Source organism: Dreissena polymorpha, chromosome 4, assembly GCF_020536995.1.
Source record: "Dreissena polymorpha isolate Duluth1 chromosome 4, UMN_Dpol_1.0, whole genome shotgun sequence".
NCBI lineage: Eukaryota > Metazoa > Mollusca > Bivalvia > Myida > Dreissenidae > Dreissena > Dreissena polymorpha.
In genome coordinates this window covers 55,979,081-56,051,169 of record NC_068358.1, presented here as the reverse complement: position 1 = coordinate 56,051,169, position 72,089 = coordinate 55,979,081, and the positions used below count along the sequence as shown (strand labels likewise).

The 72,089-nt window shown below is 35.1% G+C and overlaps 2 protein-coding genes and 1 long non-coding RNA gene across 3 annotated transcripts; all 3 read left to right on the top strand.

Annotated features, from left to right (window-relative positions):
- The first annotated feature begins 22,391 nt into the window (after positions 1 to 22,391).
- On the top strand, positions 22,392 to 39,125 carry LOC127877805 (uncharacterized). Its single transcript, XM_052424059.1, has 25 exons — positions 22,392 to 22,489; positions 24,223 to 24,282; positions 27,231 to 27,328; positions 27,614 to 27,709; positions 27,936 to 28,052; positions 28,586 to 28,679; positions 29,137 to 29,333; positions 29,998 to 30,130; positions 30,248 to 30,470; positions 30,646 to 31,211; positions 31,341 to 31,449; positions 31,612 to 31,835; positions 31,971 to 32,088; positions 32,258 to 32,443; positions 32,864 to 32,900; positions 33,061 to 33,333; positions 34,038 to 34,088; positions 34,657 to 34,796; positions 35,099 to 35,276; positions 35,568 to 35,687; positions 36,170 to 36,324; positions 37,025 to 37,135; positions 37,314 to 37,428; positions 37,863 to 37,956; positions 38,114 to 39,125. Exons 1-25 carry the CDS (start codon positions 22,428 to 22,430, stop codon positions 38,244 to 38,246), a joined length of 3,690 nt encoding a protein of 1,229 aa, XP_052280019.1. The 5' UTR covers positions 22,392 to 22,427; the 3' UTR covers positions 38,247 to 39,125.
- Positions 39,126 to 43,465: 4,340 nt separating this feature from the next.
- On the top strand, positions 43,466 to 45,621 carry LOC127877807 (uncharacterized). The gene is made up of 3 exons (XR_008048616.1): positions 43,466 to 43,640; positions 44,566 to 44,625; positions 45,311 to 45,621. It is a non-coding gene; the product is annotated as an uncharacterized LOC127877807 (long non-coding RNA).
- A 379-nt stretch (positions 45,622 to 46,000) lies between these two features.
- On the top strand, positions 46,001 to 67,646 carry LOC127877806 (uncharacterized). Its single transcript, XM_052424060.1, has 22 exons — positions 46,001 to 46,034; positions 46,318 to 46,416; positions 57,843 to 57,936; positions 58,329 to 58,525; positions 59,391 to 59,526; positions 59,645 to 59,867; positions 60,054 to 60,619; positions 60,780 to 60,888; positions 61,048 to 61,271; positions 61,377 to 61,494; positions 61,617 to 61,802; positions 62,140 to 62,176; positions 62,604 to 62,876; positions 63,251 to 63,301; positions 63,577 to 63,734; positions 63,969 to 64,146; positions 64,441 to 64,560; positions 65,000 to 65,154; positions 65,446 to 65,565; positions 65,771 to 65,885; positions 66,339 to 66,432; positions 66,562 to 67,646. The coding sequence occupies exons 3-22, from the start codon at positions 57,869 to 57,871 to the stop codon at positions 66,692 to 66,694; spliced, it is 3,261 nt and encodes a 1,086-aa protein (XP_052280020.1). The 5' UTR covers positions 46,001 to 46,034; positions 46,318 to 46,416; positions 57,843 to 57,868; the 3' UTR covers positions 66,695 to 67,646.
- The last annotated feature ends 4,443 nt before the right edge of the window (positions 67,647 to 72,089 follow it).

The following is a 72,089-nucleotide window of genomic DNA, read 5'->3' as shown; positions in this document are numbered from 1 at the left end:
TGAAACATTTTCAATAAATATCGAAATACTTATACAATATTTATTACAACAGCATTAATTAATTGTTAAAACATAATATAAAGACAGAATATGGTGTTCCCCATTTAACGGACCTTGCAAACCAAATAATGTTTCTTTTAAAAAATCTATGACGGTAAAAGTGAACGTGCGATGTCGCGGAAAATATTATACTTGACGACGTCATACAATGACGCGACTTTAAACAATTTAAGATTTAAAATTAAATCACATTATTGATTTAACAATGAGTTTTGATAATATAAATGCCATTTAACAGAAAATTGACATAAATGTAAACATAATTAATTTTGACAAAATAGCGACAACACCGATTTAGTGTTAAAAAATTCCCGCGTACGTTTTAGTATATTTACCGTACCCAGGTATGAGCCTTACTAACTGTATTATTATTATATCTCACCGACTACAAGGTACCTTTACCTTGTTGTGTTTATCAACCTGGAATTTATGTAAAATCCGGCTAATTAGTAACAGATGTGATACACTGAGATAAAGATATTGCCTTAGTCCTTATGTATTTGAGCTGTTTCCATAAATAATTAAGAAGTAACTTTTTACAGCTTTTAAAGATTTTTTAAAAAATAAATAACTCAGAAAAAAGTTTATCAATTACAGAATAATTATTGATTTATATAAAATGGCTCCTTTGTAATGTTTAAATGCTACAATTTTTAATCGACCAGTAAAGACCAGTAATGACCAGTATTGACCGGTTTTAACCGGGTATTGACTGCCGGCCCGTCAATACTCAATTGACCGGTCAATATGCCAACCCTGCAAAGAAACCTAATATGCATTAATCTATTATTATTTGGGGACAAATAATTTTACTGTGTGAAGACCCTACATAAAAATGCTGATTTTTTTCTTACTTGGTACCTGGCGACACACATTTTCAAGTCTATTTCATTAAATTTGGCATAGATATTTATAAAATGGCATCATATGAACCAGTAGTCCATAGTATAAGCAACATTGAAGCCTAATATGCATTCATCTATTATTAATTGGGCACAAATAATTTTACTGTGTGAAGACCCTACATAAAAATGCTGATTTTTTCTTACTTGGTACCTGGCGACACACATTTTCAAGTCTTTTTCATTAATTTGGCATAGATATTTTAATAAATGGCATCGTATGAACCAGTAGTCATAGTATAAGCAACATTGAAGCCTAATATGCATTCATCTATTATTATTTGGGCACAAAACAATTTTACCGTGTGAAGATCCTACATAAAAATGCTGATTTTTTTCTTATTTGTTACCTGGCGACACACATTTTCAAGTCTATTTCATTAAATTTGGCATAGATATTTATAAAAATGGCATCGTATGAACCAGTAGTCATAGTATAAGCAACATTGAAGCCTAATATGCATTCATCTATTATTATTTGGGCACAAATAATTTTACCGTGTGAAGACCCTACATAAAATGCTGATTTTTTTTCTTACTTGGTACCTGGCGACACACATTTTCAATTCTATTTCATTAAATTTGGCATATATGTTAATAAAAATGGCATTGTATGAACATATCGTCATAGTATAAGCAACATTGAAGCCTAATATGCATTCATCTATTATTATTTGGGAACAAATAATTTTACTGTGTGAAGACCCTACATAAAAATGCGGATTTTTTTTTCTTACTTGGTACCTGGCGAATCACATTTTCAAGTCTATTTCATTAAATTTGGCATAGATATTTATAAAAATGGTATCATATGAACCATTAGTCATAGTATAAGCAACATTGAAGCCTAATATGCATTCATCTATTCTTATTTGGGCACAAATAATTTTACTGTGTGAAGACCCTACATAAAATGCTGATTTTTTTCTTATTTGGTACCTGGCGACACACATTTTCAAGTCTATTTCATTAAATTTGGCATAGATATTTATAAAAATGGCATCGTATGAACCAGTAGTCATAGTATAAGCAACATTGAAGCCTAATATGCATTCATCTATTATTATTGTGCACAAATAATTTAACCGTGTGAAGACCCTAGATAAAAATGCTGATTTTTTTCTTACTTGGTACCTGGCGATACACATTTTCATGTCTATTTCATTAAATTTGGCATAGATATTTATAAAAATGGCATCGTATGAACCAGTCGTCATAGTATAAGCAACATTGAGGCCTAATATGCATTGATCTATTATTATTTTGGGCACAAATAATTTTACCGTGTGAAGACCCTACATAAAAATGCTGATTTTTTTTCTTACTTGGTATCTTGCGACACACATTTTCAAGTCTTTTTCATTAAATTTGGCATATACATGTATATTAATAAAAATGGCATTGTATGAACATGTCGTCATAGTATAAGCAGAGAAGCATAATAGGCATTCATCTATTATAATTTGGGCTCATACAATTTTACCGTGTTAGCACCATATATCAAGTTGCAGATTTTTTAAATATTCGCCACATACCCAAGGCATTTTCATTAATATCTCAGAAAAATAGACCTATACATTAATACACATGGCATCTAAAGAACATTTTATCATAGTTAAACATGGTTCCCAGCCAACCTGGAAATCAGGGAAAACCTGGAAAAAAACTTTCACTTTCACTAACGCCCAGTACAAATATATGGACAGAATGATTTTTTCACTTACCGGTATGTGGGTGTATGTTGGCTCCACTTCACAAGATACAGTCATTGTAGTTTAATTGAAAAACGCATCTTACAATGTGAGATGAGTTCTGGGTTCAAGCCCCAGCAGTGCCCTATCATGTGTGATATACAGAGCCATTATGATTAAATATACAGTTATCTTTTTAAACAATACAATTAAATATAAGGAATAATGTTAAAGGGGCATTGCTGCTTAGCCATTTTTGGGATTGTATTGTGATTTTTGGCCAAATTTGACACTGAATAACAGGGTTTATATACATCCCAAGCATAAATGCTTCTAAATTTGTAAAAAAAAACAAGTCGAAGTGTGCAGAATATTAAAAATTTGCAATTTTCTGATGTCTAAAGGTCATTAAATGCCACTTAAAGTTTACATTTTTGTACAAAATGACCCATTTTGTGCTGTCCATTATTGGTTAATGTTTTACGCCGTCAGGTCCAAAAACGCTAATTCTTTAGCTTGTTTGGACTATAATCTATAATGTGGCCAAGTTTCAGCAGATTCGACCCAGTGGTTCTGATTTTATACGCCGTGCCTAGCTTTTATTAGTCCACTACCGGTTTCACCGGAGGGGACTTATGGTTTGCGCTCTGTGGGTCCGTCAGTCAGTCACACTTTTCTGAATCCTGCGATAACTTTAAAAGTTCTTAATATTTTTTCATGAAACTTGAAACATGGATAGATGGCAATAAGGACATTATGCACGTGATTTCATTTTGTTCCTACGTCAAAAATTCTGGTTTCTATGGCAATAAATAAAACATAAAATAAATTCTGACAATGGTGGAGCTGGTAGGGGACAAATTTGCTTGACAATAGTCTTGTTGAGTATTACTCACTGACTTATGCATATACGCTCGGCTGTTTTCGGAGAATACCTGAGGTATTGTCATAGCCAGCTCATCGCGTCGTGTCGTGTCTTTTCGCCGTCCGGCGTCCGCCATGCTAAAACCTTAACATTGACCCATTGTACCCACAATTTTCGTACCCACATTTTTTTTCGTAACCAAAATTTTCGTACCCACATTTGTTTAGTACCCAAAATTTGTGTTCCCACATTTTCTTACCCAAAATTTTTGAATCCAAATTTGTTTAGTTCCCACTCATTCCATCCCGCGAAACCCCTTAAGGTGTCGCAACTCTAGTATTCGTTCAATGATTTAGTTTAATTTAGCCTACGATATAGACTGTTATAACGCTTTCCGATCAATCGTGATACATCGGCTATCTCGGATTCCTCCGTAAGATAGGCCTCGTGGCTAACGGTCGCCATATTGCCTTGTATTACTACTTTACTACCCAAAAGGTTGTCAGTCTATTGTTATGAGGCTGTATACGATGCGCGTTGAACTAGCGCCAAACTTTTTATCGAAACTTTGATATTAATAGCACTATTAACGTTTATTTGTGTTGCATTTTGACCTATTATCCAAGTGATTTACTTTTCCATTATTATTTAATCACCCTATCATCCAATTGTTAAGATGAAATAACGGTGATTACAAAACCAACCAAACCGAAAGTGAAACTGGATGCATTACGTTTCGCGATGTAAACATTAAATATTTGTTCAGTTTGAGGAAGCGAATCGATAATAGACGTTGGAATATGTATGCAATACAGACTATCATTGCCGATTGTAATACTGGCTAAAAAATACCTTTTATGGCAGGTCATGTATAGAACGTTAATCAAATAGTGACCATAAATCACTACAAATGTCTGGGTTGTTCATTAATATAATTAATGCACGTTTCTGATCTAATTGCCTGTATCTAGTTGTAATTACCATGATATTGATAAAATTAAAACGTTTTTTTCATAAATTAACATTACATGTTTTATTTTTATCATTTAGGGAATATATAATTGTATCATTATCATCATTAAATATTCTGAAGATCTAAATTATCATGATTACTTTAATGTAGAATTTTTAAATTTTACTCATTATTTTTAATGAATTTGCACATTTGCTTGATTCAAAATAAAATGTATTAATAAGGGTTTCAGTTGTTAGTTTTAACCCATTTTTAGTTCGATTAAATTTAAAGTACTAACTACGTACATGTATGTAAAATGCTCTTGAGTTCGTTTCCTGGGCCTAGAACCAGTACTTGGGTGTCTCTTGGAGTTTTCTTAAGAATGCTCCCACACTGGGGATCACACCAGTGACCTCCAGAGCATTATACAATTGAGGATGCATCAAGATTAAAAAATGGTACATGTATAAATTAATAAAGAATCAATAACAATCAGAAACTGTGCATTTTTTTATGTATTGTGTGAAAGGATTTGAAGTAATTATGTTTTTTTGAAATATGATTTATGTGAATTTGAATAAATATATAAATTTAGTGATTTTCTCAGACAAAACTGTTTATTACATACTAAAGTATTCAGAATGTATTATTGTAATATTCATTCAAATTTTTTAGTACAAAAAGCACTTTTCCCTGGCATTTGTATTTATAGTACTTACATATTATATAATTCTGACAGCATTTATAAACTGTGTTCATGCAAGCATGAAACCGGTTTCATTTTTTGAGTATTTAAACAAGAGGGCCATGATGGCCCTGTATCGCTCCACTGCTGAAAAAAGGTTGAAACAAATTTCTCTGCATGTGCAAATACTTAAATATAGGCCCTATTTAAGCACATGTACACTTTTGTGACCTTCTGGGCTGGGTCAAATTTAACCCCAGGGGCATAATTTGAGAAAACTTTGTAGAGGACTACTATATCTCACTACATACAAAATGTGGTAGCCCTAGGTCCTAGAGTTAAGGACAAGAATATTTTTTAGGTTTTCACAAAATAAGCAAGATATAAGCGTATATAATGTTCAATTTTGTGACATGCGGTTCAGGATCAAATTTGACCCAAAAGGCATAATTTGAACAAACTTGGTAGAGGACTATAAGATGTTACTGCATACCAAATTTGGTAGCCATAGTCCAAATGGTTTTCCACAAGAAGATTTTAAAGATTTCACAAAATAGGCACTTTAAAAGCGTTTATTTAATTTTGTGACCCCCCCCCCCCCCCCCCCCGGGGCAGGGTCAAAGTTGACCCCAGAGGCATTATTTGAACAAATTTGGTAGAGGTTTATTAGATGTCACTACATACCAAATTTGGTAGCCCTAGGCCCAATGGTTATGGACAACAAGATTTTTAAAGTTTTCACAAAATAGGCCCCATATAAGTGTATGTTCAGTTTTGTGACCCCGGGCAAGGTCAAATTTGACCCAAGGGGCATAATTTGAACAAACTTGGTAGAGAACTATAACATGTCACTACATACCAAATTTGGTAGCCCTATGCCTTATGGTTAAGGACAAGAAGAGTTTTAAAATTTTCACAAAATAGGCACTATATAAGCATATAATTGATTTTGTGGCCCCCCGGGGCAGGGTCAAATTTGACCCCTGGGGCATAATTTGAACAAACTAAGTAGAGGACTATACAATGTCTCTACATACCAAATTGTGTAGCCCTAGGCCTAATGGTTATGGACAAGATTTTTTTTAAGTTATCACAAAATAGGTATTATATAAGCATATGTTGAATTTTGTGACCCCAGGGGCAGGGTAAAATTTGACCCTAGGGATTAATTTTGAACAAATTTGGTAGAGGACTATTAGATGTCACTATATACCAAATTTGGTAGCCCTAGGCCGGATTGTTATGGACAAGATTTTTTTTGAAGTTTTCACAAAATAGGCCTTATATAAGCATATGTTCAATTTTGTGACCCTCGGGGCAGGGTCAAACTTGACCCCAGGGGCATAATTTGAACAAACTTGGTAGAGGATTATAAGATGCCACTACATACCAAATTTGGTAGCCCTAGGCCCAATGGTTATGGACGAGAAGATTTGTAAAGTTTTCACAAAATATACCCTATATAAGCATATGTTCAATTTTGTGACCCCCGGGGCAGGGTCAAATTTGACCCCAGGGGTATAATTTGAACAAATTTGGTAGAGGACTATTAGATGTCTCTACATACCAAATTTGATAGCCCTAGGCCCAATGGTTATGGACGGGAGATTTTGAAAGTTTTCACAAAATAGGCCGTATTTAAGCAAATTTTCAATTTTGTGACCCCCAGGGCAGAGTCAAATTTGACCCCAGGGGCATAATTTGAACAAATTTGAAAGAGGTTCACCCCAGGAACATTCCTAAGAAATTTCATCAGAATTGGACCAGTAGTTTAGGAGAAGATGTTTAAAGGAAAAGTTTATGCGTGGATGCACGATGGACACATGACCTTTGGCCAGTGGAGCTAAAAATCAAATTAAACATTTAGTTTTGATGTAAAATCAGTTTTTATATGCAAGTGTCTATTTCACTCATAAATTAAAACAGCATATTATTCATTATTGAAAAGATTATTCCAAGCTTGATGTCATATTTCAACTTTGCATAGTGTAGTTAATTGAACATTGTATTGAACTGTATGGGCAGCTATATTTTTTAATTTATGTATGTTGTATTATACAAAATGCATTATTTCTACCACAAGTAGACCATATAAGGCCTACTGCTACTAAATAGGCACTGGTATGAATTTGACACTGTTTTTGATGCTCATACAAAACTTTAATTATTACAACACTTTAGTATATTAAATATTTTCAAGTTTTTGTTCAACATTTTTTGCAAAAGAAAAGAGTGTCTTAATGCATTTGAAAATATACTTAAAACAAACTAAAAATGCATTTTAACATACCTTTTTCCTGGTAAAGTGTATTTGGGATGATAAAAAATACACTTGAAGAGTATTAATGCTGGAAAAATGCAGAAAAAAATACATTTGTTTCTGTTAGAAGTGTGTCTTGTCTGCATTTTTAAGTGTATTAAATACATCAAATGCAGATAAATACAATGCCAATACTGTTACATGTATTGTAATGGACATAAAATGCACTTGTTCTTGTAATTAAATGCTTTAGTGAATTGAAATAACCTTTTATAACGTTTTAACAATTAATAATACCTTTTTATATAAATTTTCTTTTGAAATGTGACACTTAATAGATTTTTGCACCACTAGTAAGAGATATAATTTGTGCTCATAATGCTTTATCATTACACTATATAATATCATTTGTTGTATGAAAATTGCCCGTAAAATTCATGTGAAAGCTCAAGAGATCAATAGCAGCGTGCTATACCCTGCTCCTTTTTACATGACTTGATGGTATTTAGTCCCCAATTCTACATGGCTAAGGGAAAATTAATGTTCAGATTTGACAAATAAGTCTTAACTGGGATCCAATAGGCAGACTTTCATATTACGTGTATTTAATTTAAATCATGATCTGAATTGCTCTTTGGCAAATCTTTGTTGGTCACAGTAGTCAACTGAATTTTGTTCACTTTGTAGTGATTATATTTTCTATATTTATCAGACAACATCTTTCTTCAAAAGTTTAACATGATTGCTTGGTTAACTTAGAAACAAGATCAATGCATCATAACATAAAATGAAAATATGTGTAATAGTAAAAATGGCAGCAAAAAAGCACTAGATTATCTGCCTTAAATCTGAGACGATATGTTGATGTATTGGAATTTCTCATTAATAATGTGTTCCATAGTTGTATAATTGTATAGTCGCATGCATGAGTGGTGTCAATGTCACAATACCAAGTAAAGCCTATAATTTACTAAATCAATTTGAAGTTTGATGTGTGTTTTTTTCAAGATCTGTTATATATAATAATATATACATGTATATATATATTGTTGAAAAGTTAACATGCAATAAGTTTACTGTAATTAAGTGACAAATAGTTTTACTGATTTGGTTGGATGCATATATGCAGATATATCATGGTTTGTGCAGAGGACAGTAGCAAAAACAAGAGCTGTCTCCGTAGGATGACATATGCCCCCGATAAACGCTTTAATAGAAGTTATGAGCATTTTTCAAAACCTAAACGCCGACCCTAAGTTCAAGGTCAAAGGGGTCAAAATTTGTGTGTGTATGGGAAGGCCTTGTCCATATACACATGCATACCAAATATGAATGTTACATCTGAAGCGACATAGAAGTTATGAGCATTTTTTCGAAACCTAAATGCAAAGTGTGACGGATAGACAGACGGACAGTGCGATCACTATATGCTCTCCTTTGGGGGCATAAAAATGTGTTTCACATTGTTTTGGTAAATTAGTAATGTAGTTAAATGAGCAGAATCATCAATTATAAAGTTATTGATTATAAAGTGTTGCTGGCATATTTGATGCATTCATCTAGCTATAAGAAGGTCCCTGTTTTATCCCCACTGGCACCGAGTGAGGGTTCTCAAAATCTTTAAACAATATGAATAACTACATATAGGGTCAAGAGCCTTGTTGATATGGGGGCTAAACACCTGAAATCAAAGCGACCCAGGTTAAAGGCCGAGGCAAAATAAATAAACCAGAGGCCGCATGAGCCTGCTATACTCTGAACAAGTATTGTTTCTTCTCAGAAAACTGGCTTAAGTGTCTTACTAAGCTTTAGACTTTGAGTTTCAGTGCACTCAATCTTAAATAAATTGGTCAAATTAAATAATAATTTGTAAAAAATAAACATTCTGCACAAATTCAATTATGTACTTTACCTGTATGCATGAATCATTTCAGTCTTGATGGTTAGTGAACTATGTCAAAAGCACCATATCTATGAAACACTTGTATTTTGAATAGTGCAATGTTCCACAGAAATGATGCTGATGATAATTCTACACGATGATGAATTATTAGATATATTTCTAAATATCATTTCCACCAACAATTCGGTTATTCCACTACCAGTTCACATGCTTCATACACAGTTGAAAATAACACTATTTCACTCAACAACCGTGACACATGTACTAAATTTTTCAACTTTTCGCAGTTAAACTTGTCTTCTACTGTTATTGTTGTTGTTGTTCTTTTGAAAGTAGTTCGAAAGATGGCGACCATTAACCCAGAGATTGATTTATGAAATAAATCGTCTGCTGATCCAGAGTGGCTTTCCGATATTGATTGGTTTATTGTAAAAGATTGGCGGCGTCCGTCTGCCTCGTTGTGTCGGCGAAAGATGTTAATTGAAATGTAATTTTTCCGCCCGTTGCAATAAATCATCGCATTACTGATGATGTCTGTGCTTTGTTCCTCGCAGCAGCATATGCATCTTCCTGAAAGTAAGTTTCTAATCATTGTTTACACGGGTTATGGAGGTTTCGGTAAATGACAAGTTCGGTAAATTGATTTATAGAGTAAAAGCCGTGGAGGTTTCGGTAAATTGATTTTATAGAGGAGGTATACCTACAACGAGGTGTTAATGACACCTATTATCGGCGTACAATAACATTAGGGGCATTTATTTGCAAACTGTGGATTAATTTTGATGTACATTAATTGAGTTGTTTGGCACTAATTAAATTATCTGTTTAAATGTACGATGTTTGCAACCTATTAATATTCTACTCGATGGAGGTAAATTATATATTAAGGTCATGATCGTTTTGTAATTTATATATGTTTTTAAACAATTAGTTGATAAAAACCTTAATTAAAGAGTATTAGATAATTTAATTTAATTTAATTATCTAATTTAAAATCAATTTACCGAAACCTCCACGGCTTTTACTCTATAAATCAATTTACCGAACTTGTCATTTACCGAAACCTCCAGCACCCGTTTACACACCGGTATTACTGACAATAACGTAGTGACGTCACCATCTATGTATAGAATGGTTTCTAATGGCACTTGATTAAAGCTTCTCAAAGTTTTGTTTGGAAAAAATAGTGGAAATAAAAGTAGATTTTTTTTTTCTGTTGAATGAATTTTACAAGCTTATCAGGTCGGTCAAAATGGGAATTTTTGTAAGCTTTATAAAATACACTAGATTTTTGCTGTTGAAATAGTGAGAATTATGATGACTGTCAATTTTGTGAAATAGGTCCATAACATTTCACTTTATTGCAGGAGGAATTCTTGCAGAACATCAAGACATGCCAGTCGTATATCTGTGAAGATCAATTAGAAGATGCACCTGGCCTGTATGTTCGGAGATTACTTAGCCAAGTGTCGGCATTACCTTCCACCAGTGTGCATCCACTCTGGAACTCGTGACAGTTTGTTAGATGACAACGATGCATATGTTGCAAATTTGTATTCAAAATATTCCATAGTCAGACCAATGTGTGTGTCTTGTCAACATTCTGGAAAAGAGGCAAAAACTTTGGGCGCCAAGAAGTTTGTTAAAAAGCAAAAAGTCAAATGAACTCATTCAGGCCTTCAACCATTCCTAGTCCTACTTTGTTTTGGTTTGAAAATGATGTACCAAAGCAAAATTATGTTCATATGATGTATTAGTGTTGACATGTTGTGATTGAAAATGGAAAATCATGGATTGGATTAAACAGCAAATGCTTTAACTTTAACCCTTTGCATGCTGGGAAATTTGTCGTCTGCAAAAATGTCGTCTGCTGAATTTCTAAAATAAGCATTTTCTTTGATTTTTTTCAAAGAATACTATCAGAATAGCAAACAGTTTGGATCCTGATGAGATGCCACATTCTGTGGCGTCTCATCTGGATCCAAACTGTTTGCAAAGGCCTTCAAAATTCGGTTCCAGCACTGAAAGAGTTAAAAAAGAAGTGTTTAGTCTTTACCAGTTTTACAGATTTTATTTGTTTTGGCATAAGGTTCTAGTCATTCTTGATTGCATGTTTCTTGGAAAAAAGTATGTTGTTTTATATCCCTCGCCATAGGCAGAGAGATATTGTTGTCCATGTGTCCGTCTTTCCGGCCGGCACTTTTGTGTCCGGAGCCATATCTTGGAAGTTCTTTGTGGATTTCATTGAAACTTGGTATGAGTATATAAATATATATATATGTATAAGAGGACGATGCACACCCATTGGCATTGTACACAATTGGATAATAACGGAGTTATGGCCATTTGTATCTTGAAAAAAATGCTTTTTTTGTGTGATCAGAGCCATATCTTGGAAGTGCTTTGACGGATTTCATTAAAACTTGGTATGAGTATTTATATGGATAAGATGATGATGCACGTTGGCATTGTCCATCTGTCCAGAAAACTTGTGTGTCCAGAAGTATATTTGCAGGGGATATCAATTCAACAAATTTGCTTGTTTAAATTGATTTAATTAAAATATTGTTCCCTCTTATTGTTGTACTACTATTGTTATAAATATATTGTAGTACTAGTCATTATACTAGAATGTATACTAGTCTTTTGCACTCAAATTAGACCAATATATGTGCTATGTTAAAATATATTATCAATTTATATAAACAATATTAGTTTTTTTTTTTTATTCTTCGCTTTTTGCTCGCCTGCCATTTAAAAAAAATGGAATAAAAATAAATTTATTTTTATTTCGCTTGCTCGCTCAATTTCTGGTTGGCTAAAATCCATAGAACACACCATCAATTTGTTGTGGCCTTATGTTAATTTAAACATGTGATAAATTACGTTTCCTTTTTTGCGGAAAAAAAACAACTTCTGATAAAGAACATCAAGAGATAATTATGTCAGAGTGATGCACCACGTGTTGTTTATGAGTGTAAACAATAACTAAGCCGGTATTAGTAACATGGCTGATAACAGAGCTAATATCACTTGTACCGGACATCAATGTCTGATACTTCAACCTTTATCTTATAAAAAATTGCTCTTTGAAATACAGGGACATTTATTAGTGATACACGTCATTGGCTTTGAATGGGCTCTTACATGAAACCTCATGAAAAGTAATTGGTTGTTTATCCATACTTTTGATTCATTTTTGCTGTAAATATGTCTGCATATCAGGAAAGATTTAAAACTTTTCTTCCGCACAACGTCTTTAAAGTGGCCGTAAGGAAGTTAATTAATGTTGACACGCCTTTGTGTACATTTAACCTGTGACCTTATCTATTCCCATAATGTCCACGGCAATTTTCGAACAGCTTTTCTAACCTTGCAGAATATGTCCATCATACTACCAATATTAAAAAAAAAATCAATAATTATTTATTAATTCATAGAATCAGTCCACTACAAATTCATATTACTTAATACAATTATTATTCTAAGTACATTAAGTATATATTAAACAAACAAATACATTATAAAATTATAATACATCTATATACAATTCTGAGCCATGGAGCTATAAGCACTTTCTTACAAATGCATAGCAAAAAAGAATCACACTATTTCTAGGTTTATTTTTATTTTTTTAGCTCATTATCACATAAAACTTCAAAAGCGTAAGAATATATATTATGGGTACTCCCATAATACACCCCGTTTCTTGAAATGGTCTCACGGACAATTATACACTCTTAAGCATAACGTAAACATGTAGAAAATGTGTTATCTGCCCTAAGAAACCCACCAAAGTGAAGAAATGGATGTTTTGCACATATATAATAACCTCCAAGTAATTTATAGTATACTTTTGGAATTGCTTGCGGATTTAATTGTCTCAAAATGTTCTTTATTATGCCCCCCTTCGAAGAAAAGGGGGTATATTGCTTTGCACATGTCGGTCGGTCGGTCCGTCCACCAGGTGGTTTCCGGATGATAACTCAAGAACTCTTAGGCCTAGGATCATGAAACTTAAAATGTATATTGATCATGACTCGCAGATGACCCTTATTGATTTTGAGGTCACTAGGTCAAGGTCACTGTGACCCGAAATAGTAAAATGGTTTTCGGATGATAATTCAAGAACGCTTATGCATAGGATCATGAATCTTGATTGGTACATTGATCATGACTCGCAGATGACCCCTATTGATTTTCAGGTCACTAGGTCAAAGGTCAAGGTCACGGTGACCCGAAATAGTAAAATGGTTTCCGGATGATAACTCAAGAACGCTTATGCCTAGTATCATGATACTTGATGGGTACATTGATCATGACTCGCAGATGACCCCTATTGATTTTGAGGTCACTAGGTCAAAGGTGAAGGTCACGGTGACCCGAAATAGTAAAATGGTTTCCGGTTGATAACTCAAGAACGCTTATGCCTAGGATCATGAAACTTGATAGGTAGATTGATCATGACTCGCAGATGACCCCTATTGATTTTCAGGTCACTAGGTCAAAGGTCAAGGTCATGGTGACCCGAAATAGTAAAATGGTTTCTGGATGATTACTCAAGAACGCTTATGCCTAGGATCATGAAACTTGATAGGTAGATTGACCATGAATCGCAGATGACCCGTATTGATTTTCAGGTCACTAGGTCAAAGGTCAAGGTCACGGTGACCCGAAATAGTAAAATGGTTTCCGGATGATAACTCAAGAACGCTTATGCCTAGGATCATGAAACTTGATAGGTAGTTTGATCATGACTGGCAGATGACCCCTATTGATTTTCAGGTCACTAGGTCAAAGGTCAAGGTCACGGTGACCCGAAATAGTAAAATGGTTTCGGGCTGATAACTCAAGAACACTTATGCCTAGGATCATGAAACTTGATAGGTACATTGAACATGACTGGCAGATGACCCCTATTGATTTTCAGGTCAAAGGTCAAGGTCACGGTGACCCGAAATAGTAAAATGGTTTCTGGATGATAACTCGAGAATGCCTATGCCTAGGATCATGAAACTTGATAGGTAGATTGATCATGACTCGCAGATGACCCCTATTGATTTTGAGGTCACTCGGTCAAAGGTCAAGGTCACGGTGACCCGAAATAGTAAAATGGTTTCTGGATGATAACTCGAGAATGCCTATGCCTAGGATCATGAAACTTGATAGGTAGATTGATCATGACTCGCAGATGACCCCTATTGATTTTGAGGTCACTCGGTCAAAGGTCAAGGTCACGGTGACCCGAAATAGTAAAATGGTTTCCGGATGATAACTCAAAAACACTTGTGCCTAGGATCATGAAACTTGATAGGTACATTGATCATGACTGGCAGATGACCCCTATTGATTTTCAGGTCACTAGATAAAAGGTCAAGGTCACAGTGACCCGAAATAGTAAAATGGTTTCCCGATGATAACTCAAGAAAGCTTATGGCTAGGATCATGAAACTTCATAGGTACATTGATCATGACTGGCAGATGACCCCTATTGATTTTCAGGTCACTAGGTCAAAGGTCAAGGTCACGGTGACCCGAAATAGTAAAATGGTTTCGGGATGATAACTCAAGAACACTTATGCCTAGGATCATGAAACTTGATAGGTACATTGAACATGACTGGCAGATGACCCCTATTGATTTTCAGGTCAAAGGTCAAGGTCACGGTGACCCGAAATAGTAAAATGGTTTCTGGATGATAACTCGAGAATGCCTATGCCTAGGATCATGAAACTTGATAGGTAGATTGATCATGACTCGCAGATGACCCCTATTGATTTTGAGGTCACTCGGTCAAAGGTCAAGGTCACGGTGACCCGAAATAGTAAAATGGTTTCTGGATGATAACTCGAGAATGCCTATGCCTAGGATCATGAAACTTGATAGGTAGATTGATCATGACTCGCAGATGACCCCTATTGATTTTGAGGTCACTCGGTCAAAGGTCAAGGTCACGGTGACCCGAAATAGTAAAATGGTTTCCGGATGATAACTCAAGAACGCTTGTGCCTAGGATCATGAAACTAGATAGGTACATTGATCATGACTGGCAGATGACCCCTATTGATTTTCAGGTCACTAGGTAAAAGGTCAAGGTCACAGTGACCCGAAATAGTAAAATGGTTTCCCGATGATAACTCAAGAAAGCTTATGGCTAGGATCATGAAACTTCATAGGTACATTGATCATGACTTGCAGATGACCCCTATTGATTTTCAGGTCACTAGGTCAAAGATCAAGGTCACAGTGACAAAAACATATTTACAAAATGGCTGTCACTACAACTGAGAGCCCATATGGGGGGCATGCATGTTTTACAAACAGCCCTTGTTTTGTTTGGTTTTCCTTTCAGTTATCTTAAACATAAACGCATTTAGTTTAAATTAATCGGTTAGTGACCTGAATAAATTTTGCGTCAAACGACCTTTCCGCATTCACGAAGAAGCCATTAATCGTCTTCCCATGTGCCCACAACGAGTAATATACAACCCCACCCCAACCTTGCTCGAGGCCCAGAATGCTATACTCCTACGCTCCAATCGCAAGGTGCATGTACTGACGCCATCCCAGCTTAGGTCTACAAGGGAGTGGGGCATATCTTATTGCCAGGCTCCACCAGATAAAACAAACATACCTTTGGTCATTTTTGGTAGTAATTAGAAAAAAGACAAGCAAGACGACTTACAAAGTGCATTATTTTTACCCAAGACACGCCTAGTATTTGAAGTCTTATTACACGGTATATAGGATAATTTAACACAAAGTGAAATCCATTTACATCGCTTTGAAAAACGCTAAGAAGCACATTTATATATCCTTAGTTTCAAAATGATGACTTACCAAACCTTTACTTATGAAATTTTCATTTAAAGGTTTGGTAAATTGACAAAATTTAAAAAAGTTGTTTCATATTCGCAACTTTTCGTTTTAGTTATGATATTTGTGAGGAAACCGTAATACTGAACATTTACCATGCTCTAAAATAGCCTTTATATGCATCTTTTGACGATTTAAAAACCTGAAAATTATAGAGCGTTGCAACGCGAAACGATTGAATAATTTAAGGAGTTCTGTTGTTGTCTTTACATTTTGCGAAACTACGAGGATCGGTTATATGAAGTATAAAATACATCCTATGCGAAAGGAAGGATGGCCGAGTGGTCTAATGCGGAGATTTTTTACTCCAGGACTCCTGGGGTCAGTGGTTCGAGTCCTGCTGAGGGTAACCTTTGTTTTCGTTTTTTAAATTTTATTCTTGATTTTTTAGTGGAGCTTTTTAGATCCAATGTTTACATTGCACGATATAAAGCATTAAATGCCAAATTTCAAACATGCCAAAATCAGTGAAAAGGCCCCTTTAAAAGCTGTTTAAAAAACAAGCTTGGATGCAATTTTGAGTAAGTTGCAGTTCGTGGTTCTAAGAGTCAATGTCAATTTCTCCAATATGCGTCACATGTCTCATCTCACTCGACTAAATATTGCTACATCCATTAAATCCAATTCAGAGATTTTTTTAAGCAAGCTCCGTCGGTGCTCACTAGCGGATTCAAGAGACAGAATATGTATACTAGTATCCCACGCCTCTATTTGGATAGCACTCCTGTAACTACGACCAAAACCGCGACCAGCGCGAACTTGTGGACAATTCGCTTTAAATCGTTCTCTTGCGTGGTGATTGATATATTTTAAATGGAAACGACGCCATAGCTCACAGCTATAATGTGGTTTTAAACATTAGAGAAATGTGTATGTTATGTGTTAATCATTAGATAAAGGAGTTTAATCAACAAATCAGCAGTGTGGGTATTGAAATAAAACAACACTAAAATAAATAGTGATCATAACAGCAATTCAATGTGGTTATACTTTAGAAACAATTTATTGTTCATATTAAATAATACAATACTTTCTGTGATTTAATTGTATTACATTTTCGATATTTCTTGAAGTAGACTTTTTAATATTAAATTTCAAATAAATATAGCTCTAATTGATTAACAGAAAGCTCATTGACGCTGTTAAAAACGATGTTTAAAAGCCACCAAAGTCGCTGACAATTCGCGAAAAAAAAAATTACGAAGTGCATAGTCATTAGACTTCATGTTATTTATAGTCGGGCAGAAAATGACATATACCCGACATTAAAGTGTATAGTAAATGTTAAAGCGTTTTTTGATGGAGTTTTTTCAGCCCAAAATTGAATATTGTTATGATGGTTAATGTTTTGAAAGTGAATTAATCGAAATAAAATTCCAAATTAAAAAATTATACGCAAAATGGTTGCCATTATGGTCGCTTATTCAAATAATTTCATTTAAAATTCGATTCCACATCGTTTAATCGGAATTTCATGCTCTTCAAACTGAACTTATTGTATTTCAGAATTGCATTTTGTAAATAACATTCAATATAAGCCACTATAATCCCTTAAATATATTATTTTACATAAACATAAAGATATTACAGACATGTGAACTAAGAAACCATATTTAACATATACATGTACTGCATAATGCACAATGCGCAAACATCATGAACACATATTCATTAAGCGCAAATGATTTACACCCGTTTGATTAACATCTGGTTAGCATACACAAATACATTAATAATTATTATTAATTATGTTCCTAATATATTAAATAACAGTTTATCATCACAGTATGGCTAGAACTTCACTGTGTTTACAGGTGATCTACAACTATATAGAGTTGCAGTCAATATATTATTTGGGCATACCCAGAGCAGTTTCAGGATGTAATACAACGTCTCGGTGGAATGCACTTCCTGATGAGTTTTGTTGGGTCAGTGGGAATGCTTATGGCAAATAGTGGGTTGGAAGAGTTGCTTGAGTCAATATTTGCTAGAGTGTCCAAACTCCTAAATGGGAAGAAATATCCACAAAATGTACGGGCATTACAAATTGTGACAGAGAAATTGTTGCGCAAGGTATTCACCGAAAATAATTTTCAGACAGTTGACGATCTAGAAATGCATCTGATAGTCGTACGTCTAAATTGTGGGTTGATTGTTTGATTAAGGCAGTATTTCTTATAATGATGTATGTTCTGGCAGAAAGAGAAGGTGATTGGCCTCTGCACTTGGTATCATTTAAGCTAATGTTACCCTACTTTTTTGCCGTTGCACACCCAAACTACGCGAAATATGGCCTCTATTACCTGAGGTCAATGGAGAAAATGCCTGAAAGCGCACAAGAAAAGTTCTTAAAGGGTGTGCATGTCATGAGACATCTTTCTGGGGTATGGAATGCCATATGGAGCGACATGTTCATAGAAACAACTTTTATGAGATATGGCCATGGCAAGAAGGGAATTATAAATTCAACACTTTAACCTGAAACTGTCAAGGTTTGGAGTTTGAGTCTGCTTATTTGCAGCAGGTTGGAAGAAGATCTGAGAGAAATAAGCAGTGCCAATTTTGTGGACACAAATGAGCAACACAAAGAAGAACAAGAAACCGTCGGAGACGGGTGATGCTCCCCAAAGGTTTTTTTTGTCACAATATTGCACTATATATTCAGATAAAGGAAACGTCTTGCGGGCACAGTAGTTGGGGGACAATATTTTTTATAGAAAATTTCAAAGGGCCATAACTCTGTGAAAAATCATCCGACCAGAACCCGCTAATAATATGCACATCTCCGCTTGGTAGTGAAGCTTCCCATAAAGTTTCATTGAATTCCGGTCATTAGTTGCTGAGAAAAAGCCCGGACAAAAATTACACTATATGTACAGTTAATGGAAAATATCAAAGGACCATAACTCTGTGAAAAATTATCCGACCAGAACCCGCTGATAATATGCACATCTCCTCTTGGTAGTAAAGCTTCCCATGGAGTTTCATTGAATTCCGGTCATTAGTTGCTGAGAAATAGCCCGGACAAAAATTGCACTATATGTACAGTTAATGGAAAATTTCAAAGGACAATAACTCTGTGAAAAATTATCCGACCAGAACCCGCTGATAATATGCACATCTCCTCTTGGTAGTAAAGCTTCCCATGAAGTTTCATTGAATTCCGGTCATTAGTTGCTGAGAAATAGCCCGGACACAAATTGTGCACGGACGGACGGACGGACAGACGAAGCGGCGACTACATGCTCCCCCCAAAATAAATTTTGGGGGAGCAAAAAAACGGTGAAGGATTAATGCAGATGCTAAAGATAAAGCAAGTTTTCGGAGAAAGTTGACAGAATGTATTGATCCGTGGGATCCAGCAAGCATCCACACAGTCTAGTGAACATTGCGACTGGAACAATGGCACCACCGTCTGCTAGTTTTGATCAAGCAATAGATACACGTATTGGTAAAGCCCAAATGATTGAATTCGAAAACTCATGGCCGGACAATTTTAATGGGTTCATATCTGAAAAGTTTGAGACCCAGGTTGTGTCTCGAAAGCACATTAGGGTTTCAGACACCAAATTGTATGACATTCACCTGATTTATTCAAGAGTGATTGGCTTAAAAACTAGTTCTAGGGAACTTGGCACTCAGAATAGGAAAACACAAATCTATGCTAAAGAATCAATTAAAAGTAGAAGTGTCTGAGCGGCACATTGGAAGCAAGATCACATGTTCAGTAATTTATGGATCTGCTGTCCTGTATATCAGTCACTGGCCCTTAGACGGAAAGATACGTGACTATATTGACAATTTTAAATCGTATATAAGACAAATTCTGAATAAATGTGATGTCTACTTAGTGTTTGACCGATACATGGAGTTCAGCACCAAGAGTGAGGCGAGGTCAGGGAGACAATCTAATGTCTCAAGGGTGTACAAACTAATGGATGACATGGCATTACCAACACAGAATGTTATGCTAGGTGTCACTGAGAAAAAACAACAGCTGATATCTCTGATTTGTAAAACTTTATGCACGGATAAAGAATTTCACCACCTTTGCACTCAAACACACATATTAGTCGTTACTGGAGATCATGATACGCCCACTGAAATATATAAAGGTGTCATAATCAATCGAGCTGATTTAAAAACATTCCACGAAGAAGCTGACGTTATTATGATAAGGCAAATGGTTGATGCTGTAAATACAGAACACACTGGCAGTTCTGTGGTAGCTGATGAAACATACGTGTTCGTTTTGTTGTGACATTACTATGTTGTTCATAAACTTTCATTATTGGTCATCATGGAATCACCGGTGAAAGAAAGAGCAGTTATAAACATTCGCAAAACTGCCCAAAAGCATATAAATATCGCGACCGACGTGCTGTCTGCTTACTCTATATCTGGATGCGACACTGTGGCTGGATATTTTGGTATCGGTAAGGGTACAGTAATTAAGATGCTGAACGCAGGCAAGTCCATCAGACTGTAAGGCGATATGGCAGCTTGTATGAAATAAGTTGTGAAGGAAGCAACTAAATTTGTCTCAGCATGCTATGGAAGTCCTGATACAGAGGAAATGTCTATTACGAGACAAACCCTTTAGGCAGCCAGGGTGGGCAAGTCGGGTAAGGCTATGCCATCGCTAGCAGGCTTGCCGCCAACCACGGAATCATTCTATGAAAATGTGAAACGTGCTCACATACAGGCGTGTATTTTAAAACACGCATTAGATGCATACCCACCAGATCTGTATCCATGTGATTATGGTTGGCGAAAGGACGAGGTGTCTAACACCCTTTTACCCATTACAATAGCATCAAATGTTGCTTTAGCTTTACTCAATTATAACATGTGGATGTACAAGCGATAGCCCATGTTCAACACTTTGTTGCTCATGTAATTAAGCGCGACTACCATGTACTATCTTCTGCGCTTGTTAAAAGGTTCAGGTTGATGTAATACATTGTAACATTGAGCAGACAAAACACGCCCGTTATCTAGATAACTTACTGTGTTACAGTGGTTTTTCATCACACACACCATTACTTTTACAAACTTGCTCCTACTGTATACAAAGATAATATAACTTTTCTCCAATGGTCAGGAGTAGGCCGATATGTTCTTGTTATATTATACTCTACATATGTTTTATCAAAATTCATTTATCGAACCATTATTAAACAGAAAATTGCTACCAAATTGTATTATTTTTCAATATTCATTATTCTTATAAGAAAAATTGAATATCTAGATCTTCAATACCTTTTATCTTGGTTTAAGAGCGATTTTTGAGCCGCCATCTTGATTCTGACAGCAATTTTTAACGCCATTTTCATTTTAGTTTAGATATATAACACACGTTTGCACTTCATTATTCATATTTAACATGTAAAACAATATAAAAAATACATTATAATACATAAAATAATGCATGTTTATATTTTTAAACAAAAAAGACTGAAAATTGCCGCCATCTTGGACGCCATCTTGCATTTCTCAAAACCTTTAAAGATACCAACCCGGCATCATTTAGATTCTTCATCAGTAACATTTTCCCTAACAAAAAACACTTTAACATTTACTATAGACCTCAATGTCGGGTTATGTGAAAAATGGTCACTTTTCTGCTGGACTATAAGCTTCGCAGCTTGAAGTATGACTGTATTTATACACAGTGATATTTGCAATGCCATCTAGCGTGCTTGGGTAAACCAAACTGCTCTGCTTGTGGTTCATTTTAGTAAATTCATTCTTATTACATAAAAAAGCTGACCTATTACGCATTGTGGTCATATGATTTTTTTTTCGGTTCGCATTGTGGTCATATGATTTTTTTTTTCGGTTACACTCAAAAGCAAGTTTTAATTACAATTTAATAAAATTCCACAAACAAAGACACAAAGTATCACGGAAATGCGTATTCTTAATATTACATTTGGTAAACAAAACACTAAATAAACAACACTCGTTTGTTATCGGACAGAAACTGTTATATGGCATATGTGACAAAACATCGCCGATATGAGTAATTTATATGACTACCCTAACCTCTTGTTCGATTAAGTTTCCTCTAGTGAGGTAATATTTCTATTACATCGATGGGCAGACTCGTGACTTTCCAGAGCCCATGCATGGGAATGGATGCGCACTAACAAGGAAGTCACATCTGTGTTTGTATAAATGAAAGCGCACGTAACTTTGTGCAATCTTTGGCGGGCGACCTTCTTGTCATGAGGCTGACAAAGGTTTTTCTGTTGTTCTGCTGTCTGGATTATGCGGTTGGGCTAACCGGGTAAGACGTTTTAAAAACTGTATACACATACAACTAAATGTGGTCTTTAAACTGGATATTGTTGTATTTCTAAATTCAAAATCACATCGTTTGGGTGTGTCTGATTGTATCTTATTAAAATTATACAGGTTGAGTTTTAGTGATGTTAAGAATTTCAAAGTGTATGATTAAACATTGAATGGTCAGTACGACACGTCGCCATCGCACGTTTTTATTATATGCGCACTAATATATATCTCTCGGATCTGAGTTTCTTTAACTTATTGTTAACTCGTATTTATGAATTAAAGTTATTTTTGCTTATGAAAAAGATAAAGCATTATTTACCGGTGAATGATTGGTGTTTATTTTATTTGCGTGTTAATTATTCGTTAAAATCATACTATAATTTACATTATTGCTGACTCACACTGTTCTATACTCAGATGCAATTATATGTTTATCGTGAATCTCAGAAAGGAAATTATGTATTGGGTTCATGTTTTCTGACCTCTGTGAATGCATGTTGCAACTACAATTGGCATTTGAACACGCTTTTTATTTTATAAACCCAGCAGAAATAATTCCCAATATTAATTTGACTGTTCGAAATATATATGATAAAGAATATTTGTTATTTGGAACTTGGTTGGTTGGGCCACATATTAACACGAGGTACATTTAAAAATGACCTTTATCCTTGAGATTATGTATTTCGTATATCAACATGTATTTATTAATAATACGCAGTTGATTAACAATGAAAAATTCTTGGTACCAGTGAATCAGTTGAGTCCCGAATAAAGTTAATTTAGTTTGGCCTGGTTTTTCGTAACACAAAGCGCCCACAGGCATTGCGTTTGAATTAAGACCCCCTTTCGTGGGGTACATACAAGTTATGTTATGTTAGGCTCGTTTAATATACCTATACCAAATGAAACAGTTTAAGAGAAATAGTTTAACACATTGAAAAAAAATATGTTACTAAACTGTACTCATTTGCAGAAAATAAGATGACTAGACTTTAAAAAAAATATAATGAAATCTATTTTTTTACTCCATCCTCATTGATTAAACTCCTCCGAATGAAAAGTCCGTGTATCATCGAACAGGAAGTTAAAAAAATATTCAAAAAACATTCTGTTGGTTAAATTTCTGAGTTAATATTTCTCTTGGACAGCATTAAGAAAGTTTATGTTTTATGTTTTGCTGTTCTTTGTGCCGGACTCCAAGAAACGTTTTATTGCAGACCAAATCTGTTGTTAATGAGTATAGAAATAAACTTATTACATTTATAAATACATGTAAATATAAATTGTAAAAATAAAATAAAATAAATAAGTAAATACTTGAAATAAAAAAATAATTTGTATAAATACAAAATAAATAAATAATTTGCCAGAAAATAGTAAAATGAGCAAATTTTGATTGCATACATGTACACACTTTGTTGGCATACATGTATATGAACAAACGCTATTGGAAAACAAACGATGTATTTTATGAGCACATTTCTTTATTTATTGTTAAATAAAACGTTGGGTAAAACGTTTATGATTTTAGAATACTCCATTATTTGGTTATAATAAAAAATGATAAAAGTATTTGCAGCTAAAATTTAGGTTGTCTTTATTCTGTTATCTCAGTTTAAAAAAACCTCAACCCCTACCACAAAATCAAACATAAAGCTTAAAAGCGCCAGGAATGCTATATATCTTGAATAAACTAATCAAACTGTTATTTACTTATTGTAGACATGTATGCACCATCATCCAATACTACCAGCACTGGACAACTACAAGAACCGGCCTATGGTAAGTCAATAAACAATTTATTTGCCATATGTTATTAGGGAACTTTTACCGTTATGCAGCATATATAGATGTAATATTAATCCATTTTTGTATTTTACTTATACTATCGAAATTTATAATAACTCGACGCGATCGCCAAACAAATGTTCAAGAAAAGTACTCAAAATGATTTAATCATTTGTCGATTTACGCAAAGCGGAATCATGAAATATAAAGTTCATATTACAAATCCCAATATTTTAGGATCCAGATTATAACGATTGGTAATAAAATAGTTTTCCTCAAAACATGATTTGAAAATGGTGTACATTTTATATGTGATTTGATTAAAAACCAAGAAGGATTAGAATTGTATGGCTATGAAGATCTGTGTAAAAAATAAAATTTATATCCAAACCACTTGCATTATATGGGTATTTATCATGTAGTAACTAAGTACTAGAAAACATATGGTTTGTTTGAGAAACCCCTCGCTCTAAATACGATTGCAGGAATTAAACAATCTTGACTTTGTTCAGTCGTTCGTTCCCCTACAAGTGATATCCATTTTAAAATATCAAAAAGGTACTCAGCCCATGTATAATATTGCTTAAACAAACGACACTTTACCTACAAGTACGTACGAGCACCTTGGTAACAATTGAATTAAAAGACTGGATCCATATTTTCGGAATGCCATTTTCTATAACCAAAGATTCATCACTACAATGGTTTAAGTTAAAAGTATACACATACTTATTGGTACAAACTATTTGTGAATAATATCAATTATCTAGCATCTGTAGAATGCTCTTTCTGTCATAATTTGCCAGGAACAATCGAGCACATTTTTGGGGAATGTTGACATGTTCATTTTTTTATTGCAAAACTGTTCGAGGGATTTGAGGTATTCACCGACTTTATAAATGAGCCATCGTTTATGTTAGGACATAAAAACCCAAGTGTTCCTCTCAATCTTACATTCCTTCTAATTATTTTTTTTATATATAAATGTAAAATTAATAAAAAATACCCACCGTTATCGCAGCAAAATCATATTTTGCAATCCAATATAACATTTTAAAGGAAATGAATGTCTTCTGCAATCTAGATTCTAACGTTATAACCTCAAATATAGATTGTTGTACTTTGCTGTATCGTTAGAAAATTGTGGCTTGCATAATTTATCTCTATAATGTTAATTTCACTACATGTAGCAAGTAGTATGTTGCTATTATGCAATTATTTTATTACTCTTCTTATGTAAATACTAAGCAATACTGCAAATTTTGCATTGTGACTTGCATAATTAAGACGTATATGTAATTGGCGTCGCACTGAAGTGCGGCGACTAGTATGTAATACGTTTTTTCGCTTATGGGAGAAGTTATTTTACGGATCAATGTATATATTTTTGTTGTCAGAATATCTTGCACAGTGGTAATTTTTTGTGTAAATTAGTGTAAATAAGTACTGCATTTGTGCCTATTACATTTACTACAACATTTATTGCAAATAGTGCAAAGCTTATTCTTTTAATTAATAACTGATCACAGGGACTGGGCAATAATAAAATATCACAGGGACTGGGCAAATACGCGAACCGGTGAAACTTTCTGGTTTTGTAAAAAAAACCCAACTTCTTTGTTCAACTATCCTAGCAACCACCTAGTTACTAATAAAGGCGCTATAGAGCGCGAAGCGCGACACGTATTATTAATTGTAATAATTAGTCTTGATAAAGGAAGCAGCCGCTTATCAATGAGGAGCACCATCACAGCACCCCAGTCTCATTACTATCAAGTCCTCCTACAGGTTTTTTTTAAGAACCACATATAGAAGGCCGCAGGCCTGACCCGTATCTTGCCAGTGGTATGGACTCTTGGTATGGACCTTTAACCCCGCTCACTATCCAGAGTTTAAACTTCCGGGTTTACATTTAAACCGACTATTAATAGCTTATTAATATCTTAGTTAGAAGGTGATTTTTCAAGCGGTTCCGTAGTGTAGTGGTTACACGCTCGCTTTACATGTGAGAGGCCCAAGGTTTGAGCCCCAGTAGAATCAAATTATTTTATTTGTGTTCTATGTTAACTTTTTGTTTTGATGTAGACATTTTAGTTTAAATAAACATGCTGTTTTATTGTAACCATTTTTAGTTTTTATTATGCCCATGAAATATATGTGTGAGAGGGTGGGGTGTTCGTAAACACATTAAAACTTTTACAGTGTTTTCATATCAATGAGTACTCAACCCCTATCGTGAATGAGCAACGTAAGAATAAGTTCATAATCATCTCCCCTTGAAGTTGAGAAAAATATGAAATTACGCTTACGCTTAAGATGAAGCAGATTTTTTAAAACCATTAATGAAAACTGCACACGGATGCCAGTAAAAAAAGGAAACCAATGTAAATAAAATGAACTATGAAATATTTGGGGGTTACAACACAAAATCATAGATAATGGTTATTTGGGGGTTATAACACAACATCATAGATAATGGTTATTTGGGGATTATAACACAAAATCATAGATAATGGTTTTACCAGTATCTTTTTCTATTTTGTTTTAAATAATCGGCAAATATATTAATATTTACAGTAGAAAAATCGTTCCATGTAACTTCATTGAGTGCCTTTTACACTGAAATTCCCGACGCCCTTTGATGCTTTGCATCAATACTTATCTTGTACTTTAAATGGTATACATGTATTGCTATGATGCAGTTATTAGCACTGGTCAATCATGCAAAATTATATATAAATATATATAATATGTTAATGTACGGTGTGGAAGGGGATACCCTCGACCCCCACATACCTATTGACGAGGTAAATAAAATGTATAGAATGGAAAAAAGGAAAAAAAGAAATGATTTAATAAACACTAATTATTAAATGCATTAAGTGCAAGAGGCAAAATAAGGTTTTACTTTACAGACCATGGTTTGTTTGTTTTGCGTACAGGGGATGGGGAAGAACGTCGGTTTCCAGAATGAGAAGCACTTATGTGCAGGTCTGCTGTTTTGGATGGCGGGATAATGGACGTGGAGAATGTGTCATACGTATGTGAAATGCTGATGTCAGTGTGTTTTATCAGCTAGTACTAGTTTCATCGTTTTTATCATAAGATACTAAACACCATGATTTCATCAAGATTTGCGTTTTATAAGATGTCATCAGCATATAATATTTGTTCCATTAACGTTAGTTATACTGACCCGCATATGTAAACATTGGTTTTAAGCTATTTGTGATGAATGTGATACACTTGAGTGACAAATGACGTCCGATATTCAATACTTTATAAATGCACATTTAAGACATTCTGTGCTTGTTATTTCTTTCAGCTATATGCCGCACGGATTGCTATAATGGCGGCACGTGCATACAACCCGACACGTGCAAGTGTCCGCCGTCATCCGAGGGGGCGAATTGTGCACAACGTATTGTTATCAATTATTTTAATATGAATATAAATATTTTATTGAAAAGTACATTGTTTTGATAATCATAGGAATATAATTACAATTGCATTTTACATAGTCTTTTTAAATGTTCGATATGTAATTTATATTATTATTATCATTGACAATAATGTAATTGTCAACTAATTTATACTGCTTAGTCATTAGTACTTTTGCAGACATATATGATCGGTTTTGATTGTAGTTAAGTGTTCTCATCTGAAGCCCTGTTTCCCCGGTGTGTGTAGTCCCCCTGACAACTGCGCATGTTATGATGGTTGGGAAAACCCGACTAATATTCGGGAAGATGGTTGTTTAAGATGTAAGTTCAGATAACTTGTTGAAAGAATATTAAGTTTAATGAAGTCAAAGCGAAATAAAGTTTTGTGTGTGCTTCAAACCAGATGACACGCATATGCATAAAAAGACTAAACTGAATTTTAAGAAGTGGTATCAGAATATCAACACTTTTCGAAAAAAATTTATGCACACAAGTATAAGCTTGCTCCAAAAAGTTCAGCTCCGTATTTAGTCATTTTCTTATTAAGATAAGCGCGTAGTAGAACAAATCTGCAGATCTGCGATCGATCAGGTCATCATCATCATCATCATCATCATCATCATCATCATCATCATCATCATCATCATCATCATCATCATCATCATCATCATAATCATCATCATCATCATCATCATCATCATCATCATCATCATCATCATCATCATCATCATCATCATCATCATCATCATCATCATAATCATCATCATCATCATCATCATCATCATCATCATCATTATCATTATTATTATTACTTTTTAAACTTTAATTATACTTTTTTACTTAAATTGTTTCAGTTTCTGCTGGAAAGAATCTGCCAACAATGTCATCTTGCGCTGTGACTCTAGCGAACATACGGCGTACAGATCTAAAGGAACTCTTCTACTTTAGGTAAATTGTTATATTATGCTTAGCTGTTGTATTGGCAAGTCATGCGAATGAAGTAATTATTACCAAGACATGAACATGCAACATCTCCCACACCAATAATAACACTAACACTTGGGTGTCCGAACGTTAAGAGTGTCCGAAAACTTAAAGTTATTACGGTATTTAAATTAATTGATTTAATTAAACTAATTTCAAGTATTAGCAATTATGAAACAAAATTTAATTATTCTTACTAAAGTTGTATAGTCTCATGTCTGGACGTAGAGTATCAAGTAAGTTTGATCCCGTATGTTTTATTTTATTTTTCAGAAAACCGTTTTGTAAAAACTAGGTTATGTTCGTTAGATTAGTTTTTTTTCGTTTATTTCAAAGTATGCGTTCATATACAATGCTAAAATATTAATGTTAAACTATCTGAAAATCGATCCAGCTCTAATGTTTTATTAATGCCCGTTAGCATTCCGTGCACAAACGAAACAGGGAGTGACGTAATATGGTGCAATCAAGAGAACTTCAACTACGCACGATTTACAATGAATTCCTTGTACATACCTCTTAATGCGTATTTCCCGAAAGAGATATACATCACAGCAAGCGGGTTTGGTATTGTTCGAAGTCAGGCAGATGTTCTACACACTAAAGTGAACAAAAACGGTATAACATATCTTTTCTCATACATCAATTGAAACACCAGAGTGTATACCTTTTTTAAAATAAAAGTTTGATTACGCTTTAACTATATGCATTATATCCGTATGAAACAGACGCTTTTAAAGCCTTATAATTAGAGTAGTAACTCATCGACAAGATTAACGATGGCTCTCGCGGGTAGATAGTTAAAATGAAGGACTAATGATTTAAAATGCCGTAGGACGGTCATAGCTTTACTTTAATGGTTTCGTCTTTCGGGACATTTCAGCATAATAACATTTCTTCTTAATATTTATCCCCTTAGTATTGATTTAATTTTTGTTTTATCCTGAAAAGAAGTTGTCTTGATGCATTGAATTAAAATGTTTGAGAACTTCAACATTTAAATTCTCGATGCTTATAAGAGATTTCCAACTGAAAGTACTGAAAGTTTGAAAGCACTTTTTCCGTACATGATGAGCGTTTAAAAAATGCATTCATTATTCGCACAAAAGGTGTTTTAAACCGTTTGAAATAATATTATTTAACACTGTACTGCATACAAATATTTTTGAAGTTACAGAAATAACACGTACCCCTTTTATCTATTGTATTTGGAGCTTTAATTATTTATACGCTTTCTTTGCGAATATCTTAGTTATATCTTCATTCATAATATTCTCGTTAGGTGGACCGAACCGGCTCGTAGCTCTGAATCACACTTACAACTGCAACTTGATGTCTGACACCAGACCTTTAAACAACGCCAGCTGCGTGATGACAGAGAATGACTACATCTACAGCTTGGAACACGGAGATGAGTATGTATCAGATTAAGTATTTATCTTACAAATTGCTGTTTAAAACATGTGTACATTTAAGATAACAATATGTAACGCATATGCATTTGATTATGATAGAACAATGTGTATATGTAGGTTTACAGTGAAGTTTCGATCAAAGAGTGGAGGATATAGGCAACTATATAACATCAACTATAATAGTCCGGGAGCGTTGCAAATTTTCCAAGGTAATTGGGACGTAAAGCCAGTCGAGTTCAAATTCGACTTCATAGCTCCAAAGCATTGTTCCGAGAAAGAAGCCACAACTAAGTGTGTCACAGGACAACATCCAATTATTTTGGACAACGATATAACTAGGGTAAGACCGATATATATTCTAGTATCTTCATAGTTCTTATTATGCTATGATTATCTTTTAGTCGAACAATTTATACCGTCACGATTGCAAAATTAAACCGTTTACCAAATGATTATTATTTTACAAATTTGTTAGATGCAAACCGATATTTAAAAGACAATTACGCTCCTTTCAGATGCCGATTTCACCACGATGGAGTGGATGGTCTGACGATTTATCAGGGCTGGCATATTACTATGTCGAGGTATTCCGTTTGAAACCCAATATTCATAATGAATTAATTGAAATGGAACCTTTATCACCAGTATTTTCGTATATGGAAAATAACACAGGCTCACCAACGTTCCCGACATATACTCCTCCATCGGCTGGCATGTTCTCGATTTTACTGCAAACGTCCGACAAGGCCAACAATTCCAAGATTGCAAGGCGCCTTGTGCTGTACGACAACGAATCAAGCATCACACTTACAAAACCAGGCTTAGCGTATGGAATGCCTGATTTGGAGCAAGTTATGGCCATGGAGGAAGGTGATGGTGGAATCTACGTAACAAGCGCCATTAGGGAGACAGGTTACATGTGGCAGACTTCACAGAATGGCACCAATACAACACTTGTCTTCAGTTGGATGTCTCATTTTGTGAATAAGATTCATGATGACGGAAAACTATTAAATACTATTCTTCCATACCCTACTCAATTCCAAGATCTAGAGGACGATGGTGTGCTTCGAAGCAAAAAGTAAAGTATTTGTTTTATCTGTGTGAATAATGTATTTCAAAATCTCATACAAATATAGAATTGTTATCATGTTCATAAATAGCAGCAATAATCATTAAAAGCAAGGATAATTTGATTTTATGGTTATAGGTATGTTGCAATAGATGATAATGATGGTGCACGAACGCGGGCGGCGATTGCCAACAAGCACGGTATCGTGAAGTTTGAAGTTAAGCGCGTGTATACAGACGACAAACAGGTTTCACTTATCATTTATGCATGTTATGTTACTTTGAGTGGTTGTTGATACAAGTTGTTTATTCGAAATTTAAATAAATCTCTTTACTTGCGAAAACATTCTAGCGATATTATAATGATCATTCCGACAGCAATAATTGACAGCAGGGTATTTCTCCGATAGATACCGACATTCGGGTGGACTGAAATACCATTGACGGAACAGTATACATTTTCTGAGGTCATTGCTGATGGGAGCCACGTGAGACTTTGGGTTCGAGCCACGGATATCATGAACAACACGCAGCCTGATTATACCGAGGTGCACATTGACAACTCGCCACCGAGGGTCTCCAACAGCATGATCAAAACGAATGTGGTCAATGGATCATTTGTTTATACAACAAGGTCAAATACTTGCTTTAACAAGACTATTTAAAAGTTTGAATTGTTATTTTAAATTTTATTTTTTTAAATCGAATAAATGTAAGATTAAATTAAAATACATGTATTGTGTTTAATACAAAAACATTGCACATTCAGATTGATGTTCGACGCATCAGATGACGGAAGCGGTGTGCACAAGATTGCAATTGATCTTTATGTTGGAAATCAAACGAAAGCAAAACGGAGGGAATTGTTTCAGGCTAATAGGAAAAACGTAACTGAAAATAAACTTAAAAAACAACATATGAATGGTCATACGTAACAGAATGTCCATCAATACAAATGTTAAAAAGTATTTACACAATAATAAATTGATCTCGTTTATTTTGTTTAACGAAACAAGATTTTGTTAACTTTTTTTTTATATTTTTGCCTTTTTAAAGGAATCTGGCGCATGTGAAAGTGACCCTGAATGTCGATGCATATTGGATACATGCTTTCGGCTCCGGCAGTCGGTAGATATCGACAACTGCTGGTTTCTTGTACCAAAAGAGCAACTGAATTACACGGGTCGAATACAAGTAACCGTCTTCAATCAGGCGCTTTTGACGCAGACATTTAATGATACAGTACGCTGTTTGATACGAATTATCGATACTGCTGCTAAGATACCACCACCACCACCACCACCACCACCACCACCACCACCACCACCACCACCACCACCACCACCACCACCACCACCACCACCACCACCACCACCACCACCACCACCACCACCACCACCACTACTACTACTACTTCTACTACTACTTCTACTACTACTACTACTTCTACTACTACTACTACTACTACAACTAGTACTACTACTACTACTACTACTACTACTACTTCTACTACTACTACTACTACTACTACTACTACTACTACTACTACTACTTCTACTACTACTACTTCCTCTTCTACAACTACTGCTACTACTACTACTTATATTTATTGTTCTGCTTTTACTGAACTGATTGTATTGTTAAAATGATTTTTATTTTCAGGTATCCCGATTAAGTGATTTGGCAGGACTGGAGGAATGTATGTTATTGAAATCGATATTTCATGATAATAAAATAATAAATGTTTTTTTAGAGTTTATATTTTTCAAACGAACTTCACATGTATTGTTTTGATTTCATTTTGTTGGAGCTATACAGATCGACAAAAATAGATCAAATTAAGTTTAATCTACTAACAGATTCTGGGCCTACCAACATCAGAGTTGAGAAGAGTCTCGCTAACGGAGTAAGGATTGTTTGGGACATTCCGGACAAGCCGTCTTGCTTTGGACGTGTGGAAATCGTTCTTGTCATATACCTTGGAAATGGACTAACCAGAAAAATTAATGTCAATAGCGAAGAAAACTCAGTGGATGTTCTTGGATTGGATCCTAATCAGGAATACAGCGTGTCGCTGAATCTAGGATTTGATGGAACCGAACTTGCAGCCCTTCCTTATAAATTCAAAACAGGTATATACAATACATAATTCAGATCAGGTACATATCATATATAATGCAAGACTTGTATGTAAGTTACAGCATTCAATACAAGTACATAACATAAATCATTTTAAAGTTAAACCATATAATTTAAAACAGGCACACAATATACATCATGAGAAACCTTAAAGGGACCTTTTCACAGATTTTGGCATGTATTGAAATTTGTCATTAAATGTAAGCGTTGGAAATAAACAGTTTCAGTAAGAAAATAGAATAAAATTAAAGAAATAACATAAAATGTAATCCCGTACTCAACTGGGCTCGAACCACTAATACTTTTAGTAAAAGTCTCGCACTTTAAGCACTCGGCTATCCGTGCTCATACAGTGAGTAGTGTAATTTACACTTTATATACGCAATCCTCGTAGTGCAAAAAAATATAACGATTACAATGTTACTCTCCAATTAAATCGATCGTTTCGCGTTTGTAACGCTTTATAATTTTAAGGCTTTTTAATCGTCAACAGATGAATTTGATGTTTTAAAGCATGGTTAATGTTCATTATTACTGTTTATTATTACTGTTTCCTCGCAAATATCAAAACTACAACCAAGTGTTTTCATTTTTTTCAATTTATCAAAACGTGAAAAGGTCCCTTTAATGCATTTGCGTTCAAATAATAAAGTGCTGAAATGCAAACTTGCTCATTTGGCATTCATGTTTGTTTCAGCTGCTCAAGAAAACCATCTTGACGGGGGAATAATTGCTGGAGTCATAATTGGTATGTGTTTCATATTTTAAAAATAAACTCAACTGATTACACGTCAGTAGTTAATACTTTCCAATAACATGTATGTGTTTAGTATTTGCTGTGTTCCGAGGTGCTTAACTGTATCAAATGTAACACGCGATTATTTGAAAAAAGAGGCCTTTTACAGTCATTTGTCTATATAAATGATCAACTTAGAAACACTATGTTAAACAATAATTGTTACACATACAAGCGTTCAACTAACTAATGTTTTAAAGCACGGCGTCGAAGATCAAGTAATTAATTTAAAAACAACCGCATTACAATAATACCCAAAGTCCATTCTAAATAATTAAGAATTCTTCTTCATTATGCACTTGTTACATTAAGGTCTTGACTGCGCTTCAACACAGCATCGATATTTTTTTCTCGATTTATTTTTATATTTATCACTTACAAATGACCGTCTTTATTTAGCTATAAAGTACATTAATCTATAAAGTACCGACAGAATAGTTTTAAATGCTGAAATATTTACAATACGTTCTATATGTAGAACTAGTGTGATATTGTATTGTTATTTTGACGTTATTTTCAGGCATACTGGCTATAGTAGGCGCAATGCTAGCGGCTTTCGTTATTGCTTTAAGAATGGGTTATCTTCAGCCTGTAAGGCAAGGATTACGGGCTGTGTCTGTGCAGTACCGGAAGTCACGTTTCGCAAGAGCTGTTTCCAGGGTTAGCAAATATTACACCATCAACCTTAACATAATAATAAAGCAAAATATAAATACACACACATAATTTTCAACTAATAGGAATTGGAAAAGTAAATTTTATTTCAAATCATACATTTAGATCTAGCATCAATGGCTATGATTTTTATAAAAGGACTGTGCGACGCTTATCAATAAATATGCGTTGTTGGACTTTAAAACTGTCATATTTAGTAAAATGTTCTATGAGTTGATGTTTATAGTGTTATAAGTGCCTTTACTTTTTAAGCACATAGCAATAAGATGTAAACCTGATTATTGCAGTCCTTTACGAACTCAATGTACATGTACGGAGACATGGACTTCGCTGACATGGATTCGTGGCAACTAGCTCGCGATAATGTCGTTTTGGAGAGTTTGTTGACCTCCGGAACGTTCGCGGATATATACCTGGCCAGCGTCAAGAACTGTGGAAGCAAAATGGTTGCAAAAACCCTTAAACGTAAGAGTGTCACGTATATGGTACACAGAAAGCTTTGACATTCAATAAACCATAGTTTAATATTATATATAAAATTTTAACATCACTTCAACTTATTTTAAAGCATGATCATGAACCACGTGAAGCAAATCGATGTTTACGAAAGTGAATTTAAGTTATATATTAAAGTATGCTCATTATTATTTATTAGGCTAAACTATATTAATATTGTCATGTGTTATAAAACACAAATAGCCGTTATTCTATATTGCAACTCAAATAAATGCTCTAAAGGTTATATTTACATTTAAGAGAGTTTCACCGAACAAGACGCACATCTGATGAAAGCAAAGATAAACTTTTACTCGATGAAAGTTGGCGAGCACGAAAACATAATTACTTTCGCTGGAGCAGTAACTGAGGATGCAATTAGTAGGTTTATACAGACAATTAGTAGGTTTATACAGATAACAGCTTCAATAGTTCGAAAATATGGCGAATATCAACTTAAATAAAGACCATATTACTTAATGCTATTAGTTGGTCAAGCCAATTTAACCGTTCAATAGTCTGTTAGAAAAAAAATCAGGTGTATATAAGATATGATGTGAATACGAAAAATACACTGTCTGAATACTACTAAATCATTACACAAGCAAAAGGGATAAAACGGGGACCGTTAATAAATTAATGTCACTATGTCTTTAAGTCCTGCGCATGTACATGTAAAAATAATTGTTGAAATAATCTATGACATATATTGCGTGATTTTGAAAGTGAACATTATACATTTATTTGTTGTTGCATACTCCAAGTAATGTACTTGTTTTTATCTGTGAGTCTACAGTTCTAATTAGAGATATAATGAGATTGATATATCCCACTCGTGTGTATCAACATGTTTCATCTGTTAGTGGGGCCATTCATCCTCTTCGAGTATTGCAGCAACGGTCAGTTGAATGAGCATCTCACTACACATCGACAAAATGTGACCATAGAGGTGCAGGAACTCCTTCTGCGATTTGGCCTGCAGGTCGCCAGAGGAATGGACTATCTAGCACAGAGAAAGGTATTGCGTCATTAGTAGTTACTACGGGAGGCCAGAAAAAAATCGCCACGTATTTTGCATTCTGGCTGTCTTAACAATCTGCCCTACAGTACTATATCTTACACTTAGTGTACATTAATAAAGAGCTATGCAACGAAATGCTTGTTTTTCTTAGTATAAATTCTTATTGTTTCTATGTGCATAATAACACGATGAATGGACAACACAGTTAATTTGTTTGATCTCGAACGTTATTTTTGGAATTGCAAATGGCATACTTAATTGGTATGATCGTAAACAAATCAAATCAAATAATATCAAAATTTATTTATTGTCGGTATGAGATAACATGGTAAACGTGGATAATAACGGTTTAAATTAATAGGAACAAATCGCAATTGTAAATTTACTGTTTATTTTCATGCTCACATTGATATCAGTATGTATATATGTTTGACAACAGTGACAGTTTTCTGGCCATGGTAAATTGTTTTGCTTTGTTGTCAATTATCGCTTTTGAACAAAATGGTATACACGAAATAGCTTATAACATTTAAATATTTTGCACAAGAGGTTACTTATCAGTGCAATATTGAATTGTTATTAAGAATCATTTCGTAGTGAAAAGTCCTCGAGAAAAGTTAGATGTAAAGTAAGGAGTATAACTTGCACATTCCATGTGTGCTTCTGCTTCTGTTTACGCTTACGGTGTTTTATTCAGATTGTTCACCGACGCCTCGCCGCTCGTAACATTCTTCTAGACGCCAATATGACGGCTAAGATTTCTGGATTCGGACCAATGGTTGGAGATGGAGGAGTGGACGGTAAATCCGTAAGTAAAATATCATGTGTTCAGTCAATGTAAATCAGAAATGAAAACATACACTCCAAAAACAAACATAAATCCTATATGTGCTGTTTTTTTTTCTCATTTAAAAGTTGAGCAAAAAAGTATTATTTTATAAAACGTTTTATTTTTATTTTTGGACCTATTTATCACTGTGTACTAGGAGAGGATTCCAATCAAGTGGATGGCTCCCGAATGCTTGAAAACAACAAAAGGCGCGACAGAAAAAAGCGACGTCTGGTCTTACGGCGTGGTGCTTTGGGAAATCTTTTCACTTGGTAATTCTTCTTCATGCATTACACGACGATAACCTGAATGTAAAAAATATACATTGTCGCTTAAGATTTTTTTAGAAAGACGCGATCTAGTAGATAATCGTTTTGGTTTTTCTTTCATCATTCTTAAGGTGGTCTGTATATGACAATTGAGTAGTAAATAGTAGTGAATAAAATAAAATGTTTTCTCTTTATTTGCTTTTGACTTCGAATTATTGTGCTATGAGGCTAATGTTTATGAATACCTAAATGCTTAATGAATAATTCTTGGCTAAGTGTGAGGCTTTGAGCTTAGATAACTTATGATTATATATATGTTATAATATGTTCATAAATATTATATTTTAATTGCATTAAATTCTTTTTTTGACTTCTATGTGTAATTGTCAGAAGTGGTTATTTATCGTTTTTTATTTGCGATACAAAATCTTTTTAAGGCATTGCACCATATGAAGACATAAGAGGAAAAGAGCTCCCTTCAAGACTAAAAAGCGGCTACAGGTTGCCAAAACCTGAGCAGTGTGATGAAAAGTGAGTGCATTTTAGCTTAAAAGAGTGATGTGTGTTTCTTTTACTAGCTTATATCCTTATTTACGACCAAGATACACACACAAATGTTAAATGCATGCACACGTATACTGGCTTTGTTAAAATTTCAAATTTCACGTCGTTCTGTATGTTAAACTAGATGGTACGGGATGATGACTCGCTGTTGGCAGACGGATGCAGCGGACCGACCCGAGTTCAAGGACATCCTCGCGGAACTCGACGAGGTTTTTGTGGCGGCACCTGTCGACAACTACTATTTTTACAAACGATAGACGAAATGGGCATACCTGTCTTATATACTTGAACTTTTAAACTTAACAAGTGACAGTGTATCATAATAATATTCGTGAAAACGAACGTTGATTAATTTAAGAAAATTATTTATTTTAAAACTGTAATAAATCCAAAATATAGTTACTTTGAAAACTATGATTGTTAGAAATATCATACAGGCTTATAGGCAGGGCAAAACATGTGACAAATTCTAAACATTAACACGTACCAGATGAAACAAGAATATTAAGAAAAAAATATATTTTAAAAACGGTTGAAACAGTATATTTATTGTGCACAAAGTTCAATCATTTATCTGCCCTAATGCACACGGAGCTTAACGTGTATACTCCTTTCGTGAAGCAATCTTTTATTTATTATTATAATGTGACATTATGCTAACATTATTCATTCATAAAAATGTATTTTAACATAGCTTAAACAAAACGTAGTCAATAATTAATTAAGGATGAGTCGCTCTGCAATTGCAAGTATTTGATTTTCCTGAAGGTGGTGGGCACTATACTAAGAATTAGATTTGCACATCGATGTATTAAGATGATTGTTCCAATCTTATCTATTGCTCCTGAATATATGAATTTCCCATTTTTTGTGTACAACATATTAAGAAATAATGTCATAGACCAGTGATATGATAATCTCCTTTTTTAAATTTTGTTTTAAAATTGTTGTGTATTTCATTAGAATATATAATGTTTTGTAACTTGTGTGTGAACCTGATTAAACCAAAATATCAAGCTGACGTTTCATCAACCTTTATGTGTCACAACTTTCCATTCAAGCATTAACAAGTAATAGTTACTCACACTTGTGCATACTATATTTTAAAATAAATAAAATAAATTTATGAACAGTGACATTCGTCTTTCGAATACAATGTTTAAGGTCTGCGGGAAAAAGAGAATTTCATCCAAAGGGAAAACATTAAAAGCATTGAAACATTGATATTTTGCGATCAACTGTATGTGCCTATTCAAAATAATTGGACTTGAACGATATTACCAAAATAAAATCCCTGTAGGAAAAGAGTTCTGTGTTATTTGCCTTTATTAACATATGTAACATAACAAAAAAGAAGTGACGAATAGACACAGTAATTCTTCGCTTTGTTCAAAATACTGTATTGTTGCATCTTTGATATTATTTGATAATAGTTAATAGCTGGTACATAAGTTAAAATGCATAAACATCAACATATATCCTTATAACATGCTTTTTCATTAAATGGGCTACGTTCTGGTTACGATGCTTTTAACCGATGGTAGAGTCAATGCACACACAAATGAACCGTTTGCATAGACCCCATACACAATAAAGTGCATAATATTGATGCTGTTTTCGTCAATCCATTTCAGCGCATTTTTTTTGCGTTTAAAAATACTATTGCAAAACTCTTGTTTCTAAATACCAATTCACATTATTTCCTACAAAAAGCACAGGCATTTTGTGGTAAATTTAGTATATGTCTAGAACATTGTTTAAATAAACATATAACAACTATATCGTTGCTTCAATGCTATTTAATAGTTATTCGATGATCATGGTCCCATGAATAGGTAAACAAATTGTTCATGACCGTCTTATGATTTTATTGTGCAAGATAAGTTTTAAAATAAATTGACACAAACTTATCATCATCATATAAGGCTGTCGTATAAAACACTTTGTCGTTTGCTTAAAGGTCATGATCAAGGAACCAGTGGATACATGAATACTTACATATTTATAATATGGATACCTATTCGTTTTCGGTTAATAGATGATCAGATTTTGATAAAAAATGGAAAACAAATGCTCACGAGTATCAGGATGACGTGCAACGTGCATGAATAATGTCGCTTGCTTAAAACCGAATGTCATTGTGGAGGGTTTATGTGGATTAAAGGAAAGTAGATGTTTCCGTCTGGGGACGTAACTACGTTTTGCATTCGAATTCGTAATAAACTGATACAACTGATAATCATTCAAATACGGGAGCGTCTTGAAGTTCAATAATACAATAAGGCAATTATCGTGAAATGTAACAACAAACTGCTGTATGTAATAACGTATGTTTTGAAACCATTTTGTTTTCACATAAGAACTGTCTTACACCAGTTATTTCAGGCCCCAAGTGACATGTAGAGAGGGTACGGATGATGTCCTTTTGATAAAATTTCTCCCTTCCTTTTTGTGATTTTCCACAGTATTTATTTTGTTATTATCATGATGAAAATGATAGAAGTTAATGAAACAATATTAAGTCTTAGAATAAACATGTAAAATTAAGCTCCATTGCATCAAACAACAAGTAATTATTGAGAGACTTTCGTTTCCGTTTCCTTTTAATAACCACTACTTGTTGTCTTTGCGTGAGATCTAGAGAACACTTCAACAGTTGGGATTATTTCGGTTAATGGCGGAAACCACTTGTTATACTCATTGGTGACCTAAGGTCGTCGTCTTCTGATGGATGAATCGTTTTGAAGTTATACATTCATCGAACCATTTATTTGAAAATTAACACGTAAGAACTCCTAAAACTTTAACATTATATTTTAAACTGATAATTTGAACATATTGGACTTTTCTTTTAAAGTCATCGTTAAACAAACCTAAATGTTGTCATTGAGACGATACGGCGTTTTAAAATAGCACAAGCAACAACATATGCACAGCTTAGTCGTCCCATATTTTGTTTTATAATGTATCCGTGCGACCTTGGCCATTGGCCTAACAAACGCTAAAATGTGGCAAGGAGCGTGTGCTATAATAATTTGATATGAGTAATTGTACTATGTCACCTTGCATAGAGTCTGTCAATTGTGTGGAAGCTGGATACCAATACGTTTCTTCTGGTTGTTGACATTCGCCTGTTTCCACCGTTTCTTATATCGTTTGTTGTGGTGTGATAGTTAACACTGCGGAACACTCGGTCAGCGGCTGTGTACTTATCAGCATGAAAGTAATGCATACACTTGAAATGTCTTTTTAAAATAACATATTAATATTAAATGCAAAAGGTTAAAATTATCGACATGTAGATAGAGCTTCACATGTATTACAGGCTTAAGAATAAAGAAAAGACATAAAACTGGTACTTAAGAGTTTCAGTATATTATGGCCACCTATGGTGCTATTGAGCATATTGGTCTAAAAAAGAAATGATTAAACAGGTGTTGTTAAATGCAAATTAAGAATCACCTTTAATGCACTATCACATAATGGAATTTTGAAAATATGTTTTATCCTTCGACTGTAGTCTTAATATAGCTTGGGGATTACGGGCCCTGAATACCTTGGTCATTACAACTCTATACGTATAATAAAATGCACATGCCATGTAATCTTTTTTTTGTATTTTGAATGCATTTTGAATGTCAAACATTCGTTTACTTTATTTGTGAAATAAAATTGAAGGAAACAATTATAATACTTCCATTCGAAGATTTAAGGTTACGTATTTGAAAGTGTACCCACACCGCAGTTATTTGTACAAACAGCCGATTGTCTGGTCTGTCATCTAAATAAAAGCTGCTACGAAACAGGTTCGGGAAAGGGCAAAACAACACCGTTTTCATACAATATTATTTTCATTATTAAATTTATTAAATACTACTAGCTCATATAGTATTGTTGGCAAATCAGCGAAGTTCGAATATCCTTGATTAGATTATTTCCTGCGTATTCCTTTAAGCCAAGTTTTGTTTGTGGGCTAGCCCATCTATAAACGTAGTCTCGTTGTTTACAAACACTGCAATCGAAGTAATAAGCAGTTTTGAAGATTCCATGATTACCGGCTTGGTTAGAGAATCCGGTGAAGGGTACGGGAGGGGTCTTCCCGTGCGGGAGAAGTTTTTTTTAATTTTGCACATTTCAAGGTGAGTTTTAATGATTAACAAAACTTAATATAATTTTCTATTATACATTAACGGAATATAACAATTAAATCAGCACCTTTCTGAAGTCTAAAGCTTTACATATTGGTGTGAACAGCATTTTCAGAAATGTATGATATTTGAGGAAGAAGGAAAGCAAACTTTTAAAATCAAAAACCTTTATAAACACATGCATCATAAAGTATGACCGACATATACAATGTAACCATAATACTATTTTCTTTTTGAATTAAAGCCTCCTCTAAAGTTTCAAAGTAAATTCCTAAAAGAATGTTTACCATTTACTACACAGTTTTACTTTCACCACCATCAACACAGATAAACCATCAAAATTGTCAACAACTGTGACATTAGATTGGACCTTGAAACTTTTTCTTTAATAACCGCTTTTCGTAGGTTTTTATTACGGAACTATATCAGATATTGGGCTTATTTATGTTATGCGAGTCTACCTACATGACCGAATATACAGTGTAAAATTTGTTCCGGCCCATTGATATTTGCGAAGGTATGGGCCTTTGACTTAAATTTTCACTATAATAACCGATTTCCTTAGAGGTTTTTCGCAATTCTTTCAGATATTAAGCTGATTATTATGCCCCAGGTAGGTTGTAATATGGCAGTTGGACTGTCCGTCCGTCTGTCCGGCATTTCATTATTCAGATTTTTTTAAAACGCTTTAAGATATTAACCTGATATTTGGTGTGTGAGTCTTCCTACAAGACTTTCGGAGGAAGTATGACTTTCGTTCCGATCAATTGATTTTTGGCGAAGTTATGGGCCTTGGACTTTGACAAAGAAACTTGCCGGTACAAAGTAATGAATAATTTTCCATATTACCTCTCTAATTGCTTCCAACATGATTTGTTTTTCACAGATTATTAACGTCAGCAATATTCAGGCCTACGACCTCCTGTATCGTTTGCTTCCATTCGCTGCTTCTCTTTCCTTGGCCAATCAAAAAGGTGTTACATCAACCATCGATAGATGAAGCATTCATGAACACAAGGGGGCACTGACTGATACGGGATCTAATTTTTATTTAATCCATGCTAAGATTAATTTAAATTCGTTTTTATAGTAGAAGATTGATCCATATGTTAAACCTTACTATCATTCATCAAAAGTAAATTTTGGGCATAAAACAACGTTGACGTTTCACATTTACTTGTCAGTACTGTATGTTTATTCAGTGATAATAAGCTGATATAGAGCATGAGTATAACACTTGTGATAAATGTTTGCTGATAATAAGATGACATGGCCTTAAAAATATACGAAAACGAAATATACTGTTATCTATCAGTAAATTTCTCAATGTCCCATTGGAAAAACTGGGTTATCATCGAAAAGGAAGTTTAAAATATAGATATAAATGCATGTCCTTTACACTCTGAGTCCACAAATTCGGTTTCCAGCAATGACAAAGGCATTAGTGTTTGGTGGTTTTATTTTGCTATGTGCCTGGATCAAAGGGACGTTTAGTCTGACAGGGTAGGTCTGGTTTATAGATAATATGAACAAATAGCAAATAAATTTCACAGTCACATTGTTATTTAACATTTTAAACCCAAGACTATATTGATACAATACTTTGATTAAAACCAAGCTAAAGCGTTCCCGCTTTAGTTAATTTCATGTAACTCATATTGTTCATTATAATAAGCTAAAACCAAATTTAGGAAAAAACGCACGTTTTTTTCACGTTAACATCAATGTACAGATCACTGTTACACAACTTTTTTTATTGTAATAAATAAAAATGACTAATAAAATAATAATGAAACTTAGTATAAACATTTACATTGTGTTATTGCCATAAATAATTCAGCTAGCCGCTGTCGTCGGCAATCCGCAAACAAAGAAGTAACACGAAATACATGCGATTCGATCAAGAAACTTTGTTTACATTTCAAACGTGATGAGAACATAATATGCATGACATATAATTCCTCCAGCGGTTAAAGATACGCGAATGATAAGAAAAACATAGAATTTCACCAAATAATGCTATAACTAGAACATTATAAAGATATAATTATGAAACTGTGTATACACATGAAGAGCAGTTCCACGATGATGGTCAATAGATTATAGTCCAAGGAGTAAATCCAGGCGCTGGTCATCCTCCTACCGAAAAAAAAAGAAACCTCAAGTTTTTAGAGAATTACCGCACCATCAGCTTCATCAGTCATCTCAGCGGTAGACAAATCCATTATATATATTGTTAATCATGTGTATAGTTACCAGTCAATCATAAAAATTGAAACTCAATCAAATTACGGCTGTGACAATAAGCTCAATGATTTATATTATGAAACATACAACTTCTCTAGATAACGGCAACATGAAGGCACATCAATTAATTTATTTATGGTGGTTTGAATAAACAAAGATAACAATGATTGATTCCTTTCAGACATGTATGCACGCGCTCCACATACTACCAGTACCGGAGTAAGACAAGTTCAGGTTTATGGTAAGTCAATGAGCATATTCGATTTCATTTACCATCACATGTATTTAATTATTGAAAATAAAACGTTTTACTTAAATGACTTTTATTTAAAAAAAATTCTTATCCCTATGAGACGCAATCGATTGTATTGTTGGTTGGGGAATAATTCATACAATTTTAAACATTACTGTGCCGTTTGTTATGCATATGGTAGAAATAAACAATACGAAAAATTCAGTTATCAGCAGTTTTCACTTTTTATTTTGACCCTTTACACATAGAAATAGGGCGGACTTTACAGAATAGCATTCAAACAGTTAAACATGTGTCAAACAATAAGGATTAAGTTTGTGCTGTGAGTATATAAATAGTTTTATGCCTGAAATTGGAAATTCGAAGTTCATTAATTACGTTGAAGCATTTTAGTTAATAATTAGCGAATACACTTATTATACAAATTGTCTAGAATTCATTCCGAAACGATAGTATAGAAAGTATGGCACATAGGAATTATGTTAAACATACTATCAAATGAATAATAGTACGTTGAAATTACCAGACAGGAATTTCTGAAAAGTCCTCTTTATTTTTTCAACAACCCTCGTCTTAAAAAACGCATGAGATATTCTTCTATTGACAAATATATATGTTTACTTATCGCAAATTATGGTTGTTATGTTTTGTTATCAATGTGATTATTGTACAGGGGATGGGGCAGAACGACGGTATACAAACTGAGAACGATTTATGTGCAGGAGTGCTGTTTTGGGTGGGGGGAAAACGGACGTGGAGAATGTGCAATACGTACGTTTAATGCTACTGTCAACATGTTTCATCAGCAATAGTTAAGATGGGTTTCATCAACATATTAAAAGCATGCATGCGTAATATTGAATCAGTGTCGGCGCAGCATTAAGTTTTGCAAAAGATTTCAAAAGAAAAAACTCTACTTAAGTGTTTCATAAGTATTTTATAATTGGCCTCATCAACATAAAATATTAAAGGTCTTTTGTATAATACATATGGTGTTTGATATTTTCTTCTGCATTATAGATGCATACTATATTTCAACAGTGTCTTATATTTATGGTAAAATATATAACAATAACGTATTGAACTTGCAAGCAAAATCATATTTGCAGTCGAGCAATGATTATGATAATACGATGTAGATGATTGGATAACAGTGAGTACGGTTCAATTATATTATTAAATAATGATTACAAGGTAATTGTATAGATGTGATGAATATATTGCGGTGTTGAATTGCTATATATCCGATATCAAATACTATCAGTGAACATTTTGAGTATAATCTTCTCCTCACATTTTAGCAATATGCCATACGCCGTGTTATAATGGCGGCACGTGCATAGCGCCCGATACGTGCCAATGCCCGCCGTCACACGAGGGGGCGAATTGTGCCCTGCGTATGATATCAACTTATCTTTATATGAATATACATAAATTTATTTCGAAATATTAATGTAAAATGATATTATTATGTTAATATTCATAACAATTTATAAATTGTATGCATTATCAATGTTTTAACTGAATTAAATCTCCTTTTTAAACTTTCAACTTTTAATTTGTAAAATTTATGAAACTGGTCAACTGTTTTATTATTGACAATAATTGAACTGTCGAATAATTACTTATGCAAATGTAATACATACTTTTATTTACATTTATTGCTCTTTGTGATTGTAGTAAAGTGTTCTCACCTGAAGCCCTGTTTCCCCGGTGTGTATAGTCCACCTGACATCTGCGCATGTTATGATGGTTGGGAAGACCAGACATGTTTAAGATGTAAGTTCAAATAAAATGTTATATGGATATTCCGTTTTTAAGGAATTTAAGCGTGTATACACGACATTTTCTCCTATACATATTATACGCTGATGAATATAATACAAGAATGAATTTTTAGAAGAAATTGTGCCAGAACATAAACACAATAATAGTTCAATACAATTGCAATAATGTACGTTTGTATTATGAAAAAATTCATACATGTACAAAGAAGTGCAGAGTTGAGGAGTCCACATTAGTGTGTTCGCTCATATGAAATCTATTTTTGCATTTGATTAAATATGAATAAACGTATCGGTATTGACGTAAACTCGTTTGTCATGAATGTCATTGAATAAAACAACATTTGATTTATGTGAACATTTAAAGAACTTATTTAATTTAATTCAAAATTCCTCGTTATTATTTATTTATTGGTCTTAGATTGCGAAAATAAAACATTGACATTAAACACGCTTTAAACAACTAGACTCCATATTTAGTCACTTCATGATTTGAATTCGTGCGCCATATAAACCTGAAGATCCCACATCGATCAATTTATCGCTAACTTGATACGTGGTTGTACTGCTCCTCACTGTAAATCGACACAAATAGATTAAACCAACTCTTGTTATCAAAGCTTATACATGTGATTTGAAGATAAATAGCCTTCGAAATGATAGAATAACTTCTAACTACTGTAAGCTACCTTACATGTAAGATACAATTGCTCATCTCTATGCGCTCAATTGTAGTTTGAGTTTGAGTCCAGCAACAAACTCTTAGAAGGAAGACGGAGACCGTTTAACGTTTGACATAATGCATCTTTATTCAGACAAGCATTAAATATTATATAATACAATAATATCTCTAAACTGTTAGAGTTGACTTAAAAAGGATGAACGTTTGGTGAACAGTTGCTCTGCTTTAAGGTTGTCAATATCATAAATAGTACTGATATTTTATGAAATACTAAAAACGCTCGTTTAACTAAAATACCAGTAGTTAGTAGTTAATGCACAAACAAATTCTGATTATTACTTCTAATTCGTGAAATGAAAATGTTTTATGAAGTATTACTGTTTGTTTCTTACTTTTTGGAAGGGTTTTCAATTGATCGAACAGTGATGTTTGTTGTTAGCAACTGTTGCCAAAACTGTGCGGAGAACCTCCTTTTATACCCTTCGGATGCTGCAGATTTGGCTGCAGTCAAAGATTCAGCTGCAGCCAATCACAATCCTGCAGCATCCTGCACCATGTATGGAAGTAATGCGGTTACATGTAAACAAGAATATACTTCTAATTATAATAAATCGACAATCATCATAAATATCACATCGTAATCAAAGAAGGCAATAAGTTTGATGACTTGAAACAATAGACACCTTTAAATATGCATGTATAACAATACAATATTAAATGCTGCAGCATGAAAACTTAAGAAATTCTTACGCATTCAGCGTCTCAAATAGTTCCCTGCAAACTATTATGTTTTAACAGTTAATATAAATGAAGAGTTTGCAAGTTATAATAAATATCATCTTTTTATACAAATAGAGGAGTGAATATTATAATTTTACAGCCTATTTTAAAGTCAAATGAATGCAATAACACTCCACCATATTCCTACGTATGACGTCATCAATATGCATTGCTGCAATGATTTTGACAGTGCAGGAATTTCGAATATGTTGGATTATTCTCACAACAAACAACATATAATGGACTAAACACAAGGTAAATACAAATATATAATTATATTAGATCTTGGAGAACATTATCTTGCTAAATGCAGTGCACTGTATAGACAAAATGTGAACACCAAAATAATGTGCACCGATATTCGGATCAGGAATGAATTCGGATGATATTTACATGTTATACATGAAATATACATTACATTTCCCCCACCTTAAAAGAATAAAATTCTCCTGAATTTTGAATTTTTACTACAATAACAAATTTAAAGGACAACAATAACAATAATGTTAATGAAATATGTTAACTTATGACAATACTTAACATTGAAAAAGGTTAACCACTGTACATGTAAAAAATTATACTTAATTCTTCTTCTGTTTCTTCAGACGAAGTGGCACATCCTTCAGGCGGGCAAGGAGATCATCAAGAGAGGAGTCACGGGGAAGGGCATCAAAGGCGGACAGGACTGACACATGGACATCTGGTGTAGTTGGATCTTCATCGAGGGCAATCAGTCGAACAAGATTGAAGTTTTGTTTCATTGTTGCTGCAAGGGCGTCGTTTTGAAGATCAAGGCTTCCAGGGAGTGCAAGAAAATTGTATCTAGCCCTCAGGAGAGATCTTGGAAGCGGCGTAGTGTGCGCATGGAGTGTCATAGCGACAAACTCGTAATAAAGAGTCTTCTGATCAGGAGCCCAGCAAGTCCATTCAGCAGGTGGCCAGGAGATAGTTGGAGTTATCTGGATACTGTTGACAGGAACATCATTCCATTCTCGTCGCGCTGGTGGAAGAAGTGGAAGTCGGCCTTCGAGAAGAAGCGAATGGGCCTTCGTCTTGAGGACTTCTTTGACCGAGGAATGGCGTGGTGTGGGGATGTAGACAGGAGGAATTCTGAAAGCTGATTTGTTCTTGGAGGACTGTGTTTGTGTTGGTACTTCTGCAGGCTCATAGTTTGGCGTTGATGATGTGTTTACATGAGAAACTGGTGTAGGTGAAACGGGGTTGTAGAATGGGGAGCTGGGGTATGACGGTAATACTGCTGATGTTGGCTGATGATCACTGGTCTCTAGGTCTTCGGTGCGTTGCGGGGAGGATATTGAGACTGGTGTGGGACTGCGTAGGTCATTGTAGTCAAAATCAAGTTGAGATGGACGTTCATCAATGATCAGATGTTTTGGAACTGGCGTAGACTCAGGTGTTTGAACGGTATGCATATCAGATGTTGATTTGGGAAAGAGGACATCAGTTGTAGGTGAAGTTGCTGCATCGGGTATGAAAGACAATGTGGAAACGGCAGCAGAAGTGATATAGTGCAAAGCGACTGGAACAAAGGCTTGTGTAGGGAATGATGGACTTGAATGTGAAGATGCTGTGGCGGCAAGATCAGGAGATTTTCTTGACGTGAAGGTGGCAAGATGGAGGACTACCACAGATTCAATCTGGTTAGGTTAAAGTCCAAGTAATGATGTTATAGAAGTATGATGGGATGGATTTCCTAGTTCCCAATGACCTGATGGAATAAATACTTCCTTAGGCAGTGCATTCATACGTCGTACCAAACGGCTTACCAGACGAGCATCAGTCAATGCGGAGAGTGGGACTTTGGCTTTGATGTAAGTAGCATTGGAACAGCAAATGATGGTGCATCCAGTGCTATCCATAGTCACGGATTTCAGGATAAGCTCTGGGTTGTTGATTGGTGGAGTTGACACGGATGATGTTGAAGAAGATGAAGTCAATGAATTCCAGCCTTCGATCCATCGGGTGATCCCAGGATCGCGTCCTGCAGCCCATTTAGTAACTAGTCGTCTGGCTTCAATGGCCTCTGGATGCGAAGGATTTGGAGTGGGATTGGTCAGAAGATGCACTGTGGGATTTGTGGAGAAGTAGAAGGAGTTTTCTGAAGATAGCAGTCGTGGAAATTCCTTTAGTGTATGGTCGTGCTCATGTGGGGGATGAGCCCTGATATGGCGCCTCAGGTCCCAGTCGGACTTGAATTCTCTTGGATGCTTGCCAACGCACCACACGCAGATATACCTCATGCGGCGATGGTCGGTTTTTGCCAGATGGTTTCTAAGATCCCGTTTGCTGTGGAAAGCAGTGCCACACACCTCGCAATCCATGGCAGAATCTGGAAAAACAGATCTTGAGATGAACATGACATTGTTATGTGGCTAAAACAAATGCATATAACCATTGACTGAGCAACTGTTCGCAGTATCCATCATTTTTCAGAAGCGATCTCAACAATCCATATAAACGCATTTATACAGGACTAGTTTGCAATAGCGGTTTCTCATCGACAAATACAGTTGAGAAAGGATCCCGGTTGATCAGGCCGCTGCCTTCTCGGTTGAGCGCTCATTATAATCTGTAAACCGTTCTCACAGCCGAACTATTATCGCAACTGCTCAAAAGTAAAGTGTCTCTCTTAGACACAGTACCCAAATGTGCAATACAGGAACAAGCTCCTTAGGCAATGCTATTTGTGTATGTCTTTTTCACTTTTCCAGTCATAAGCTCATCTCAATCTGTGTGTGTGTGTGTGTGTGTGTGTGTGTGTGTGTGTTTTATCCCTGTTCACTGAATGCCACTACAAGCAATCAATACATGGGCTTGTGTTGTTTAATTTTAAAATAAAAGTATGCTGATATATGCTAGCATCGTCTAACTATACTTATGGACAACAATAATTTACTAAAACATGAACAGCATTTACTACATTAAATTAAACTAAACTAATAAACAATACTTTGCTTCATTTACACATTGCCATTTTATATTTGTGTTTGGTTTATTCCACAGGAAGTGCTTTGTGGAACCATGCGGGTACATGTGACCCTCTATACCGAACTAGCCTGTCGATGTGAATGGCTTTGGCTGGAGTCTTAAGTGACCTCTTTACAAGATACACAAGATCGTCAATTCGTTTTGTGACCAAAAAAGGACCATGCCACTGCGAAGCAAGTTTTGTGCACACAACGAGACGCTTTGTTGAGTCGTGCACCCAAACACCATCACCAACTGACAACACTCGCTTTTTGGCACGAAGGCTTTTGATACTGTGACTTAGTTTGTAGGGCTTTGCGTGCAACTAAGTGAATTTTCTCAAGCTCTTCGTGAAGCGACTGAACGTATGAAGCATATGATTGTTGATCCATTTGTTCATTAGACTGAGGAGGTAAGCCAATTAATGCCTGAAGAGGGAGAACTACATCTCGACCAAGGGTCTTCTTATTGGGGATCTGACCGGTACTTGCATGTATGGAAGAACGGTATGCCATCATGACTTGCTGCAAGAATTCATCCCAATTTCGCTGATTCTTTTTACAGTACATGGACAACATGCTGCCAAGTGTACGATTGAAGCGTTCCACTACGCCATTCGCCTGAGGGTGCTGTGCAGTGGATTTAGTAGGGTGAATTTGCAGCAGATCACACATGTCAGAAAATAGTTTTGATGTGAAGTTACTTCCAAGATCAGAGTGAATTGTTAATGGAACTCCAAACCGTGAAACAAAGTGATCAACAAATGCTTTAGTCACTGTTATGGCCTCTTGATTGGGTAGTGCAATGGCTTCAGTCCATTTAGTAAAACAGTCACATATAACTAGTATGAAAGCATTGTTAGAATCTGTTCTAGGGAGTGGCCCATATATATCAACAGCAATGCGTTCCATTGGCCCATACACTTTAGCTTCACCAAGAGGTGCTTTTGGAGGCTTGGATTGTTTTCGAGAAGCACAAGCATCGCATGTTGTACAATACTTTTCAACATCTGCTTTCAATGCAGGCCAGTAAAATGTTTGTCGTACTTTGTTCAGCATTTTTTCAGCACCAAGGTGACCAGCACTAGGGATAACATGAAAATATCGCAAAACTTCACTCCGCTGTGAATCTGGTACAACTATTTGCCTTCGGCATTCTTTGCCTTCATACCAGGTGCGGTAAAGAACATTGGAATCAAGCAAAAGACGGCCCCACATTCTCCAAAACGTTTTAGTCTGTGAATTGTGGCCGCTGATTTCTTGCCAGCTTGGCCTAAGGGAGGCTTGCAAAGACCGAATGATTACTTTTAAGGATGGGTCATCTAATTGAGCTGCACCTATACGAGAAGAAGTCCAGTCAGTGGCCATAGTGGGTTTTGGAATGGAATCAGACGTGGACATGGACCTTGTAACAGTGCGTGCAGTTGAAGAATCTGGCAACGTTGTTGATGGGTCAATGACTGTTGCAGCAACAACAGGAACAACCCTGCATACCTCAGAATCACAGTGTTCGTCAGCATCATCGCAAGTGGTGTTTCTACTCTCCTGTATGGCACACTTTGAGCAAGTAGACCGTGATAACGCATCTGCATTGCCATGACTTGAACCCGCACGATGGGTAACTATTAAGTTGTAAGTTCCTGAATTCTCGAGCCATCTTGCAACTTGGCCTGTAGGACGCTTCAGATTTCGCATCCATGATACAGCTGCATTATCTGTACGAAGTAACACTGGCTGACCATACAAATAGTGATGGAAAGCGTTTAAGGCATGAATAACTGCAAGAAGCTCTTTTCGAGTTACACAGTAGTTTTGCTCGTGTTTATTTAAACCTTTGCTGTGATATGCAATAACGATTTCTTGACCATTCTGTATTTGTGACAACACTGCTCCTGTGGCCTTATCTGATGCATCAGTATCCAAAACAAATTTTGAATCGGGGGTAGGATAACCAAGGATTGGAGCTGAAGTCAAAGCAGTTTTCAGAGTGTCAAAAGCTTTCGAACATTCATCAGACCATTCAAATTTACAGTTTTTCTCTGTAACTTTATGCAATGGACGTGCAATTTTGGCAAAGTTCTCGACAAACCGTCTGTAATACGAACAAAGTCCAAGAAAAGATCGGACATCTTTTGCGCTGCGAGGAGTAGGCCAGTTTTGGACAGCAGTAATTTTGTCGGGATCAGTTGCTACACCATCCTCAGAAACAAGATGACCAAGGAACTTCACCCGTTTTTGAAACAAAACACATTTGGAAGGTTTTAACTTAAGATTTGCTTGTTGAAGTCGCTGCAGAATATGCTCAAACCTGGATAAACCTTCACTGACAGTCTTACTTGGAATAATTATGTCATCCATGTACAAAAGGCATTCAACCCATTGCAAACCTCTTAATACGTTCTCCATAAGTCGCTCGAAAGTACTCGGAGCGTTTGCTAAACCAAAACTGAGGACTGTGAACTGATAAAGACCCATTGTTGTAGCAAAGGCTGTCTTGTCTTTGTCTTCAGACTTCATGGCAACCTGCCAGTATCCACTATTCAAGTCGAGAGAGCTGAAATATTTTGAACCAGACAATGCATCTATACAATCATCAACTCTGGGGAGTGGACAAGCATCTTTAACAGTGACGTCATTTAGCCTACGATAATCAATACAAAACCTTGGGGTGCCGTCTTTCTTGGTAATCAACACAACTGGGCTCGCCCATGCACTACTTGATGGCTCAATAATGCCACGTTCCAACATTTTACTTATCTCTTCTCTTTCGACTTCACGTTTGCCCAGTGGCAGACGTCTTGGTGGCTGACGAATGGGTGCAGCATCTTGTGTGTTAATGCTGTGCTGGACAAGATTTGTATGCCCAATGTCGCCAGAGTCTTTTGAAAATGTAGTGTGATATTTACAAAGAAGTTTATAAAGACCTTGTTTCTCAGAATCAGACAGGTGTGTGGAACTCCGTTCATACAAGTCAGTAAGATGGTCAGGGAGAGAAACAATATCACTGAGTTTATGTACAGACGCAATGCGTTCAAACAAACAATCATGCTCAAAGTAAGATTCACAAAAACCAAAAGTTGTATGCTTGTGGATTTTAACATCAGAATTCCCATAGTTAAGTAAATGCATATTCAGAGTGTAAGAAGATGTATCAACAATACCACCGATAACAGCGACTTCAGACTTTGCCATAAGATCAAATGAAGGCTCTACATAACCAAGTTCAGCTAGATGTTCTTTCATGGGGATTTTGACGGGGATAGACATTCTTGTATGAGCTGGCACAGATATTGTTTGCATGCTTTCCACTCTACACACTTGATTGGCTGCACCGCCAGTCCACAGTGGAACCGCATTATTACCGATCACCAAACACGACTTCTTATAATTGATACATTCAACATGCTGTTTCAAGAAGTCTTGGCCTAAGATACCATTGGCCTCGATTGCACATACAACGAATGAAACATCAAAGCGCTCGCCGCACATTTCAACGATCAAGTCAACACTTCCGGTCACTGCCATTGGTTACCCGTTTACTGTTTTTAGTACATTTGGCGCCGATCTTAGTTGAAAAGAACGTTCAGAGCCAATTGATGAAAACATTTTATCAGAAAGAAGAGATGTTGTTGCTCCGCAATCAATTAAGAAATTCACGGGTTTTGAACCTACGTTACATGTAAAATAAAAACCATTATCAAACCTATTTAATTGTGAACCTGTTCGCGCCGTGTGAATTTCGCTAGCTTTACTTGACGATGTAGACCTATTTTGTACTAATGCTGACTGTCGGCCTTCAGAGTCAGCATTTAAAAGTTTCCCTGAACGAGGGCCCCTGATGGGTTGCCCTTAACTGGATGCTGTAGGTTAGCGGACCTGTCATTGGTTGCACTTTAGGTACTATTCGCCCTATAACGTCGCGGTCTTCGATTTGCGTTTTGTGGACACGATGCCCAGAAGTGATCACGAGAGTTACACCCGAAGCAAGATTTCTTACTCTTGCTGTTTACCTGTGGTTTACGCACAACAGACGTTTCAATTTTGTCAAGGCGCGCTTCAATTCGCTTAATAACGGATTCAATATCAGAACATTTATCTGAATCAACTGCCGTTATGTTTGATTGTAAAGGCGTCCCCAATATGGATTCGTACCTTTCAATTACGGAGACGGCCTCGTTTATGGTTAAACAATTGTGATCCATACAGCGACATTTCATTTCGGTAGAAACGAGTTTGTAAAGTTGATTCAGAGCTAGTTTTTCTTGCGAGCGATGATCCAGATCGGAGTAAGCTTTTTGACAAAGCTGACGCAAATCGTCTGCAAGTGACGCTATGCTTTCGCCCTTCGAGCGTCGTCTGTTTTCTAATTTATTCAGCCACAGACATTGATGTTTGCTGTCGTTACCGAAACGCTCGGAAAGACGCGTTGTCAACGTACAATAATTACGGCGCTCGTCGTCTGTGAGGCTCATGTAGAAGTTTCTGGCTGCGCCTCTCAAACTGGCGGCCAACATCAAGACTTTTGTGCAATTGTCCCACCCAGATAATTCCGAACAGTCCTCGAAATGCGAGGCGTATTGTTCGTACGAACTGTTACCGGCATACATGTCCGGTTTCATAAGTGTGTGGTGCATGGGTGGTGGTGGTGGAATGTAATTATTGTAACTAGTGTCACCATGGTTAAATTACGTGCTGCGTGAGTCATGTGGATTGTTGTTTGTTCGATTAAAGCTCGAGCGTCTCATCGCAGGACTGAGTGCATTCATCAAAGAAACATGAGGTGCATCGTCGCGTCGTCGTCGGGACTGTGCGCCATGTACATGCGCACTATGGTTCGATTCATCACTACGTAATTCATCAACGGTTTTTATCTCCGACGGAACATCGAAGGAAACGTCGGGATCAGGAGAAGCCATCCTGAAGATTACTTTGTCTTTACAGCGTAAATAAAAATAACAAAGACTATTATTGTGTTAAAAGTGTTTCTTTATTTCCAGGCGTGTTGTTCAAGAGGAACACTTTAGAAATGATCCCCATATTCTGACACCAATTTGTAAGCTACCTTACATGTAAGATACAATTGCTCATCTCTATGCGCTCAATTGTAGTTTGAGTTTGAGTCCAGCAACAAACTCTTAGAAGGAAGACGGAGACCGTTTAACGTTTTACATAATGCATCTTTATTCAGACAAGCATTTAATATTATATAATACAATAATATCTCTAAACTGTTAGAGTTGACTTAAAAAGGATGAACGTTTGGTGAACAGTTGCTCTGCTTTAAGGTTGTCAATATCATAAATAGTACTGATATTTTATGAAATACTAAAAACGCTCGTTTAACTTAAATACCAGTAGTTAGTAGTTAATGTACAAACAAATTCTGATTATTACTTCTAATTCGTGAAATGAAAATGTTTTATGAAGTATTACTGTTTGTTTCTTACTTTTTGGAAGGGTTTTCAATTGATCGAACAGTGATGTTTGTTGTTAGCAACTGTTGCCAAAACTGTGCGGATAACCTCCTTTTATACCCTTCGGATGCTGCAGATTTGGCTGCAGTCAAAGATTCAGCTGCAGCCAATCACAATCCTGCAGCATCCTGCACCATGTATGGAAGTAATGCGGTTACATGTAAACAAGAATATACTTCTAATTATAATAAATCGACAATCATCATAAATATCACATCTTAATCAAAGAAGGCAATAAGTTTGATGACTTGAAACAATAGACACCTTTAAATATGCATGTATAACAATACAATATTAAATGCTGCAGCATGAAAACTTAAGAAATTCTTACGCATTCAGCGTCTCAAATAGTTCCCTGCAAACTATTATGTTTTAACAGTTAATATAAATGAAGAGTTTGCAAGTTATAATAAATATCATCTTTTTATACAAATAGAGGAATGAATATTATAATTTTACAGCCTATTTTAAAGTAAAATGAATGCAATAACACTCCACCATATTCCTACGTATGACGTCATCAATATGCATTGCTGCAATGATTTTGACAGTGCAGGAATTTCGAATATGTTGGATTATTCTCACAACAAACAACATATAATGGACTAAACACAAGGTAAATACAAATATATAATTATATTAGACCTTGGAGAACATTATCTTGCTAAATGCAGTGCACTGTATAGACAAAATGTGAACACCAAAAATAATGTGCACCGATATTCGGATGAGGAATGAATTCGGATGATATTTACATGTTATACATGAAATATACATTACACTACTACCACCACCACCACCACCACCACCACCACCACCACCACCACCACCACCACCACCACCACCACCACCACCACCACCACCACCACCACCACCACCACCACCACCACCACCACCACCACCACCACCACCACTACCACCACCACTACCACCTCCACTACCACTACCACCACCACCACCGCCGTTGCCGCCGCCGCCGCCGTCACCACCACCACCACCACCACCACCACAACCACCACCACCACCACCACCACTACCATCGCCGCCACCACCACCACCACTACCAGCACCACCACCAACACCACCACCACAACCACCACCACCGTCACCACCACCACCACCACCACCACCACCACCACCACCACCACCACCACCACCACCACCACCACCACCACCGCCGCCGCCGCTGCCGCCGCCGCCGTCACCACCACCACCACCACCACCACCACCACCACTACCATCGCCGCCACCACCACCACCACCACCACTACCAGCACCACCACCAACACCACCACCACAACCACCACCACCACCACCGTCACCACCACCACCACCACCATCGCCGCCACCACCGCCATCGCCACCGCCGCCGCCAACCAACTACGCCACCGCCGCCGCCGCTGCTGCCACTACTACTTCTACTACTTATCAAAATACTATTTTTTGTAATTATTATTTTATAATGATATTTTTAAGATATACACTAAAATGGTTTCAGTTTCTGCTGGAAAGAATCTGCCAATAATGCCATCTTGCGCTGTGACTCTAGCGAACATACGGAGGACAGATCTAAAGGAACTCTTCTACTTTAGGTAAATTGTTATATCATGTGAATCTTTTTATATTCATTAAGTATATAACTGAAGTGAATATTACCAAGACTGTGTCAAAACACGAACATACACTATCTTCTACCCTAATTAAAACAACACTTTATTAATCGCATCTTTTCATTAAAATGTAAAAGCGATTACGAGTCAACATTTGATCATAATTGCTTTACATGTATGGTTAAATGAATATACATGTTTAATCGAGCAGTTTTGAACTATAAGTGTTATTTTATTCGTTTGAAAACCATTTAGAAAGTTTGTTATTTTCTGCAAATCTAGTTTTGTCTTTTCAAGAACGCTATGAGGTATCAGGCTATATTTCAAATATTAAAATATCTTAATATTAATCAATGTTTTATAAATCGCATTAGCGTTCCTTGCACAAACGAAACAGGGAGTGATGTGATATGGTGTAATCAAGAGAACTTCAACTATGCACGGTTCACCATGAATTCCTTGTACATTCCTTTGAATGCGTATATCCCGAAAGAAAGATACATCACATCCAGCGGCTTTGGTATCGTTCGTAGTGAGGCAGATGTTCTCCACACTAAAGTGAACAGAAATGGTATAAACCATGTTTCGTCTTACAGCCTTTGAGACCCCATAGTATAAATCGGGCAGCCCATTTTTACCTTAGTATTGGATATTGTGCCTTTATGTTTAGATCATGCTCGCTTCTTTAAAATTTAACGAGTAAATAATTGTGTATATGATATTAGTTTTGAAATCCTCGTGAATGATAAAACACAGACACAATGGTACAGTTTGAGTTGCATCTCTTTGAGGTGACTCGTACAACGATTTTTATGTAGATACTCATTTCAAGAGCATCACAAATAAACTTATTGCACCAACAGTTGCCTTTGAATGTGAAATCTCTCCTAAATCCATGACCACGGTGACAAGTAGTCCGAACAAACAAGTGTCTATTAAGAAATACAAGTTCAGAGAACCCGAACGATAGCGAATAATAAGCATAATAACACGTTTTCCTCGTTTCAATTTATCGTTTAGTTTCGAATATATCATTTTTAAATGCAATGATTACAATAACAAGACAATACTTTTTATTGTATCGATGCTCTTCCAGATTGTTTCAATTTAATTTAACAACACACTTGCAAATATGTTCCCGTTAACGTAAGATTGGCGATTCTGTTTTTTTTTTTTCAGTCAGCATCGCAAGTTGCACATATGAATAACTTTTTTTTAAAAACGGAAATGCAAATACTGTTAGTTTGAAAGCAATTTCTCCGTACAAATACATTCGTGATTTATTATTAATACATTCTTAAAGCATTTTAAATATATTTTTTAACACTTAATACAAATATTTCCCATTGAAAGAATAACACCCCCTTTTCGTACCAATTGTGTGTGTAACATTATATTTTTGCGAACTTACTACTGTACACTTATTATATTCTCAGTACGTGGACCGAACCGCATCGTAGCTCTAAATCACACGTACATCTGCAACTTGATGTCTGACACCAGCCCTTTGAATAACGCCAGCTGCGTGATGACAGAGAATGACTACATCTACAGCTTGGAACACGGAGATGAGTATGTATCTTATTAAGTATTAATCTAACTATTCGAACAATTAAAAAAAAATCATATTTAATATAATAATAGGTGACTCATAGACATTTGATTGTGATGACACAATGTGTATGTGTAGGTTTACAGTGAAGTTTCGAACAAAGAGTGGAGGATATAGGCAACTATATGACATCAACTATAATAGTCCAGGAGCATTGCAAATATTCCAAGGTAATTGGGATGAAAAACCAGTCGATTTCAAATTCGACTTCATAGCTCCAAAGCATTGTTCGGAACAAGATGCTTTAATGAAATGTGCCCCAGGACAGCATCCAATTATCGTGGACAACGATATAACTAGGGTAAGACCTATATATATGTGTATGTATATTCTACTATTTCATAGTTCTCATTATGCCATGAAACTGTTATGCTCAACCGTTTATGCCATCACGATTGCAACATTAACCCGTGTACGAAATGGATAATTTTCTACAAATTTGTTAGAGGGCAAACCGATATGTTAAAGACCATAACGCTCCTTTTAGATGGCGATTTCACCACGATGGAGTGGATGGTCTGACGATTTATCAGGGCTTGCATATTACTATGTCGAGGTATTCCGTCTGCAACCTAATATTCATAACGAATTAATCGAAATGGAGCCGTTATCGCCAGTCTTTTCCTACATGGAAAAAAACACAGGCTCATTAACGTTTCCGACATATACTCCTCAATCGGCTGGCATGTTCTCGATTTTGCTGCAAACGTCCGACAAGGCCAACAATTCCAAGATTGCACGGCGCCTTGTGTTGTATGACAACGAATCAAGCATCACACTTACAAAACCAGGCTTAGCATATGAAATGCCTGATTTGGAGCGAGTTATGGCAATGAAGGAAGGAGATGGTGGAATTTATGTTACAAGCGCTATCAAGGAGACGGGTTATTTGTGGCAGACTTCACAGAATGGCACCAATATGACACTTGTCTTCAGTTGGGTTTCTCATTTTGTAAATAAGATACACGATGAGGGAAAACTATTAAATACCATTCTTCCATATCCTACTCAATTCCAAGATCTAGAGGACGACGGTGTGCTTCGAAGCAAAAAGTAAAGAATTAACTGAATCCATGCATTTTCCCCTATTTGGTTAATGTATTTCAAAATAATAACATCTCATACAAATAAAGATTTTTTACTATGTGAATAAGTACTAACAATGTTAATTAAAATGAACGTTTAATTTACTAAAGTGTCAATGATTTGATAGATATGTGGCATTAGATGACAACGATGGTTCACGAACACGAGCGTCTATTGCAAACAAGCACGGTGTGGTGAAATTTGAAGTTATGCGCGTGTATACAGACGACAAACAGGTTTCATTAATTATTTTCGGATGCTATGTTACTTTTCATGATTTTTATACAATGCGTTTATTGCAAATATAAATGATTATCCTAACATAGGAAAAATGCTGTTAGTACAATTGTAACTATTACACACATAGTTCTGACATTAGTGTATCTCTCCGATAGATACCAGCATCCGGGTGGACTGAAATACCATTGACGGAACAGTATACATTTTCCGAGGTCATTGCTGATGGGAGTCACGTGAGACTTTGGGTTCGAGCCACGGATATTATGAATAACACGCTGGCTGATTATACCGAGGTTCACATTGACAACTCGCCTCCTAGGGTCTCCAACAGCATGATCCAACAGAACGTAATAAACGGAACATTCGTATATACAACAAGGTAAACCAATTTATTGATACATTATCACATTGTAGCCTTTAAACATATTCACTACGTTACAGCGCCGTGACCAGATTTTACCTGATTATACTTAACTGCTTTCAGGTTGACATTTGACGCGTCAGATGATGGTAGCGGTGTCCACAAAATTGCAGTCGACTTATTTGTTGCAGATTATGCGAATTTTAAACGGACAGAAATATTCCAGGCCAATCGGAAAAATGTAAGAACTACTTTTCAAAGACGTTGACTTTAAACGCATATCGAAACAATTAAATGCTTGCAATATCGAGTATTGATTGTAACTGTGATCCTTATTGATCAACATCTTCATATTATTTGCAGGAATCTGGCGCATGCGCAAGTGACCCTGAATGTCGATGCATCTTGGATACATGTTTTCGACTGAAACAGTCAGTCGATATAGATAACTGCTGGTTTTTAGTGCCAAAAGAATATCTTAATAGTACAGGAGGAATACAGGTCACTGTATATAATCAGGCGCTTCTGACGCAAACATTTAATCTTTCGGTATGTATCAAATTTAAGTGCAAAGAAACATTTATCAGGACTGTTATTTAATTAAACATTATCCAATGCATTTTTAAGAACTCAACAAATAACACACAACTCTGTGTTGCTATAAGCACTCGTGTCACAAAAATAGTGGCATATTGAGGAACGATTTTCGATAATGTTTATTTAATAGGCAAAACATATTAAGGTCGATTGTAATCGTATCAAATTTAAATTAGCGGAAAAACAGCGTTCATTTAGTTCCAAATAACATATATTTTAGTCAGATTTAAAATTGATTTTACAACTCATACAACGACGCTATGTATTGATATTCTCTTTGGTTTTTCAGATATCAAGATTGAGTGACTTACGCGGATTAGAAGAATGTACGTATTCGTTTTAAATGTCAGGAATTTAATAATATATAATACAATCAACTTAACCCATTTATGCCTAGTGGACTCTCACATCCTCTTAAATTGGATCAATATATTTCCAAACTTAGGGATGTCTAGTATATTTATTTCTATATTTAGAATATTTCTTACAGAAATTCCTTTAAGCAAACAGCGAAGACCCTCATCTGGGTCTACGCTGTTTGCCAAGGCCTTTTTCTAGACGCTAGGCATAAATGGGTTAAAGAACATGTATCAAACACATTACTTTTTTCTGTAAGGTATAATAAATTGATTTTGTATGTTCATGATATATTTTATCGATCTCGCAATTTAGATATTTCTTCTCCATATTAAGCTTTGTTTATTCTAACGATAATCACACATAAACAAAAATGTGATTATGTGTTACTTATAGATTCTGGGCCAACAAACATCAGAGTTGAAGAAAATCTCGCTAGCGGAGTGAGACTTGTGTGGGATCTCCCGGACAAACCATCATGCTATGGACGTGTTGATATCGTACTCATCATATACCTAGGCGGTGGACAAACTAGGAAAATTCTGGTCAATAGTGAGGAAAACTCCGTGGATGTTCTTGGTCTTTATCCGGATCAGGAATACAGCGTGTCGCTGAACCTTGGATTTGATGGAACTGAACTCGCAGCTCTCCCGTATTCATTCAAAACAGGTTATACATTCGTGTAAAACTAGAGGATTTCTAATTATTAAAACATAAAATTGGAATTATTCTTAACATAATTACAAACTGCAATTGTTTAAAATATAGTATTGTTATAAGTATCATCAGTATTCTTATAATTCTTACAAGTATTACTTCTATCATTGCTATTGACACAATACCACTTTTTATTGCTCTATATCTTCACCGACTGCACTTAACGCATATTTGTTCTATAATTTGTGTATGGCCGGTGGCCTTATAAGTTTCCACAAATATTGAATATAAATATGTCCTTATGACATTGAAACAGTTTATAGCTCTTTATCATATAATATCGCATTCGCATAGTATGTAAGTAAACATGTATTTTCAAACACCAGCTGCCCAAGAGAACCATCTTGACGGTGGAATAATCGCAGGCGTTGTCAGTGGTAAGAGTATAACTATGTATAATATATAAACTGTATAAGTATAAAATAAGACTTTTACAATGAAGTGTCATGTATCAAATCCGAATATGATCTATTAACATTCTTGACGTATTTTATTGCTTCTAAACATTTCTAAGTATGTTATACGATGAATTCATTTATACTAGTTGTTTAAAAAAAAGAATATACCAATGTATATATATATATATATATATATATATATATATATATATATATATATATATATATATATATATATATTAAATGGCTTTCAGCTGTATTGGTTCTTGTTGGAGCTTTGTTAGCGGTGTTTGTTGTTTTACTCCGGAGGGGTCATATGCAACCGGTCAGAAGACGACTGGACGCTATGACAGTTCGCTACCGGAAGTCTCGGTTTGCTAGACCTCGTTCTAGTGCGAAACCTAAGGAACGGGTATATTGTTCACAAAGTTCCGTGTGAATCTAGATATGATCACATACATAATTATTTAGAAGATGATTCTATTATCAACTTCGCGCAATGCAGTCATACCACTTTAATCTATGTTCTACGTGAAAAGGTTTGTGGTTTCGAATTGAAAATATATACAATCATGTGATTAATGGTATTTTTCTTATACGATTTTTACGAAACGAGAAGTGAAAACGATTAAACTTTTTCTTAAAGTCGTACAACAACTCGAGGTACATATACGGAGACATGGACTTCGCCGACGTTGATTCTTGGAAACTAACCAGGAATGACATTGTCCTTGCTAGCCTACTAAAGTCCGGATCTTTCGCTGATATATACCTGGCAAGCGTTCGGAAACGTGGAAACCAAATGGTCGCAAAAATACTTAAACGTAAACAAAACAATTTTAGTATAGTTATCGTGGTTGCAGATAGATAGGTTTGTTTTGATAAGTCTGAAAAAATATTAGGGAGTCTGTAAACTGAATAACTTTTAAGATGTGGCGAATGTCAGTATTCGTAATTGAAATATTAATCACAATGTCTTATATATATGGCAAAGGTTAACTTAACAACGAGACAATACTACAAATTAGCATAACAAACAGTGGGTCATTAGCGTTTACAGTCTTAATTTTACTGAAGATTCTTTGGAGCCAGATAATGCAAAAGTGTAAATATTTAAGAGGGTTACACCAGCCGAGATGCATTCTTAATGAAGGCCAAAATCAACTTCTACTCCATGGAAGTAGGCGAGCACGAGAATGTCATCTCCTTTGTTGGCGCTGTGATTGACAATACTGACAGTACGTTTAATAGAAAGTAATAGCAATCAATAATGACGATAAGAACAATCACTAAGGACAGATTGATCTTGATCAGGATAGTCAATTGAATACAACATGACTATGGAGTGAATAAAGGTTATAACAAAAGGACATTAAATAAGAAACACGGTGTTTACTTCAAGTAAATAAATGTCCTCGTGGCATAGTAAATTTTGAGACCGGGGGGTCTCAGGTTCGATCGCAAATTTATAGCGTTCTTTAGATCACCCTGCAATATACGAAGTACTGGTCCTTCCGAGGAAACGGAGCCGACATCGCCTCAATAAGCATAAGGCTTTTGGCACAATCGAGCTGAAATAAATAGTTTACAGCAAAAAAGGATTAAATTATCTTAAGCTTATTTATACTCCATTGCACATTAATGCATTAATACACAAATCTCAATTCGTTTTGACAGTGGGTCCATTCATCCTGTTCGAGTACTGCAGCAAAGGCCAGTTGAATGATCACGTGTCGACCCTGCGAAGCAAAGTGACTGTACAAGTTCATGAACAGCTGCTTCGCTTCTGTTTGCAAGTGGCTCGTGGAATGGGTTTTTTGGCTGCGAAAAAGGTTTATCATTGTATTGTACAAACAATCGTAAAGCATGTAATAAAGATTGCCCTTTTTGAAATATCGGGTCTTTGAGTCTAGGTTCAGTTATTTAGCGCTGCTACAATAATTTGATAACTATGGCTAAGAAGATTCCTTATTAGCGATAATAATTAAATTGAATTAGTAGGAATAACACCTGTGTACACTACGGAATGAAATCGCCCAAACATAACTTGCTTGAACATATTCAATTTTGGTGGGTTTTCTCGTTAATCGCATATAAATAATGTCTGACCGTCGTTTGTTTAGATTGTACACCGACGTCTGGCAGCTCGTAACGTTCTTCTGGACTCTAACATGACGGCCAAGATTTCAGGATTCGGACCGATGGTTGGAGATGGGAGAGAAGGCGGCAATAATAAGAAACGTGTACGTCTGAAAGAGTATATATCAACCATTTCGAAAACAGTTGCACAAGCACTGCGAAAGTCAATAATAATTAATAAGCGTAAATATGTGCTAAGGTATCTTTATTGAGATTCATTAATATATAATTTTTTTTCGAGAAAGGATCATATGTATGTATCAATATTCAAATAAGCATCATGCTTAGTTTGCTACATATCATTTCTAGGAGAGAATTTCAATCAAATGGATGGCGCCGGAATGTTTGAAATCAACAAAAGATGCAACTGAGAAAAGCGATATCTGGTGCTTTGGCGTGGTGCTGTGGGAGATATTTTCACTTGGTACATTCTTCTGTTTATTCCCCGATACAACTAAAAGGGGTATATTGGAATCACTATTGACGCCTTTCATACTGTCTGTCTGTTCGACCGTATGTCAGTCCTTCCGTAATGTGCGATGGTTATTTTCATACAAAGATTACAAAGATATGCACTTTTTCAACTTAGACGTTCTATATCATGATTATTAATATACATTGTGAGCTGATTATATTTCCCTCTTTTACTAGGTTAAGCGGAGTACTATGGAAACACTATGGACGTATGTCCATCTGTCTTCTTATCCGTCCGTCCGTCTTTCCGTTTGTATGTATTTAGACACACTTGTCCGAAGACGTGGAGAACTTTAAACGGATATCATTCACTAGCGATGCAACTTATTAAAACTGAAAAGTAGTTTTACGACGTATTGAAAATGTTCTCAAACGCAATGTTTTAACATAAGTTTGCTATTAGGCGCAGCACCGTATGATGACATTCGAGGGAAGGAGTTGCCTGGTCGATTAAAAAGTGGTTACCGTCTGCCAAAGCCAGAACACAGTGATGAAAAGTAACGAATTTAATGTCCATCCTTCTCATATAAACCTTATGTAAAAATAAAAATATAAGACGACATCAGTAGACATGGAATTCATTTAAAGAAAACTTTACAGTTTTAACGGATTATTTCTTTGTCTAGGTGGTACGCGATGATGACTCGTTGCTGGCAGACGGATTCCGCAAACCGACCCACGTTCAAGGACATCCTTACGGAGCTCGACGAGGTCTTTGTGGCGGCACCGGTGGACGATTACTACTATTCCGTACAATAGACATACTAATTCCTTAAGTTCATAGGTTGAGATGAATAGTTTGTGGATGATGGTATGTAGACGTAAAATCCAACGCCAAATGCAATAATAAAATGCCAGCCTTTTGATACGACGTGGTTAGTGATACATGACAAAGAAAGTAAGAATAATGGCTCAGATTATTACATTTTTTTTGAATATATGCATTTTTTTCTTAGTCCGTTGTATACACCATAAGAGCCTAGTACACACGTTATATATCAGTTCAAACGTGGACGTGGATGTGTGACAAAGGTAAACGATGCATATGTAATACTTCGTTGCTAAACAACTATATATTTATATATTTTAGGCATTGTATTGCTTTATTATTTTTCTAATAACTTTAAACAATGTCTATTCTTGTTTCGAGTATACGAACAAGAATTTGTTTAAATAAATTTGAATTATTGCTATATGGCAAATTAAGTCTGCTCCATTAAAGATTTGCTTGATTGGTATTCACAAGTGACATATACAGGACATGCACATTGAACAGTTTGCTTTACAATTATATTTATTATTGTATATTTAAAGGTAAAAACCATTGTATTCACAAAAAATAATTTGTCATTATGAACAATACATGAATGGGTATTAAAGCAATAAAGGTTGTAAGCAGTAGTTAAATAATGTTATTTTATTATAAATAAGCACATAGATAGGAAAGCGATATTGAAATTGACAAATATTCACAGTTGTTCAAAAACAGAAAACATTCAAATGAATCGTATTAATTACGGCATGAATTTAATTCGACATAACACCACAATAATTTTAAAATTCGTACGTGTCAATTAAAACTGTATGTATGCTAAATAACTCATGATTAAAAGTGTTAATGTTGTTTTGCTTATATTAAAAATGGAACAATACAACAAAGTGCTGTCAGTCTTCTTTTTAATTTGTGCTTCTTATTTTTTAATATATCTTTGTACATGTATACTTGATTAGAGCATATGCGATGATTATCTTTATTTTTTATAAATAAATGTGTAACTTATACCTTACCGTTTTGCTATTTCTATACATAATTTAAATTAAGTACATGCTTTAAATTTAAAATCATTTCGCCAAATCGTGCACTTTTCAATAAATCTACTGTTGAACACATAAATCAATACATTTAACATATTACAAAACGTTAGTCAACAAATAATCTTTCCTCTGGTATTTATCTGCGTTTTTTTTTCTTGTGTGAGTTTTAAAATCATTGGGTTTATTTAAACAGAGTGCGGGATCAACGGGGTTTACGTGAGTTTACACACGGGCTGGACAGAATGTTAATATACCGTTAAGAACTTTATTTTTGCAAATATCTCAAGTTATTGAAATACATTTGCAAAATTCGTTAGTCAATAAAAGACAGATTTTCTTGCAGTCTTTGTCGATATCTTAAAATTTAAGAATACATAATTGCATACGTCTGAAATCGGTGCTGAAATTTCACGTTGCCTGCAGCATAACCGTGTACATGTATGCGTTACAAATCGAATTTTTGGCCAAGAACACAGGCTTATTAAATAAAAGTAATCTGATTAATTTCACATTACCATACGGACCATAAAAAATGTCTTTTATGTACTTGTTGAAATTCTTAAGAAAAATGGTTTTAAAAAGTTATTTGAGGAAAAGCACTACATACCGGGGTGTTTACATCCATTAACGTTCAATTATGAACCCCACAAAGTCACGTGGTCCTTTACCATGTTAAAGAACACACATAAAACAATACAATACATAGTTGCATGATACAAAAGTAATGTTCATAAACGTAATGTGTTCTGATTTTTTGAAACATTTATAGAGAGCTTATTTAAAAACAATGTATTGATTAAATTACACCGTGATATTCAATAAGTTACCATACAATTGAAATTATCTAGTAGCTTGATCGATATTAAATGCCAATATATATGGCGAATATCCCATCATATATAATTTTCCACCAGTCCGAAACTGTATTCCATTTGTTAAAACAATAAATTATAAAACACAACTTGACAAGAAGCATATAGGTTTTGTGAGGTTTGAATGGGAATGTATGTTTAACAGTCCCTGCACACCCATTCTGTTGTTGTCTGGCTTTTAAATCGGTAGCAGTGTTAACTTCTAACAACTGTTTCCCGTGATCTGTTTTACGTGCGGCCTTCTTATGAAAAGAAAGATAAATGTGCAGGCAACTATCACTAGTTGGGAGTGGAAGTAAAATAAACAGGCGCACCAAGTGAAATTAAATTAGGTATTTTGTCATATGTTCTATATCTGTACATATTTAACTAAACAAAATACAATAGTATTTAAATGCAATTTTTAGTTTAGTTTTGTTAGAAATTTTCAATAGTAGAGAACATATTGAACAAAACAACGATTGCTAACTCATTTTAAAATGCAAATAATGAGAAGTGTTTATTGTGAAATACTGGCTCATTTAAAAAATTGAAATTTATTATATAAGTCATTATTCAATGGTACAATTCATATATTGTAAGGATCAATCTTATAATAAAAACACACAACAATATTACATTAACAAATTAACTGTTTGAACAGTCTGGACTGGTTTTCGATACGATCCGGCCTAATATTGTTTTAGGTATAGGAAAATATCAACTGTTGAATAGCGACACTTTGATGTTTTGCGGCAATAGCGTTTGTGTAAGATAACCGAACAGAAATCGTTGACTGTCTTTTGACGGGGCCAACTGTGTAAGAAATTTGATAATTTTAAAAATGAAGAGTACTTTTCGCGAAACATCAGTTTTTTCGTCTGAGCAGTTTTTGACGACAGTGCATTCCGCACAGTGATGGGCTCGTTTAGAATCTAATTAAGAATATCAATTATGACTTTACAAAAATGCGTAATACATACTTTACAAGCGAATTAAAACGTGTTGAACTGTGTATGTGTGAATGTTTATAACAATCTTTATCAGATATCACGCTGGAACAAAAAAAAGACATAGATATAAATAGGCAGACGGACGAATAAGAACACATGGCTAGTGCGTGATATTCACATGGTGCCTCGGTTCAAGTCCCAGCATTGCTGCCTTATATACTTTAACGAAACCCGCCGTCAGAACTGTTTTAATGAAGATTGTACGGAGTTCTTTTGGGCCTCTCGAAATTTTGCATTGTCGACCTCTAGATTACAAAGGCGAAAACGCGATGTGATGGCAAAATACTGACATTCGAAAACGCGAGATCACGATGAAAGAACACGAAATATTACCCTGTGATGCCGCGAAATTATTATCGAGATCACATATGTCCTCGGACAGTATTTGTGCACTCTCGTTCTTGTATATCAAAAGGTCGAAATTGCGATTACGCGATGCGAGATTTTGATATTTGTCTCAATATCTCATATTTTCGTTAGCTCACGATCTCGATGGAATGGGATTAATATTAACGCTTATAATTATATGGCTTGCAATGTGAAACAACGCATAGCCCTTAGAAATAACACGTATAATTTTCGACATTAATAAATATTAATAAATAATGCACTTTATCTTAGACCGCATTTCACTGACAACCATATCCAATGAAGATTCCAATTTACGTAGCAATGTTATTAATCTAATTGTTTTTGACTTACTGGCAGAGGATGAGGTACGAACGCATTGACGTACACATGTATTTACCTAACATTAATTTGCTTGTTAACACTAACTTGCATTCTGTTGTACACTAACGCGCGGGGCCGAGATTTCCTTTATCGACAACAAATTACGGTTGCTTAATAAGTAAACAAATAGCTTGGATTTCAACTGGACCGAGTGATTTTTGGCATTGAAGCACACCGGACAAGGAAAGTTGTTCTATGTTTTTGTTACGAACAGAACTATACAAGAAGCATTTGTAATTAATCAACGATTGTGTACTATGTCAATATCGAACTGTCATTAGGAACTATGCAATTGTGATTATGTGATTGCAGTGTTTACATCTTGATAAATGTAGCCCGTTCGAGTAAAGTATTGTTTAGCTAAGCATAAATTGTTTTGCAACATGCACGAATGCGTAAGTTGATGTTTAGTCGCTAACGCAACACTATATTGGTAACATAATTGCATCTATACATGATATAGTATTGATATGCTTAATCGCAAAATGTTGAATTATTGCCGCATTGGCTTTATTACAAATCGTGTTGCTTTCGGAAATAAAAATCAATTGTTTTAGAATAAAATTTGAAATGAAGCATGAGTGTATGGAAATTGTAACGGATGATGATCTCTAGTTTGAATTACGTCTCTTTATTGGTTAATACGTTTAAGCAACCAAACGAACTGTGTAATCTTGGTGATAACAAACACAGCAAAAACAAAAACGAACACAAATCGCGTGACATAATATACGAACGATTTTTAACGAGACAGAACGTCGATTTTATTAAATGCAAACATTAAGCATGATACATAACCATTATTACAAAGCAACTAGATAATATATTGTAATATAAGAAAGTACAAATCGGTTTTAACAAGATATTTCAACCAAAGCATATAGTTTGTCTTTAAGTTACTATTTATTTATATATAGATTACAACATATGTTCATGTAGGAGTTAATGATTGAGAGAGTAGTAGAAGAAAAGTAATAGCTATAACAATAACATATCACTACATTCATTATATGACCATACTGCAAATAAGTTTCCGGCTCATAAATAATAACAGAAGCGATTGTTTTACATTATCGTTTCTTGCTTATCTACGTAATCACTCATCTCATAGAAAAGTTTCTGCTATGACACAGCACGTACTTTATATTCGGCAAGTGTGACGTCTCTCTATCGGCAGTTTGAAAGACGACTGTTGCTTCATGCTAAGACATACCCATATATTACATTAAAGATCTACTCTTGTTTTATTTAGATTTTTGGTGTACATTTACAAACATACAAATGCTCACAAAAACAAATACTCATTTGACTATTCAAATAAAGTAAATAATGGAAAATTGCTTCCATTAACAAATAACACAAACAGTGTGTATTGTATGAATGTTTTTTTTTATACCTATACTGGTACCTGTAATCAAAATAAATACAATGAAATTATGGAGTTCATTATTTAAAAACCTATATCGATATTTTGGTAACAGGTAACGAACAGTGCTTAAAATAATACAAATGTTATTTTGTTTTCGTTTTTTTATATTTATACAAAACAATCAGCCAATGAAAGAAGACATGTTTAAAACAAGAAAATGTTAATTAGATCTAATGTATAACTTAGATGGTTGTGTGTGCGTGTTTGTCCTAGCAGTTTAGCAGTTTTCTAACCTATATTCTAAAATATATATACATGTACCCATTCTATTGGAACAAAGCATACAATTTTGAGTTTTCCAAATACCAGCAACA

Excerpts from the sequence above, each read along its gene's own strand:
- LOC127877805 (XM_052424059.1), top strand. The coding sequence starts at position 22,428 with ATGAGGCTGACAAAGGTTTTTCTGTTGTTCTGCTGTCTGGATTATGCG. Across the intron at positions 32,901-33,060 it reads TTTGGCAGGACTGGAGGAAT|ATTCTGGGCCTACCAACATC; the intron begins GTATGTTATTGA and ends ATCTACTAACAG. Across the intron at positions 34,797-35,098 it reads TCGCAAGAGCTGTTTCCAGG|TCCTTTACGAACTCAATGTA; the intron begins GTTAGCAAATAT and ends TGATTATTGCAG.
- LOC127877806 (XM_052424060.1), top strand. The coding sequence starts at position 57,869 with ATGCCATCTTGCGCTGTGACTCTAGCGAACATACGGAGGACAGATCTA. Across the intron at positions 60,889-61,047 it reads TGTATACAGACGACAAACAG|ATACCAGCATCCGGGTGGAC; the intron begins GTTTCATTAATT and ends TCTCTCCGATAG. Across the intron at positions 62,177-62,603 it reads CTTACGCGGATTAGAAGAAT|ATTCTGGGCCAACAAACATC; the intron begins GTACGTATTCGT and ends TGTTACTTATAG.